At 32.2% G+C, this 72089-nt stretch overlaps 1 protein-coding gene and 1 long non-coding RNA gene across 2 annotated transcripts in view; both read left to right on the top strand.

Annotated features, from left to right (window-relative positions):
• Nucleotides 1–51686: 51686 nt before the first annotated feature.
• LOC120090024 (ethylene-responsive transcription factor 5-like) lies at nucleotides 51687–52863 on the top strand. Its single transcript, XM_039047508.1, has one exon. The coding sequence runs from the start codon at nucleotides 51773–51775 to the stop codon at nucleotides 52784–52786; it is 1014 nt and encodes a 337-aa protein (XP_038903436.1). The 5' UTR covers nucleotides 51687–51772; the 3' UTR covers nucleotides 52787–52863.
• An 18840-nt stretch (nucleotides 52864–71703) lies between these two features.
• The window catches only part of LOC120091498, an 832-nt gene continuing 446 nt past the window's right edge, over nucleotides 71704–72089 (top strand). Inside the window, exon 1 of the long non-coding RNA XR_005485721.1 lies at nucleotides 71704–72089. This exon is cut by the window's right edge and continues 132 nt beyond it. This is a non-coding gene — a long non-coding RNA (uncharacterized LOC120091498).

Genomic DNA, 72089 nt, shown 5'->3' with positions numbered 1-72089 from the left:
ATAATCAAAATACCTCTTGTTAATTTGAACATTTCAAATCAACACCAAGAACTGATCCTCAACTGAATCCATTGAGCTATCAAGGGGACCTCATGGACCTATAGCTCGAAGCTCCAACGGTACATAAATAACTTACTAAACTCTTTAGTCACGGGATCCACCATCCGTTAACTGCCTGACACTTCACTAAAGACTGACAGCTGAACTCTCCTTACCAAAGATATATTATGTGTCCATCTTAACCAATCAGCAGTGCAACAACCCTTCACAGATCGCTTGTAAGTACAGCTCGGCTAATAACCGTTATGCCTCTGTAGTTACATCTAACTCCTTAAGTAGCACTGATTCCTCTAATGAACATAAGTCATAGTCCTACTATGACTGAGTCCTCTCTTCCAAAGAGAAGTTGTGACCACTATGTTCAAGCGCCGGAATTAGCCCTTGAGGGAGCAATCTTTCGACTTATCCTTACTTCGGGAAATGAATGAATTCCATTTTGTGTAAGTAAGTTCCCAGCTCTCATATTAGACAAGTCCCCAAAAAGTTAGGCATATTGAGTTGGCAATCTGGCCACTCTCCTGATACTAATAAAAAAACCGCCCTCAAAGGCAGAAGTTCCCAAAACACTCAAGATTGAGGTCGTGCCACCTATGGTCATTTAGGTGAGATGTAAGTCTCTAGTATCAACGGCGTTATATACATAGTCCAGTCATCTCATGGTCCGGACTTATACAAACTATTCGTATAGGACACCTCTGCTCGCATGTCTCCACATGAATGGTCAGGATCTATCATCTGTAGTAGTTTACAACACTTGCAAACCTCTACAAAGAAGGTTGTATCCATAATGTCACTAGGATCAGGTATTCCACCTTAATTCTTATACTACAGACCTATTTTGGTTATCACTTAAGGCATGATCCACTTGTAGATCACATATACATGCTTAAGTTTACATAAGATAACCATAGAGCTTTGTTTATTGGATATGATTAAATGCCAAAATAAAATAACAGTTATTTTATTCATCAAACAATGTGTATCATTATAAACAACGAGACTCCAAGAGAATTAGGACACCAATCCCAACAGGAGGCACCTTTGAAATTATTAAGGATTCTAAAGTGGTTTTGGTGACAACCAAGGTAAATGGTTTATATGTCATCAAGGATGTGCAAATGGCACACTCGGCTTTGTTAGCAACTAATGAGGAACCTACTGAAGATGAGTTGTGGCACAAAAGTCTCTCTCATATCAGTGTGAGGGGGCTGAAAGTGCTATCTAAACAGGGAGTTCTACCAAGGGGTGTTGGAGATAGCCTTAAATTCTATGAACATTGTCTATTGGGCAAAGCTACAAGACAGCAATTCCCCAAAGGACAACACACTTCAAAGGAAATCCTTGAATATGTGCATTCAAATTTGTGGGGGCCAACTCACTCTCCATCTCTTATTAGAGCAAGGTACTTTCTTTCATTTGTAGATGACTACTCAAGGAAGAGTTGGATTTACTTTTTAAAATCCAAATATGAAGTATTTAGTAGATTTAAAGAATGGAAGACCTTGATTGAGAAGCATACCTCTAAACAAATTAAACATTTGAGAACTGATACGGCTTAAAGTTTTATGGAGAGGAGTTTAATTTTTTTTTGCAGGGACCAGGTATAGTAAGGCATAGAACTGTGAGGTACACACCTCAACAAAAAGGAGTAGTTAACAGATAAAATAGAATAGTGCTGGAAAAAGTAAGATATCAGCTGTCCAATGCCTTATCGCTTGAAAAATATTGGACTGAAGCTGTCTCCTACACCATATACACTCTTAATAGATGCCCTCATCAATCCATAGAACTAAAGACTCTTGAAGAGAGGTGGACAAGGCAGCCACTTAAGCTGGAAAACCTAAAAGTGTATGGTTGTGTAGGCTACGTGCACCAAAGCCAAGGGAAGTTGAAACCAAGGGTTGTAAAGTGCATGTTCTTAGGCTTTACACTTGAAGTAAAAGGCTTTAGGCTGTAGCATCCAGTTGAAAATAGGTGTGTGAACAGTAGGGATAGAAAATGAGATGTTTATGATGTCAGAACAACTATCTTTTACAGTAACAAAGACTAGTAGCACTAGATTTGAGGTGGAGCCTCAAAATGATCATGGATCTTTTACTTCCTCTCAAAATCAAGAGTTAGAAGGTGATGAGGCTACTGAAACCACTGAGCATGTGTCAAGTGATCAAGTTGAGACACATAGGGACTTTGCAGACCTAGAAGAACAATAGTACCACCAGCAAGGTACCAAGAGTCTGATTTTGCTAGTGTAGCATTGAGTGCTGCCATTTCTTTGTGTAATAATGAACCTTCCAACTTTGAAGAAGCAAAAAATAGCCCGGATGCTAGGCAATGGATTGAGCCTATGAATGATGAAATAAAGTCCCACAATCAAAATGAAACTTGGAGATTAGTACCTTTGCCTAAATGGTATGCAAATGGATTGACAAATTTAAAGAAGAGATTCCAGGTGTGCAAAAGTTTAGGTTCAAGGCTAGGCTTGTTGCTAAAGGGTTCACTCAAAAGGAAGGCATTGACTACAATGAGGTATTTTCTCCAATTGTGAAGAATACTTCAATCTGGTTGCTCCTTTCCCTAGTTGTGCAAAAAGATTTGGAGCTAGACCAGTTGGATGTAAAGGCAGCCTTTCTACATGGGCTATTGAATGAGACAATTTACATGAGACAACCTCAAGACTATGTTAAAAGTGGAGAAGAAGACCTAGTGTGTTTGTTGAACAAGTCTATATATGGCCTTAAACAGTCACCAAGATGTTGGTATGAGAGGTTTGATGAGGTGATCTCCAAGATGGGGTTCAAAAGGAGCTCATTTGATTGGTGTGTTTACACAAATTCTAGTAGCTTCAAGGAATCGGTTTATCTACTCCTCTATTTAGATGACATAATGCTGCAAGAAGATCCAAAAAAGAATTGAAGTAAGTGACAATACTTCTTAAGAGAGAATTTGATATGAAAGACCTAGGGGAATCAAGGAGGATCATAGGCATTAAGACAGAAAGAGATAGAAAACAAGGCAGATTGCTTGTTAACTAATCTGAATATTGTTCAAAGATATGACAGAGGTTCAAGATGGAGAATTCTAAGCCAGTAGGTACTCCTCTTACTCCTCACTTCAAGCTTTCAGCTGCCAATAGTCCAAAGAGCACAGATGAAGAGTTGAACCATATGAAGGTTGTCTCTTATTCCCAAGCAGTGGGATCTCTTATGTATCTTATGACTTTTACAAGACCAAACCTGTCTTATGCAACAAGTGTGGTCAGTAGGTACATGGAAAATTCTGGTAAAAGACATTGGGAGGCAGTCAAGTGGATACTAAGGTATCTATGTCCATTAAAGGAGGCAAAAATCTTATATAGACAGAATGAGCCATCCAATGATGAAGTTTATGGTTATGTAGATGCAAACTATGCAGGGGACTTAGATATAAGACGTTTTCTATCAGGTTATGTTTTCCTATGAGGGAACAATTTGATCAGTTGGAAAGCTATTTTGCAGCCTGTTGTGGCCCTTTCCACAACAGATCCTAAGTTCATCGCATTTTTTGAGGTTGTGAAGGAAGGTTTGTGGCTAAAAGGTTTATTAAACGATTTCAGCATAACACAAACAAAAGTCAGAATCTATTGTGATAACCAGAGCATAATATACCTATTTAAGAATCAGTAGTTTCACAACAGAAGAAAGCTTATTGATATCAAATATCATTTCATCAGACAAGAGATTCAGAAAGGGGAAGTCAAGGTAGTGAAGATTCATACCTCTAATAATGCAACTGATATGCTAACCAAAACTGTTCCATTAAACAAGCTTGGTACATGCTTAGAACGTCTCAAGTTCAAGTTACCTGAAAAAGGTTAGCTCAAGTCAGCTTAGTGAAGCAAAGAGGGAAGGAACTCTGGATACTTACAAAGGTGGAGATTGTTACAAAAAGACTCAAAATCAAGAAGTAGAACAGTGCAGCTGGCAGTTGAACCATTGTCGACCTCTTTTTATTAAGTATTGTAACCACTAGAGCTTCATCCTTGACCGAATCGCCTATACATATATAAACGAAATAAAATGTGATATTAATGTTTGAGAGAGCTTCATAGAAATTGAGAGAGTAAGACATTCGTTCTATAATACTTTGAAAAGATATAACAGAGAACCTCCCAATTTGCACAGTAGACATAGGCCTTTGGCCGAACCACTTAAACTCTTGTGTCTTTTCTTCTTACCTCTACGATCGTTTAGATTTTGCTAAGATATCGTTTACACGATCATGTATTTCCTATTGCATTGTGTACACGATCGTTTAGCTCTGCGCTCAATCATCTGTATGATCGTTTAGCTCCTCAGTTGTTGTCTATATGATCATTTAGCTTCAGTCAACTGTCGTCTACACGATCATCTAATGCTTCCGCCAATCGTTTACTTAATTGAACTATCATTTAGTTATTGGTGCATCATCTACATGATCGTGCAGCCTTTTGATAAACAACAGAAGGATTTCTAAGCTTCAACATTCTATCTCCTTTGACTCTTGAATTGTTATCAACTGTTATATCTGAGTGTATTGTGATTATTAATTAACGTGAAGATCTTGTCATTTGGAACAATAAATAGTTTGTTTTGGATATTGAGTTAATCGGTTTGTTTTGTACGTAGATTTTATTTAACTTGATTTGAATGTTGAGTTAAATGGTTTTTTTTTATGTAGAGTTAATTGGTTTGTTTTGGATGTTGATTGGTTTGTTTAGTATATTAAGTTAATTGGTTTGTTTTATAGAAAGGACCCGATGGTCAAGCAATCGACCAATAGACTTGTTTAAGCGTACACACTCTAAGAATGATGACTCGTTTGTTAAATCAAGCCATTAATGATACATATGTAAGGTTTTATTCCTTCAATATAAATTCATCTATATAAAGTTGTCATATAAATATTTGTTATATTATTGTTGTAGAACCGAATGGTAGAGTTGAGAGAGGCCTCCACCCAGGAAGGGTTTGAACCAATATAGGGAGAAGAGATATGCGAGCAGGTGTTTGGCACACAAGCAGTTTGAGAGCCAAAGCCTAAAAAAATCAAGAAAAGAGAACTCATTACCAATTGCATCCTTCTCACAAATTATAGAGGAGTAACAAATTAAAATACAGTCCTTGAAGGCCAAAGTGGATGAAATAGAAAAAGAAAGTCTTGAAGGCCCTGAGATGGATGACTTGAAAGTCATGGTCTTACAACTCATGAAGTCATAAGGAGATAAATCGAAATATTTATGAACCCTTCAATTCGGTTATACATAGTTAAGTTTGAGTTGAATTTTAATTTTTTTTATATGGGGGGGGGGGGGGGGAGTTGGAAATATTGAGCATTAAGTTCCATATTTAGTTTAACGTTGGTATAAGGGTAAATATGCAAAAATATGTTTAAATTTGATTATAATTTAAGTTTTATATTTAGTTTGAGATTGGTGTACATAATTAAATGCATAGTTTTATCTGAGTTAAAATTTATAGCATATTTTATATTTTATGTTTGGTGTACATAATTAAATACACCAAACATAAAATATAATTAAATACATAATTAAATGCATAGTTTTATCTGAGTTAAAGTAGTTAATTATTTAAATTCATATTTTATGTTTGGGGGGGGGGGGATTACACCTCAACTCAAAATCTTTGGAGACTCGAAACATAGTCGAGGCACACTTCTTATAAACGTTATCCTGAAGACAATTATTCGCTTTACAAATGATGCAAGCAGACTACAGCGATCATCTCAACAGGATACAATGACTAACTCCCGTAGAATTGCAACCTCGAACTACTCGGATCTAGCAAACCTCTTGGATGCTTACTCTCAATTCAACTCAAGAATAGAAGAAAGAAGAAAGAATGAAGAGAACTCTTCAATTTAGAACGGGATGCTACAAATGAAGAATCAAGTTGCTATTTATAGGCTAGCAACTTGGTAGCTCTCCAAATGACAAAATAAAATCAAATAAATACAAAAATTGAAACATATGTCAAATTTAATTCAAATTAGTTGTTATTTGACAAAAATCAAACATAACTCATTCAAATTGAAAAATCTACCAATTTAATTTTCACACATACTAAATTTGTAGATGAAACATCATTTTAATTTGAAGTTTCAATTCAATTTGAAAGTTTTTAAACAATAAATTTAATCCACACAATTAAATTCATTTTGTGTTTCAAATCTTCACCAAACTTTCATGTTCTTTCACTATATATATCCAACAATCCCATACATGAAAGAAAGTGAGAAAAATTAAAAAAAAAATAAAAAATTTGAGAGCAAACGGACATGTTATGTATCAGGAGAGGTGTCTTCTGGATTTGAACCTTCCTTAGTGAATATCCATTGATTTTACTGAAGAAATAGTGAGAGTAAGCTTTGGAACTATCCTTCTCATTGATGAATGGAGATAACAGATATAACACATAACTCGTCTTGTATCTTTGAGTTCTATAAGTTTGTATCCATTTTGGTCCTAGACAAAATCTTGAATTCATGAGAGCTTTAGAGAATATAAGCCATTTGAAAAGTTCTCATAGAAGCGACCCCACTTCTACTCTCATATAGGTAATATTGATTAAGAGTATCTTTACTCCTCTTGTAAAATAAGATATCAATATAACATTAACATCAATAGATCACACAATCTAGAACATCATTGAAATGGAAGAAACTATAAGTCTCTTATTGTGTCAACTATGAATTATCCAACTAGTTTCCCTATTAAACCTAGATCTTGTGATCTTTATTCAAATAGGTTAGGTTATCACCAGGTAACTCATTTCATAGGCTTTAGCTCCATTTCCTCCATTTATATGTGACTTGCTCTCTTAACAATGCTTTCGTCAAAGGATCTGCAATATTTTCTTTCTACTTTACATACTTAATGGAAATTATTCCATTAGAGAGCAACTGCCTTATTAAATTATGCGTGTGTCTAATATGTCATGACTTGCCATTATAGACATTATTCTTGGCTCTCATAGAAGCCGCTAAATTGTCACAATAAACACATCTTGCACTTACAGACTTTGGCCACAATGGAATATCTTCAAGAAAATTTCAAAGCCATTCAACTTCTTCTCCTGCTTTATCAAAAACTATAAACTCTGATTCCATAGTAGAAAATGCTATACACGTCTGTTCTTAAGATTTCTATGATACAGTTGCTTTACCTAAGGTAAAAATATACCCATTAGTTGATTTAGTCTCCATGTTATCAGAGATCCAATTAGCATCACTAAATCCTTCCAATACATATGGATACCTTGTATAATTTAATCCATAGTTTAGAATGTACTTCAGGTAACTTTGAACTCCGACTAACGTATTCCAATGATCATACCCAGTATTGCTGAAGTATCTTGCTTACATTCCTACTGAATAGGTAATATCAAGTCTTGTGCAATTCATTATGTACATTAAAATACCAATAACTCTAGAATATTCTAAAAAAAACATACCTTTATCATTATTTTTCTTCAAATTAAAATTTGGATCTAATGGAGTGACAGTCGGCTTACTCTCAAAATGATCAAATTTTTTCAACACTTTCTCTATATAATGAGATTGAAAAAGTATGTATCCACTTGGATTTTTTGTTATATGAATTTTAGGGATAACATCAGTAAGACCAAGGTCTTTCATATCAAAGTTTGATTTCAACATTCTTTTCGTTGAACAATAACATTTCTATTTGTGCTCATTATTAACATATCATCCACATAGTAAACAATGATAATGTTGGGGTTTGTGCCCTAAAGTCTCGTGTCCTGTAGTTTGTAAACACATTTTGTACGAACGCTTGTGATGTATAATATATGATATTTACTTCACTTCTTGACTTTGCACATTTAGATGTTTTATTTGCTTTACCACAAACCAATAAACTTAAAATCCCTGATTGTCTTTATGTAACTTAAGCATGTATGTAGTGACATACAAGTGGATCATGTCTTAAGTGACAACCAAAATGGTCTGTAGTATATGGATATAGGAGGGAAATCTTATCCTTGTAACACTACAGACACAACCTGCTTTGTGGAATAGTTACAAGTGTTGTGACTTGTCACAGATGGTTTGATTCTGATCATTCGTGTAGGGGACATGTGAGCAAGGGTGTCCTATACAAATAGTTTGTATAAGACCTGACCATAAAGTGTTAACGTCTCATCATATAACTCCGTTCATGACAGAGGCTTCACTTCACTAAGATGACCATAGGTAACTTGAGCTCAATCCTGAGTGAGTTGGGAACTCTTGCAATTAAGGGCGGTCCTTTGATTTGCATGGTTGCGAGTGGCCAGAGCACCTACTCAAACCTACCACTTTGGGAATTCGTCTGATTTAGGAGTTGGAAACTCAGCTTCACAAGATGGAGTTCACTCATTCCTCGAAATAGGGATAAGTAGATAGATTGCTCCCTTAAGGGTTGATCCCGGGGCTTAAACGATGTGGCACCACGCATTTTCTCATGGTCAAAAAGGGTTCACACATAGTAGGACTATGTTATATTGTTTATTAGAGAGATCAGTGGTACTTAAAAAGTAAGATGTAACTACAGGGGCAAAACGGTAAATTGGCCCATCTGTACTTACGAGCATTTGTAAAGGGTCATCGTACTGATAATTGGTTATATCCAATGCACATAGAAATATATCTATGGTAAGAAGAGTTCAGTTGTCGATCTTTAGTGGAATGCGTGACAACTAACGGATGGTGGATATCATGGCTAAAGAGTTTAGTCAATTATTCATGTACTGTTGGAGCTTCGAGCCATAAGTTCATAAGATCCCCTTGGTAACTTGAATAAAAGTTGAGAATCGATTTTTGGGTCAGTTTGAAATGTTCAAATTGACAAGAGGGAGTTCGATTATATGTGATATAATAGAACTAGTTAATTATATATGATATAATTAATTTTGTGTATGAGATATATTAATTTGGAGAAAATTGGATATAAATATGATTTATATCTAGTGGAGGAAAAATACTATAGTTAATATATGATATTAAGCCATAGGATATGAATATAATGAGATTATATTTACAATTTATTAATTGGACAGTTATGGGATAATTGACCTGCGTCTCTTCTATTTTCATAATGGATGAGTAAGATAAAGAATCGATTTGAGACGCTTAAATAGCTCACGACGCGTTAAGCATCGGATACGCGACATAGTGTTGAAGTGTGTCATCGCTTAGTAAAATCAGAGCCATACGATAGTGCTGAACGATCGCTTACTTATACGATAGTGCTGAACGATCGCTTAACGCTTACACCCGCACGCACTATTTTCTAAACGACTGGTTACCTTTTACTAAGCGATTGTTTAGCGCCCGAGCTTTATTAAACGATCGTATAGACGATCGCTTAGCTTTTCCTACACTCGCTTACCTTTTATTACATGATCGTATATTTCACCTAAACGATCAGGCATTTTGTCTATACGATAGACGAGTTTTTCTCCCATTTGCTTGATCGTTGTATATGATCTCCCTTCCTCCTCCCCTCTACCAAATTCGAACAAAGCCCACCCTTTAGATTCTCACTCTAAGAATACTGAGGGCTCTGAATGGTGGTGTCATCCCCGTTTCCTTCTATTCGTATGGAGACTGTTCAAGATAGATGATTGGGATTTGCTTAACGATAGCTTGTCGTTCCAGCGAAAGCGAGATTTGCTATGAAGATAAAGTCTTCAACTGGTATGATCTCACTGTCTCTTGTTTATTGTTCCTCTAAGCATTCCAAATTCTTGCGTTGTGAATGCATATCTGTATGTTTGAATATATATGTGGAAATTCGATCATAATGAATTGGAAATATCCACTTCTGCTCGTAGGTACTATTGAATAAGTGTTCCTTCAGATAACATAGTGTGATCAAACTTTTCATGCTATTGTTTGGGTGCTTGTTACAACCTATAAAGAGACCTAACAAGTTTACAAACTCTATCTTCAAGTCCTTTAACAAGAAACCCTTCAAGTTGTTCCATATAAATTTCTTCATCTAAATCTCCATTTTAAAATGTAGTTTTTACATCCATTGAGGTATTTATAAATGTTTTTAAAAAATTTCTATTGTAATTAACATCCTTATAGATGTAATCCTCGTCATTGGAGAATAGTTATCAAAGAAATCTAGAACTTCTTTTTGGCGAAAGCCTTTAGTTACTAACCGGGCTTTGTACTTATCAATATTTTGTCAACCTTTAGCTTTCTCTTAAAAATTCATTTACTCCCAATTGGTTTACTTCTATGAGGTAAATCAACCAATACTCGTGTATTGTTCTGTAAAATGGATTTAGCTCATTATTGATAGTTTCCTTCCAATAAGGTGCATCAAAAGATGATACAACTTCTTGAAAAGCTGAGGTTCACCTTCTATCATATAAATTATGAAATCAGGTCCAAGAGAAGTAGTTTTCTTAGCTCTTTTGCTTCTTCTAGGTTCAGACTCCGTATTCCGATTGTCTTTCGAAGTTCTAGCCTCATTAATTCTTGTGGTACCAATAATTTTATGTCCTTTCTTCTTTAAAGGAAAAATATCCTCAAAGAATTCAGCTTCAATAAATTTCATTATGGTATTATTATTGATATCAGATATTTTTGATTTAATCACCATGAATCTATAAGCAGCACTATGCATTGCATAGCCTATAAAGACACAATAAATTGTCTTAAGCTCAAATTTGGTCCTTTTTGGTAAAGGAACTTATACCTTTGCCAAGCACCCCCATACTTTTAGCATTTTATATGAAGGTAACTCTCCATTCCACACTTCATAAGGCGATTTACTATTCTTCTTATGTGGAATTCTATTTAGTATAAAATTTGCTATCAGCAAAGCTTCCCTCCACAAATTGTGAGGTAAATCTAAACTATTTAACATGCAATTAACCATGTCCTTTAAAGTTTGGTTCTTTCTTTCAGCTACACCATTTTGTTCTGGTGTACTAGATACTGTAATTTGATGGATTATACCATTAATTTCACAGAATTCATAAAGTGATAATGATTCATATTCACCACTTCTATCTAATCTAAGCACCTTTACTTTCTTCTCAAGTTGATTTTCAACATCTGCCTTATATGTTTTAAAAACATTAAAGATTTCATCTTTACTATGTAATAAATATACATAGCAATATTTACTACAATCATCAATGAATGTGAAAAGTATCTCATACCACCTCGTGTGGAATTATTTTTTGTTGAGATTGATGTCCAAAATCTCTATTGTATTCTCATAGTTTGTAAACTTTGTATAAACAAATTGTTATTAATAAAATAATTGTTATTTTATGAGCATACACTCAATCTAATAAACTAAGATCCTAAGTTATTTTATGTAATTTAAATATGTATGTAAAGACATATAGGTAAATCATATTTAAATGATAACCTAAACGGTCTGTAGTAGATGGATAAGGTCGGATACCTTATCCTCGTGATACTTTGGATACAGCCCGTTTTGTAGATGTTACAAGTGTTACAAAATACTACAAATGATCTGATCCTGATCATTCATGTGGAGTCATGTGAGTAAGGGTATCCTATACAAAGAGTTTGTATAAAACCAGACCATGAAATGATTAGTCTCATTATATAACACCGTTCATAATAGAGACTTACATTTCACCAGGATGACCATAGGTGACATGACCTGAATCCTGAGTAAATTGTGAATTCCTGCCTATGAAGGCGGTCCTTTGATTTTTATAGGTGAGAGTGTCCAGATTGCAACTCAATGTGCTTACCATTTTGACAACTCGAGGTCGGCATAAGTAGATAAATTTCTCTCTTAAGGACTGATTTCGAGCTTAAACAATGGCCACACCCTCTCTTGGCCTTAAAGGGACTTGATCGTAATTGGACTATGACTTATTATTCATTAAAGGGATCAACTGTACTAAAGGAGTTAGATGTAACTATAGGGGAAAAATGGTAATTTTAGCCCAGCTGTACTTAAGAGATTTTTTAAAGATCATCGCACTATTGACTGGTTATATCCAATGGACACAGAAATATATCTGTAGTACGAAGAGTGCAGTTGTCGGTCTTTAGTGGAGTGACCAACAGTTAATGGATGTTGGGTAATTTAATTAAAGAGTTAAATTAATTATCCAAGTACCATTGGAGCTTCAATCTATAGGTCCATAAAGTCCCCTCTGTAGGTCTACAGTGATTATTGAGAATTAATTTTGTATTAATTTGAACTGTTCAAATTAATTGAGAGAATTAATTATATATGATATAATTAATGAATTTAATTATATGTGATATAATTAATATAAATACATTATAATATAAAGTTTATTTAAGAGGAATTAAATATTTGAATATGATTCAAATACTAATTGTATGGATGAGACTCATATAATTGAATTTAGTATAAATGTGATTTATATTAAATGTCATGCATTGTTGAGAGAAATAAAAACTATAGATTATATGTTATATTCGATATAACATATAGTTTAATATATTTTGTATGATAAGTTGATTGTCATATTATATATATATGATTAAATTTTGAATTTGGAATTTAATAAAAGGAGGGAGTTAAAATGTGTAAAGGGTTTTACAGTTGGTTTTTTGGTTAAGTATTGATGGATGTTAAACTGTGTTCTACACACTGAAAAAACTCACTGAATTCCTCTCTTAAAATATTTCTTCCCTCTTCCAACATTCATAGTAGAACCCACATCTCCTGCTAATTTTTAATCCCCAAGGAAAATATAGGAGGTTCATTTGTGGTGGTGTTCCTTTGGGTTTTCGATTTTTGAAGATCAAGATTCAGATCGAAGAGTTCGTGATCCAGATCGAGGGAATTCGTGAAGAAGATTAGCTTCAAAGGTAAGCATTCTTTTAAACTGTGTTCTACACACTGAAAAAACTCACTGAATTCCTCTCTTAAAAACTTTCATCCTCTTCCAACATTCATAGTAGAGCTCACATCTCCTGCTAATTCTCAATCCCCAAGGAGAATATAGGACGTTCATTTGTAGTGGTGTTCCTTTTGGGTTTTCGGTTTTTGAAGATCAAGATTCAGATCAAAGAGTTCGTGATTTGGATCGAGGGAATTCGTGAAGAAGATTAGCTTCAAAGGTAAGCGTTCTTTTAAACTGTGTTCTACACACTGAAAAAACTCACTGAATTCCTCTCTTAAAAACTTTCTTCCTCTTCCAAAATTCATAGTAGAGCTCACATCTCCCGCTAATTCTCAATCCCCAAGGAGAATATAGAAGGTTCATTTGTAGTGGTGTTCCTTTTGGGTTTTCGGTTTTTGAAGATCAAGATTCAGATCGAAGAGTTCATGATCTGGATCGAGGAAATTCGTGAAGAAGATTAGCTTCAAAGGTAAGCGTTCTTTTCCCTAATTATTCTATTTTTAGTATGATGTAATTTAATTCTTATAATGCATAATTTTGTTTTTTTTTCTGTAAAAGTTTGTGATTTTGTGAAAAAGATCCCAACGTTTCTACACGATGACCTTCACCAGTCTTTCCTTCACTTTTCATGTAACATACATCATTGTGGACTAAATCAAGTAACTCATTACTTCTTCCACCAGATGAAAATGACTTTCTAGTAAACTTTGATTCAACACAAACTTCACATTTGTGTCTATTATCAATGTTAAAATTCGGCAATATTCCTAAGTTTACCATTCTATTTAAAGAACGATAATTGACATGTCCTACTCTAGAATGTCATACATCACAACCCAACAACATAAGCAAAAAGGTTTATATTATTATAATTTTTTGGCATTTGTACTAGTACATTCAACTTGAACATGTTATCACTCAAATAGCCTTTTCCCACATTCATACCCTCCTTGTCAAAATAAATTTATCTGACTCAAATATAAGCTTAAACACATTTTTGTTAAGTATAATTCCTGACACTAGATTCTTTCGAATCTCTGGCACATGTCATACTTCATTAAGGGTAGGTATCTTTCCAAAAATCCATTTCAGCTTGACCTTTCCCTTGCCTTCCATTGAGGCAGTTGGAGCATTTCCCATGTATAGCTTATCGCTGTCATCTAGCTCTCATATGTAATGAACAATGACTTGTCTTTACAAATATAGCCCATGGAATCCACCAACCTTTGGTGTCTGAAGCCATATTTACCTCTAAAATGATGACAACCAAGTCGTCATTTTCCACGACATTGACTTGATTGTTGGAACTTTGTCCCTTCTTGTGCTTGCACATTACAGCAGTATAGCCATTATTACCGCAAACCCAAAAATTTCCTTGAATGGACTTGCTAGCATCATTCCTTGACCTATGATTCACATTTTTCTTCTTGAAATTTACTTCTTGGGTTTATCTTTTGAAGCTTCAGCAATATGAGCCTTGGCTTCAACTTTCTAGCGGAGTTCTATCTCCTTTCCTGTTATCCTCTTCTATACAGAGTTTTACAAGATTCTCCATGGATAACTAATTTCGCTTGTGTATGAGATAACATTTGAAGTCCTTCCAGGAAGGAGGCAACTTCTCAATCATAACAGAAGCTTGAAATGGTTCACGATGTCCAATCCTTCACTTTGTAAATCACTTATGATAATTAGCAACTCTTTCATCTAATTGACTACCAACTTGGTCTCGATCATCTTATAGTCTAAGAATTTTTCAACAAAGAATTTCTTAGTACCAATATCTTCTAACTTTTACTTATAGTCTAATGCCTCCCACAATAGTTTTGATGTATTATAGGTATTGCAATAGACATTATATAAAGTTTCCTTAAGACCACGAAGTATATAATTACGATACAGGAAATCTGAATGCATCCATACTTGCTTTGCAGCTTCTGTTTCAGAATTTACAGCTTCTAGCTGGGTAATTGGGCAATCTCCCTTCAAAATATGAGCAACCAATGTGGTGAGATAGAAGATCATCTTCTATTGTCATCTCTTGAAATTCTCTGGTTTTTCAGCATTAGGTTTGACAATTAGCAATTCAATGATGGTAGAATTAACGATATATATATAGAACAAAATACACTAGAAAACTAATTACACCTTAACTTAAAACGTTTGGAGACTCAAGACATAGTCAAAACACGCTTCTGATAAGTTTTGTCCTGAAAAGAATTATTCGTTCTATACGGGATGCAAGTAAACTACAGTGATTTCCTCAGCAGGATACAACGACTAACTCCCGTAGAATTGCAACCTCAAACTACTCGGATCTGGCAGAATTCTTGGATACTTGCTGTCAACTTAACTCAAGAACAAAAGAAAGAAGAAAGAAATGAGAGAACTCTCCAATTTGGAATCAGATGTTACAAATGAAGAACCAAGTTGCTATTTATAAGCTAGCAACTTGGTAACTCTCCAAATTACAAAATAAAAATCAAATAAATAAAAAAATTGAAACACTTGTCAAATTTAACTCAATTGAGTTTTTACTTGACAAAAATAAAACATAACTCATTCAAATTGAAAAAGCTACAAATTCAATTTTCATTTTGGTGTTAATATTTTGATGATATTATATAATATGTAATATTAAAGATAATCAACTGTGTTATTTTGGTATTGATGTCTTAATTAATTATGTAATGTTGAATACATTATATAATGTTATTTCAGTATAAATGTTATAGAAGAAAATTAATTGAATATTGAAGATTGTAGTTTATTTGATTACATTCATAAAATTTAAACAGGTTTGATATTTATCAAATGATAAAAATTTAATTTGGAAAAGAAGATCGCTCCTAACGCTAAATGTAAATGGGGAAAAACAACATTATCATTGAATATTTTTAAGACATTTTCCGACGTCATGCCTATATATCGCGGGAAAAAAGTAACCTCTCCCGACGCCAATATATGTTGGCATCAGGTATGTAGTCTTTCCCGACGAAACCTAAGGATTTTAGCATCGGGATGAATATATCATCCACACAATTTTGATTTTTTGCAACGCTCATAATCTGGCATTGGGAAAAGTCACTTTTCATAATGTCGAAAACGCATTTTCTGGCATCAGGAGAAGGCATATCTCCCAACGCCCATCAAGTGGCATCGGGAGAAGGCACCTATCTTGACACCAAAAATTGGGTTTTTCACGTTGGGAGAAGTGACTTCTTCCGACATCCGACAATGAGCATCAAGAAAAATCCTCTCCACTTCTTCCGTCACGAAATCTTTTATTCCTGACGAAATAACTTTTTTGTGTCTGGATAAAGCTTTTCCGATGACCTTGTTGATGATAAAAAAAGGCATCGGGAAAGCCTTTTCGGACGCTTTTCTAACTATTTTCGATGGTTTTGACCATTGGAAAATGGCAATATTCTTGTAGTGATATGTATTTATTCGTATATATGTCATGAAATTCATTCTACGATAAGTATGGAGTCCTTATACACTTCTCTATGTTAAACTAGGTCTCTTATACTTGCTGTATATATTAAAAAACACCCAAATTTCTTGAATATTAATATACATGTGTCATGAAATTCATTCCTACGTCAAGCTTTGAGTCATTGAGTTTAGTCTCATAAGTAGATAAAATTTGTAATTGATTGTCTTTTTGTCTTACCCTTGGATTTATATTTTTTTAATCTCCTACACTTGCGTCCTGCATAGTTCTGGTATATACAAAAAACACCCAGATTTTTTACACCAGTATCATTCTACTGTGAGTTTGTTGATACATAAAAAAATTTAGATATTTTTTTAATTAATATTTTTTTATGTATGGTGGATAACATTATTTTATATTTGGTTAAGTTTTGTTTATTAGATGCCGTTAATTATAGGGATTGGGGTAGTTGAAGGAAACACCAAAACCTTAAAAGGGGATTGTTTTGTTAGATATCTAACAAATCCTCTCTAAATTAGATTTAGAAATTTTTGCAATGAAACTTTGTTTTAGGAATTTTTGAAATACAACTATTGAAATTAACTATTTTTGTGGTTCGCCCTTACAAAGACCACAAAACTTGGATTTCTCTCTTTCTACTTCTCTTTTACACTCTTACCATACCATTTTTCCTTTGGGAAGGTTTAGAATTTGGAAGTAATTTTGAAAGGATTAAAAACCACTCCTAATATTTATATAAGGTTAATTATAAATTTAATCCATAAACTTTTTTAGATTAATAACTATTTAACATTCAAAAGTGTGGAATAAGTCCAAAATAACTTTCATCATATCAATTATATTTAATAGATTTGTAAACTTTCAATTTTATGTCTAACAATTCCCTTAAAGATTTTCAATTATTTTAAAATTAATTTATCTATTGAACATAGTTTTGGATTTTAAGTTTAATAAAATCCTAAACTTTGAATTTTGTTTGAAAGCTTATAAATTAAATTTGTAATTTTGAAAGTTAAAGAACCAAATAGATTCAAATCTCAAAATTTAAGAACTAAATTTATAATTTAACTGATATTAAACCATTATTTAATAGTATTTATGTAACACTCAATCCTTCACAAGATTCCTTGGATGGAGAGAAGAGCTCAGAGTTCAAGCTTTGGAAGGGAATAATTAAATTAAGTATCTAGACAATGTCTTGGAGGAAGAAAAATTTCTAAGTGTTGGAGGCATAGTAGCTTGGAGTAGAAAATTTGGCTAAGTGTCCAAACTATGCTATAAGAATAAGAGTTGGATTCCTAGCATAGGAGAGGAAGTAGAATCTTGAATGAGTTCAATGCTTGGTGTAGTAGAGGAAGCATGTTGAACGCATAGCAAGTGTATCCCAAGGGGAGATTTTGGACACACTTTGGATCTATAGGGATGTGGGAAGCTATGCTATGAGATTAGGTTATGAGTCTAGGAAACCATGCATTGAACACCATGATGGGTGCATAGGAAGACATAATGGGTGCATAGGGTACTCTGGGAGAGAAATTGGCAAGTGTTGGAAAACATAAGATACCACAAGTGGAGGAAACCCTAAAGAGGGAAGGGTTGGACGCATAGATGAGGTGTTGGATGCATAGATGGCCATGTGGGTGCATAGATGAGCGCATGCTTAGAGGGAGAAGTGAGACAAAAGGGACACATGGTTATGCCTTGAGTCTAAAGGAGTATGCTATGCATTGAGAAGAGGATAGAAACCAAAGAAGAAGGAAGAGAAAAAATGATCGGTGCATGAGGTTGGAGTTGGGCGCATAGGACTAGGGTTTGGCGCATAGGAGATCTTATGGATTCCATTTTTTATCTATGAGAAGCAAAATGGAAGCATAAAATAAACCCTAAGGAGGAAGTTACATCAAGGAAGCCCAAGAACCCTAGTGGACACATGCTTAGAAGGGGGAATAGGTAAGGTGGGTGCATGCCCTTGCTATAAGCCAATAGGAAACTATGGGGTGAGTAGGAGTCAAGTTGATATAGTTAAGAAACCATACGCCCAAAACTAGAGGACCATGCGTTGGAAACACTATATAGGCATATAAGAGAAGCTTGTTTGACGCATGTAGGGTTGCTGGTGAAGCAACCATGTGCCCAACCTAGGTTAATATGCGTTAATTTAGAAACTTGGAGAGCAAGGACAGATTGACAGCGAAATGGGGTACGTGGCTCAACCAAATAAAGCCTTGGTCGAGCCTAGAGTGAGGTAAATGCATGATAGGACATGAAAAATGTCGGAATGACAGCTCAAAGAGGGCCTATGTGTTGTACTTTTCATGGTGGAGACACCTCAAGTTCGCATGCAAGTATGAGGTGTCAATGACCTTTGTGCTGGACCTTGCATGGTGCTCACACTTAATATTTTCATGCAAAATATGTGTGCAATAGTGGCCTAGGAAGGATGACAAGGACACCTTTGAAAGCCTATAAATACCCTAAGAGAACTTCATTTAAGCTTACAACTCAATTTCCCTTCACAGGAGACTCAAAAGAAGAGTTTTAGGGAAAATTTATGGTTTTGGGGTAGGGCTATGCGTTAATCAAGCGAAGGTTATGCGTTGATCAGTGTTGTCATGTGACCAGCTAAGTCCATGCGTTGATCAAAGGAATTCTAGGGTTCCAGAAGGTGCTGCGATGCGTCCAATGGCTCGGAAAGGCTTGCCTTGCATTCAATTGTTGTCTAAAAGTATCTAGAGGCCTAGTCTCATACCAGTTAGAGTTGGTAAGCTAAGTTTAGGCCCAATAAGGTATGCTAAGGTTACTCTAGCCCTAAATATGAGATTCTAAGTTAAAATTGGGCTAGTGTATGCTTGGGATTCCAAAAGGAGACAGAAAACAAGGAAGGTTTGAGAAAGAGAGGGAAACACTGTTGGCAAACTGTGAGTGACATGTTTTTCAAATGATTAATGATTTCACGATATAAGCTTATAGCATGCTTTATTTAATAGTTTTCCCAAGCATATTATTCTTAAAGTTTTAAAATGAGTTTTAAGTATGCTTTTCTTATAAAATTTCTCAAGCACACTCGAGTCTTAATGCTCTTAAGTATACTTTACAAAGCATTTTTTAGTTGAGTTATTCCGAATTAATTCTATATTTATGATGTTTATGCTACTGAAATGCTTGTTGTTTTAAGGCTGAGTACTTAAATGAATTAGAGGTCTTATGATGTTTTTGTATGGGTTGATGCCTTAAATCTCGTAGGGTCCTATGGTTTGTAAATGTTTTGTACAAACTCATTGTTTATTTAATAAAATATATGATATTTTATTACATTTTCAGTTGCATTAACCATAAACCAATAAACTAATATCCAAGGTTATCATGTAGTTTAAACATGTGTAGAGATATATGGGTGGATCATGTTTAACTGATAACCTAAATGGTCTGTAATAGATGGATAAGGTTGGGTGTCTTATCCTAGTGACACTACGAGTATGGCCTACTTTGTAGGTGTTACAATTGTTGTAAAGTGCTACAAATGATCTGATCATGATCATTCATGTATAGACACGTGAGCGGGGATATTCTATATAAAGGAGTTTGTATAAGACCGAACCACGAAATGTCTAGTGTAATTATATAACGTCGTTCATAATAGAGACTTACATTTCACCAGGATCATCATAGGTAACATGACCTGAATTCTGAGTGAGTCGTGAACTCCTGCCTATGAGGACAGTCCTTTGATTTGTATGGGTGAGAATCGCCAGACCATAAACTCAATAAGCCTACCATTTTTTAGATTCATCTGATTGGGGAGTTGGGAACGCAGCTACATAAGAAAGAATTCACTCATTCCTCGAGGGCGGGGTAAGTAGATAAATTACTCCCTTAAGGGTTGATTCTAGGGATTGAACAATGTGGTGCCACACCCTCTCCTGGCCCAAGAGAGGTTTAGTCATAATTAGACTATGATCTATTTTTCATTAGAGGAATTAGTGGTGCTTAAGAAGTTAGATGAAACTACGAGCAATTTGTGAAGGGTCATCTTACTATTGATTGGTTATATCCAATGGACACATAAATATATCTGTAGTGCGAAGAGTGCATCTGTTGGTCTTGAGTGGTGTGCCCGACAGTTAACGGATAATGAATAATTTAATTAAAGAGTTTGATTAATTATTCACGTACCATTGGAGCTTCAAGCTACAGGTCCATGAGGTCCCTTTGATAGCTCAATAGGACTAAATGAGAATCAGTTTTGGGATTAGTTTGAATTGTTTAAATTAATTGAGGAAATTAATTATATATAATATAATTGTTATAATGTATTTGATACATTGTATTATTTATGAGAGGAAATAAATATTTGAATATGATTCAAATATTAATTATGTGAATTGGATTCATATATTAATTATGTGAATTGGATTCATATACTTGAGTTTAATGTAAATGTGATTTATATTAAATATCATTTATAAGAGAAAATAAATATTTGAATATGATTCAAATATTAATTATGTGAATTGGATTCACATAATTGAATTAAATGTGATCTATACTAAATACCATATGTGAGAGAAAGAAACTATAGGTTATATTGTATATGATACAATAATAAAACTATACATTATATATGATATAACATATAATTATATATAATAAATTAATTATTATATATATAATTATATTATATTAATTTAAATTATTTTTTATTTATTAATTTGAATTAATGGAAGGGAATTAATTTCTCTCCCCACTTTTCTCTAACGTGGGTGGTTGGCAAATTTTGATTTTCTTCTTCTTTATCATCTTGATAGAGCACAAAACTATTCTATGACTTCTCAGAGAAAAAGAAAATTTTTAATTGCTCTCATTTCTTCCTTCCTCTCAATCACCTTCATTCCCTCACCAAAATCACCAGAGCTTACACCTCCTAGATTCTCAGCTTGAGAATACCAAGGACTCCTTCGTGGTAGTGCCCAATTCCAGTTCGAGGATTTTCAATCGAAGATCAATCTTCAAAGGTAAGGGTATTCTAAAACCCTAAGTTTATGTTAATGAGCATGCTGTAATTTTGTAAATGCATAAACTGTATTTCTTTTCTGCAAAATTTAGTTTTGTGTAAAAATGGGATTTGGGACGATCCCACTTCCGCTCAAAGTTTTCCTTCAATGGGATCCTTCAGTTTTAATGAGGAAACCTGATACTGAAGGACTGGGAGAAAGTATTTGGGTCTGCTAATACCTAAGGTATGATGGTATTTAGGCCTTAACCGTGTGCACGTAGGTATTATCGATGCTGATTGTATTAAGATTACTCTACATCAACTAAGGATTATTATGGACGTTGGTTATATTGAGATTACTCCACAACAACTAAGGATTTCGACATTTGAGCGATTTAGCAAAAGAGCTCTCCCTCAACTAAGGCAAAGGGATGATGTTTATCAAATGTTTCCAAGGTTCTATAACGCTTTCTAAAATGTTATACCTGATGTTCAAATTTGAAACCTTGAAGTCCATTAAAATGTCACTCACTGAGCTTCTTGAAGCTCATTCTTTCCTTTTATATTTTACCTCTCAGGTAGCGATTATTGAATAGTTCCAAAGTACTACTAAAGTCAAGGTCTGCCACACTACAACCACACTTCCAAACTTAAGTTTACTACAGTAAATTTCAGTAATTAAAAGTCTGGAGTTGTATAAACATTGCATTGATTTGTAATAAAATAAGTTTAGCCAAGAGTTGATGTTGTAGTATTTCCTTGGTTGTGAGATTAGTGAGCAAAGCAAGTAAGAGTGGGTCGTAGATATCACAAAAGAGTGGTACCTCCTGTCCTCACACCTCCTTACGGGTTCGAGAGGTGAGCTTGAGAGGGGGTGTGACAAGTTGGTATCAGAACATGGTTGTGGAAAACCTAAATATAGAGTTAATATAGGTTTAAGGACAAACCTAGGAGTTAGTCAAAGTTAGACCAGAGGAACAACATAAATGGCAGACCTAGCAAGCAACCCGAGTTGGAACTCACAATGCTACCAGAAGATCTGCCGAGGAAGGTAAGAACGAGTTAAGTTATTCTTAATTAGAGGTTGAGATAGGGATCTTGGATAGTTTGGTTCAAGGACTAGCCAATAGGCTAGGAGAAGCACCGTTCGACTCAAAGGAAGGTAAAAGTAGAGTAGTTAAAAGCTCTAGGTGCTACTACCTCCAAAGGAACTGCAGATCCAATTTTCGTTGAAGCTTGGATTGACTAGAGGGAAAGAGGAATTAAAGGAACTTAGAGTCTGGTTATGAAAAAGCTTGGGAAGTTAATATTAGAGTGACGCAATAGAAGCATAGTGGTAGTGGAGGTTATAAACTATTATAGAAAAGGGTTGCGAACCATGCAATAATGTTAAAATTCTGAAAGCTATTCAAAGCGGCCATGCGAGTAGAGGCAATATTGGTTGAGGAAATAGTTACGGAACCCAAAACTTCCGAAGATCGGAAGAGGGAAGAGTTTGGACTAAGTACCAAGTATGTTAGAAGTAAGGGTTTAAACTTGGAATGAATTACACTAGAGTTGGAAACATAAGTGGTGTTAAGTAGAAAGGGGTAGCTGGTAGACTTTGATAGCGAGGTAGGGTGTGTGCAGTGACACACAAGAAGGTTGAAGAGGCACCTAATATTGTAGTTGGTATGATAACTCTTTGTAACCACCCTGCATATATACAATTAGATCCCAACGATAATCATTCATTTGTTTTTAGCATGTTTACATTGCATTTGGATAAGATGTTAGAGAACATGCCCGATCAGTTATTGATTTCCCCCTGTTGGCGAGATAATAGTGGCAAAGGAATTGTATTGAGGTCAATGCTATATTGGGCATGGACTTCCTAAGTAAATATCATGCCACAGTAGATTGTTATAGGAAAGAGGTGGTGTTTAGGAAACTGGGAGAATTTGAAATAGTATTTACATGGAATAAAAGAATACTCCCTAGTAATCTAATTTCAGCAATCAAGGCCAGAAAGTTGATGAGGAAGGGATGTATAGCCTACTTGGCCCATGTAAAAGTTTCACAAAACAAGAAATTTGGGGTCAGAAGATATACTAGTGAAGCAGAAATTTATGGATGTATTCCCTGGAGAATTGTTAGGCCTACCATCTAATAGAGAAGTAGAATTTATGATTGACCTAATTCCTAATATAGCCCCTATTTCACAAGCTCTATACAGAATGGCACTAACCGAAGAAGCTGAAGGTTCAGCCACAAGAACTAGTGGACAAAAGCTATACTAAGCCCATGTGTCACCATAGGGAGCATCAGTGTGTTTATAAAAAGAAAGATGGCACCTTTAGGTTATGCATTGACAATAAACAGTTGAATAATGTGACAATCCAGAATAAGTATCCAATACCTCGTATAGATACCTATTCGATTAGCTAAGAGGAGCCACAGTGTTTTCCAAGATAGACCTAAGATCAGGATATCACCAGTTGACAGCTAAAGAAGGTAATATTCCTAAGACTGCTTATAGAACGAAATATGAGCATTATAAGTTTTTAATAATGCCATTTGATTTAATAAATGCCCCAACAGTGTTTATGGATTTAATAAAGAGGATATTTCATCCTTACTTAGATCAGTTCATAATTGTCTTTATTGACAATATCCAAGTTTACTCGGTAGATAAAGAGAAACATGTCGAGCATCTGAGGGTAATATTACAGACACTACGAGAAAAACAGCTACATGCTAAGTTTAATAAATGTGAGTTTTGGTTAGACCAGGTTAGGTTCTTAGGGCATGTAATGTCGGCCACAAAAGTGAATATAGATCCTCAAAAAACAAAAGCGAAAGTAAAATGGGAGCAACCTACCTTAGTGACTGGGGTGCGTAGTTTACTTAGCCTGGCAGGTTATTATCGGAGGTTTGGGGAATATTTTTCGAAGATAGCCCTTCTGTTAACCAGCTTGACCAGAAGGGATGCGAAATTCGTATAGACTGAGAAGTATGAGGAAAGTTTTTGGAACTTGAAGCGAATATTGGTGTTCGCAACAATCCTAATTCTTCCAATCCCAAGAAAGGATTTTGAGATTACTATGATGCTTCTAGATAAGGATTTAAAAGTGTATTAATGCGAAAAAGAAATATAGTTACCTATATTTCTAGACAATTGAAGAAGCATGAGCATAATTTTTTTACCCATGATTTGGAATTGGTGTTCGTAGTATTAGCTTTGAAAATATAGAGGCATTACCTATTCGATGAACGATGCCATATCTTTGAAGGAACTCTTATTCAAGAGCACCATTAAGCGGAAGCAAGATCTTTCCATGTCCATTGTGAAAGAATAAAGCATTTACAAAATTCAACCAAAGTTATGCATTATAGAGAAAATTACAGCATGCTTTCTTAACTTCAAAACAACTAGGATCGAGTGACATACCTTTGAAGAACTCTTCTTCACGTATTCCCTCGATCTACACTGGTCAGGCATCCCAGCAAAGTCTAAATGAACACGAATGCAACGAACAACCAATGTAATCACGAACTGTTAGATCCTCGAACCCAATCGAGTAAGACTCAATCCTCAACCCTCGAACAACAACACTCGACACTACCACTCGGTGACCTTGGTATTCTCAGAGTGAAAATCCAGGAGGTGTTGGCTTTGTGTGAATTTGGTAGATGGAACGAGGCGTATACGATCGAGTTAAGCGATCAAGTAAGTGGGAGAAAGGTTTAGTCTATCGTATAGATAGTAGGTACTCGATCATCTAGTAACAAGGAGCAATCGTCTAGCAAACTCGCTTGGTCGTTTACTCTCTCGAAAAGGCTATCTTATGGCTTTCTTTCACTCGATCAATTGTATGTGATAATAAGGCGATCATTCAGAAAATGAAAACTCTTTTCATTTTATTCTTCAGTTATTAAAACTGAAATTAACCTCCCACTTGCATGGTTAATGGAGAAAAGAAAATAACCAAATAAAACAATTATCTCATGATTGTTTTTATTTTAAATAAATATAATAACTAATTTATCATATTATATTTATAACCTATAGTTTTAATATCATATCATATGTAATATATAAACCATAGTTTTTTTCTCCTTTATTTAATATAAATCATATTTATATTAATTCCTCCAAATAATGTATCTAATACATCAAATCAATTATATCACATATAATTGAAATAATTTAATTATATCATATATAATCAAATTCCCTCTTGTTAATTTGAACATTTCAAACTAACCCAAAAACTAATTCTCAACTTGAATCCATTGAGTTACCAAAGGGACCTTATGGACCTGTAGTCTGAAGCTCCAACGTACGTGAATAACTAACTGAACTCTTTAATCACGATATCCACCATCCACTAACTGTCGAGCACTCCACTTAAGACCGACAACTGCACTCTTCGCACTATAGATATATTTTTGTATCCATTGGATATAACCAAATAACAGTACGATAACCCTTCACAGATCACTCGTAAGTACAGCTTGGCCAATTTACCATTTTGCCCCTGTAGTTATATATAACTCCTTAAGTACCACTAAATCCTCTAATGAACAATAATACATCATAGTCCTACTATGAGTGAACACTTCTCAGGCCATGAGAAAATGTGTGGCGCCTTGTTCAAGCTCCGGAATCAACCCTTAAGGGAGTAATCTATCTACTTACCTCTGCTTTGGGGAAGGAGTGAATTCCGTCTTATATAGCTGAGTTCCCAGCTCCCTAAATAGACGAATCCCTAAAGTGGTAGGTTTGAGTCGACAATCTGGCCACTCGTACCCATGAAAATCAAAGGGTCGCCCTCTAGGAAAGAGTTCCCAACTTATTCAAGATTAAGGTCATGTGAAATGAAAGTCTCTGTCATGAACGACATTATATAATGAGACTAAACATTTTTTAGTGTAGTCTTATACAAACTGCTTTGGATAGGATAGCTCACACGTCTCCACATGAATGATCAGGATCAGACCATCTGTAGTACTTTACAACACTTGTAACATCTACAAAGCTGGTCGTATCCATAGCGTCACCAAGATAAGGTTTCCCTCCTTTATCCATATACTACGGACCATTTAGGTTATCACTTAAGGCATGTACCACTTGTATGTCTCCACATACATGCTTAAGTTACAATGATAACTAGAGATCTTAGTTTATAGGTTTGTTGTTAATGCAACTAAAATATCTCATATTTCATAGACAATAGTGAAGAAAATATCTCATATTATTACATCACAAATGTTTATTCATACACGTGTTTAAAACTACAAGACCCTACGAGATTTAGGACATCAACCCCAACAATCTTTACTGATCACAAAAGTTTGAGGTATATCTTTGATTAAAAGGAGTTAAACTTGAAACAGAGGAGGTGGAACTAATTAAAGACTATGATTGTATCATTGAGTACCACCCCGGGAAGGTGAATATAGTCTCGTTATATAACACCATTCATGGTATAGACTTACATTTCACCAGGATGACCATAGGTGACATGACCTTAATCCTGAGTGAGTTGTAAAATCCTACTTATGAAGGTGGTAATTTGATTTGTATGGGTGAGAGTGGCTATATCGTCGACTTAACAAGCCTACAATTTTGGAGATTCGTCGAATCGGGGAGCTGGGAACACAGTTATACAAGACGGAATTCACTCATTCTCCAACGTCAAAGAAAGTAAATAAATTGTTCCCTTAATGATTCATTTCGAGGCTTGAACAACGTGGCGCCACACCACCTCCTAGCGCAAGAGGCGTTTGGTCATAGTTGGACTATAACTTATTGTTCATTAGAAGGATCAGTGGTACTTAAGAAGTTAGATGTAACTATAGGGGCAAAACGGTAATTTCGGCCCATCTGTACTTACGAGCAATTTGTGAAGGGTCATTGCACTATCGACTGGTTATATCTAATGGACACAGAAATATATCTGTAGTGCGAAGAGTGAAACTATTGATATTTAGTGGAGTGCATGGCAGTTAATGGATGTCGAATAATTTAATTAAAGGGGTTTAATTAATTATTTAAGTATCATTGGAGCTTCAAGCTACAGATTCATGAGGCCCCTCTGTAGCTCAACAGGGACTAAATGAGAATAAATTTTGGATTTATTTGAATTGTTCAAATTAATTGAGGGAATTTATTATATGTAATATAATTAATTTAATTTAATTATATATGATATAGTTACTATAATGTATTTGATACATTATAATATAAAGTTTATTTAAGAGGAAATAAATATTTAAATATGATTCAAATATTAATTATGTGAATTAGATTCATATAATTAAATTTAGTGTAAATGGGATTTATATTAAATACCATACATTAGTGAGAGAATGAATACTATGGGTTATATTGTATTTGATACAATATTAAACTATAGGTTGTATGTTATATTTGATATAAAATATATTTTAATATATATTATATGATAAAGTGGTTATCATATAAATATATATTAATGTTTTATTAAATCATTTTTCTTTTAATTTATTAATTTATTTTTTGAAAATTGATTTTTGGAGGGATTTGTAACTCCCTCCCCTTTTTCTCTCTACTACGTGCATTTGTGGGAGTAGGGAAGAGAGGTGGTTACTATCATCTTCTACCTCTTAAGTTTGATAGAGAGTTCTCAGTGTTAAAAATGACAGAAAAACTTTGAGAAAAATTCCCATATCTCACCTTCTCCTTCCTGTCAAAATTAAAATTTCTCTCTCTTCCAAAATACCAAGAGCCCACTACTCCTTGAGTTCTCATCCTAGAGAATATAAGGGAAGCCTTTGTCATGGTGGCCAGTTAAGGTTTTGAGTTTGTTGCAATTTTCGAGGAGGAATTATACGAGAAGATTGGATCTTCAAAAGTTAGTAATTCTTCTGTCATTTCTTTTCTCTTTTTTATAAATAGCATGTTGTAAAATTTTAATTTAAATGCATAATGTTTTCGTATGATTCTGAAAAATTGTATGATTCTGTAAAAATTGGGATTTGGGATCGATTCCCGCTTTCGCTTCGAGCCTTCACCAATTCCTTCAATTAGTATTAAAACAGGATTTTTAGTCCAAGTTTTTCCAATTTTTCAGAGATTTTCACAGTTTCATGGTTGAATTTCTTGCATGCTGTTTTGAATTCATAATTGATAAATGAATGGAATATATTATTTACAATTATGGATGTTTTCGGGATTGGATCTCTTGTCTTTACAACCTCCATATTTTACAAATTTGATTTGTAAGGGCCCGTGTGTTGGGCACAATTCATGTTATAAAGTTTGTGTTTAAATTTTATTAAGTCGTTCGTGAACATTCCGATCGAATTCTAGAGAAGACGGGGACCAAATTGGAGGAGTTTCGAAGAAGATCACAGCTGTACAGTGCATTATGTTTAGTAGCATTGTAACGTTGTGTCCTAGCGTTGCAACTCTGCGATTAGGCAAACAGAACGCTATATCACAACATTGCAATGCTGTGAAATGGAAAGAAAAATATGGTTCGTGCCCGATTCAGTTTGTAGCTCGATTGGTTTGTGTTCGATTTGGTTGGTTCGGGCGATTTGTGCCAGTTCGAGCGTTGGGTGGTCCAGTTCGTGCAATTCAAGGCCCAATTCGCTTGTTTTGAACCGGTTGACCAATTTTTTTTTGTAATAGATAGTTTCTTTGATTAATTAAATTAATATAATATTATATTGATTTAATTAATTGTTTAGGAGTCCAATCACGGTACAATAATTGTTTTATATTATGCATTTGATGTATGATTTATTTTTAAAATTATATATGTCATAATGTATGTCATATAGTGAAAAAATAGGTCATGCATTATTTATGCATCATTTATATTATAAAATGTTATATATAAAGTTGCATGTATTAATTTTTATAGCATACTCATGCATCATATAATATAAGCGTTATAGTATATGTTTGCATGCATTAATAACATAGTCATGCATCATTTATATTATAAGTGTTATAATATATAGTTGAATGTATGTATGGACTGATGTTATTAATTATTTCATTACCTTATTATATAAGTGTTATATATGGTTAGTAATAAAATGGAATTGCATGAAGCATGACACTACTGTCGGTAGTTTATAATTGTTATAATTTAATAAGTATGTCAATAAATGCAATTATATGATTTTAATTTATTTCATTTACTTTATAAAAGTTATAATTGAATGAAATTAGAAATTAAATTCAATAATTCAGAATTGCTTGCAGACCTTAGGTTTTCTTTAAAATAGTTTTAAAATATGATTCACATAGACCTAAGATCACTTTTCTAATAAGATTATAAATTAAGTTTAATCTTTTAATCAGTTTAATATGATTAAATTTGTAACAAATGTATCTATAAGAGATCTTTTGTCTAAGGTTAGTTTTGTCTAGGCAGAGGTATTTAAGTTGACAGAAACATAATACCCCTATTTGGGAACTTACTTGGAAATGTGAATTAGATAGATTTGTTACAAGCATGCAATGGTTGATTGAAGTTTATTAAAGTGTTTAATAAACATTAATAAAAATTGTTTAATCATCCAAAGTAAGTATTACTTTGGGGCAAATTAAACAAACATTTAGTTAAAGATCAATAGCCGGATTTTTCTAAGTTAAATAACCCTAAGTATAACAATCAGTGGGAGGAAAATTGGGTATATGATACTTCATTTTACCTTTTTCATGTTTCTCCTAAAAAGTTCACACCATGAGATTTATACTCGCCTTTGAGACACCTTTGCTTGTGTCCCCCTATGGATGGTGTTTGTATAAGTCAATAAAAAGGTGAATGGAGGGAGTGTTTATAGTAAGTGGGAGCAAGACGTATGTCAACACATCACATGGTCTCTCTCATTAGTTTGTAGTAAAGTTTCATACTCGGCCTCGAGGCACCTTTGCTTGTGTACCTCTATAGATGGCATTTAGCATAGGTCAATAAAAAGGTGAATGGAGGGAGTGTTTATAGTAAGTGGGAGCAAGACGTATGTCAACACATCACATGGTCTCTCTCATTAGTTTGTAGTAAAGTTTCATACTCGGCCTCGAGGCACCTTTACTTATGTCCCCCTACGAATGACATTTGCATGATTCTTTACCTCAAACTCCAGAAATGGATAGGATTACTTTAGTTTTGCCCCAATCGATTTCTCCCTACGGTTGACTCATTGGGGTGGAATTCTAGAATCTAAAATGAGGGTTACAGTTACAAGAAATGTTAAGCAAGTTTAACAATTTCTTGACCGAACAATGGTGACTGATAGTTACAATAACAAGGAATTGTTCTGTCTATTGGTTGAGATAGTCTTATTTCAATGAAGGGGCACCTGATCACCCTACGGTGGCTTCTGTCCTATCTTACTGAAACATCATTGCAAAATAGATGTAGGGTGCACTAGATTATTTTGCTAAATTTGATTGGTTACTAATATAAATAAATGGGTTAATGCATAGATTACTAATATAAATAAATTGTATGGTTTTAGCAAATTAAAATCATGACTTCCGCAACACTTAACTTACTCGTTGTCGACAAACTTATTGGCAAAAATTATACAACGTGGAAAAATACAATCAACACAATACTGATTATCGATTACCTGTGTTTTGTCCTTATGGAGGATTGTCATCCTATTCCTGCTCAAAATGTCCCTTGGAATGTTCGAGAGGCATACGAGCGCTAGATAAGGGCAAATGAAAAGACCTGAGCGTATATCTTGGCTAGCCTTTCTGAAGTCCTGGCCAAGAAGCATGAGCCCATCATTGCCCATGAGATCATGGAGTCCCTACGTGGGATATTCAGACAACCGTCAGCACAACTCAGGCACAACACTCTAAAATACATCTTTAATGTCTGTATGCAAGAAGGGGCATCTATTCGATAACACGTTCTCAACATGATAATCCACTTCAAGGTGGTGGAGATAAATGGGTCTGCCATTGATGAAGTCAGTCAAGTTAGCTTCATTTTGGAATCTTTACCTGAAAGTTTTCTACAATTCCATAGTAATGCTGTTATGAACAAGATTGACTACAACATGACCACTTTGCTTAATGAGCTTCAGACTTTTCAGTCCTTAATGAAAAACAAGGAACAAAAGGGAGAGGCAAATGTTGCCTCGTCCTCTAAGAAGTTCTACAGAGGTATGACCTCTGGAACTAAGTTTGTGCCTTCTTCTTTCGACACCAAAAAGTGAGAAAAAGAAAGATAGAAAGGGGAACGCTGACTCATTAGCTTCTGCCCAGAAGCGCAAGAAGGCCAATGCTGCAAAGGGAATCTGTTTCCATTGCAACCACGAGGGACACTAAAAAAGGAATTGTCCCAAATACTTAGCAAAAAAGAAGAAGGTCAAGCAAAGTAAATCTTATTTACTTGTATTGGAGACTTGTTTAGTTGGGAATGATGATTTAGCCTAGATAATTGATTCAGACGCCACTAACCATGTTTGTTCTTTATTTCAGGGAATTAGTTCCTTGCGACAACTGGAAGCTGGGGAGATGAAGATGCGTGTTGGAATTAGGCATGTCGTCTCAGCAATAGCAGTAGGAGGGTTTAGACTCTGCTTACAGAAATCTTTTATTTTATTAGATAATGTATATGTGGTTCCAAGCTTGAAAAAGAACCTGATTTCTGTAAAATGTCTTATTGAACAACATTACTCACTTAACTTTCAAGTAAATAAAGTGTTTGTTTACAAGAATAGAGTATTAATTTTTTGTGTTAATCTTAAAGATAATTTGTAAATGCTAAGACTGTTGAAAACTAAAGCCCTCCTTAACACTGAAAGGTTTAAAACTACGGTAACTCAAAATAAAAGACTTAATTTCTCCTAAAGTAAATGCCCGTCTTTGGCATCTAAGGTTAGGACAAATCAATCTCAATAGGATTGAGAGATTTGTTAAGATGGACTTCTAAATGAGTTAGAAGAAAATTCTTTACCTGTGTGTGAGTCATGCCTTGAAGGCAAAATGACTAAAAGATTTTTTACTGGAAAAGGTCGTAGGGCCAAAGAACCCTTAGAACATGTACATTCAGACCTTTGTGGTCCGATGAATGTTAAGGCAAAAGAAGGGTTTAAATATTTCATCACTTTTACTGATGATTATTCAAGATATAGGTATGTTTATTTAATGCAACAGAAGTCTAAAGATTTTGAAAAGCTTAAAGAATTTAGGGCTGAAGTTGAAAATGCATTAAATAAAACAATTAAAACATTTCGATCTGATCGAGGTGGAGAGTTTTTGGATCTCACACTCCAGAACTATTTGATAGAATATAGAATTGTATCCCAACTCTTAGATCCTGGTATACCTCAATAGAATGGTGTATCAGAAAGGAGAAATTGATCAACAGAATGTACTTCAATTCTGTTTGGGATCCTGTATATTAACCTGATGGGGTAAAACCTATAGGTTGCAAATGGAATTACAAGAGAAAACGGGGTGCTGATGGGAAGGTGCAAACCTTCAAAGCTAGACTTATGGTTGAGGGTTATACCTAAGTTGAGAGATTCAACTATGACGAGACTTTCTCACCTATTGCCATGTTGAAGTCTATCCGGATCCTTCTGTCCATTGCCTCATATTATGACAATGAGATCTGGAAAATGGACGTCAAGACTGCCTTTCTAAATAGCAATCTTGATGACAACATTTATATAAAGTAGCCTGAGCGATTCAAAACCTAAGGTCAAGAGCAAAAAATTTGCAAGCTTAATCGGTCCATCTATGGATTGAAGCAAGCTTCTCGATCTTGGAATATAAGATTTGATATCGCAATCAAATATTATGGGTTTGATCAAAATGTTGATGAGCCTTGTGTTTACAAGAGAATCATCAACAGTTCAGTAGCTATTCTAATGCTCTATGTAGACAATATTCTACTCATTGGGAATGATGTAGGTCTAGTGACTAAAAATAAGAATTGGTTAGCTACCCAATTCCAAATGAAAAATTTGGGAGAGGCACAGTTTGTTCTGGGCACCCAGATCTTAGAAATCGAAAGAACAAAACGCAAACCCTATCTCAGATATCGTATATTGACAAGATGCTTGTCAAATTTTTTATACATAACTCCAAGAGATGTTTACTCCCTTTTAGGCATAGAGTTATATTGTCTAAGGAACAATGTTCTAAGATACCTCAAGAGGTTGAGGAAATGAGACGAAGCCCCTATGCATCGGTTATTGGCAACTTGATATTTGCGATGTTGTGTACTAAACCTTACATATGCTATACGATAGGGATAGTCAGTAGATATCAGTCTAATCTAGGATATGATCATTGGCCCGCCATTAAGAACATCCTCAAGTATCTATGGAGAACAAGGGACTATATGCTCGTGTATGATTCTAAGAATTTAATCCTTATAGGATACACAGAATCTGATTTTCAGACTGATAAGGATTCTAGGAAATCCACATCAGGAACATGTTTACTCTTAACGGAAGAGCAGTAGTCTAGAAAAGCACCAAATAGGTGTTCATTGCTAACTCCACCATAAAGGCTGAGTACGTAGTCGCTTGTGAAGCTGCTAAGGAAGTTGTGTGGCTTAGAAAATTTCTGACTGATCTGGAAGTGATTCTAGACATGTCAAAACCCATCACCTTTTATTGTGATAATAGTGGTGTTGTGGCTAATTCCCGAGAGCCTCGGAATCACAAACGCAGGGAAGCATATAAAGTGGAAGTATTATCTCATCCAAGAGATTGTGTATCGAATGGACGTGATCGTCACGAAGATAGCTTTGGAGCACAACGTTGCTGATTCATTTACAAAGGCCTTCATGACTAAGATGTTTGAGGGTTACCTGCAGAATATGGGTCTATGGGACAGGCCACATTTATTCTAGGGCAAGTGGCAGATTTTTTATTGGGCACGTATTATGCCTTAGTTTATTGATTTGTGTACTTGTATATTAGTATGACTCATATATTGTACAACCCCACTAGCTTTAGGACAAGTGGGAGATTTTTAAGGTTGGTGTCCTAAATCTCGTTAGGTCCTATAGTTTGTAATTGTGTTGTATAAACTTTTAATTTATTTAATAAGATATGAGATGTTTTATATGACATTTAATAGCATTAAACTCACAAACCAATAAACTAACATCCAAGGTTATAATCTGTAGCTTAAACATGTATATAGAGACATACAGGTGGATCATGTTTAAGTGAACCTAAATGGTCTATAATAGATGGATAAGGCTGGATACCTTATCCTGGTGACACTACGAGTACGACCCGTTTTGTAGATGTTACAAATGTTGTAAAGGCTACAAATGATATGATCCAGATCATTCATGTAGAGACATGTGAACAGGGTATTCTATACAAAGAAGTTTGTATAAGACCAGACCACGAAATGACTAGTCTCATTATATAACACTGTTCATAACAGAGACTTACATTTCACCAAGATGGCCATAGGTGACATGACCTGAATCCTGAGTGAGTTGTAAACTTCTTCCTATGAAAGCAATCCTTTGATTTGTATGGGTGAGAGAGTCAGATTATCGGCTCAACAAGCCTACCATTTTGTGGATTCGTCTGATTGGGGAGCTGAGAACACAGCTATACAAGACGAAATTCACTCTTTCACCAACGTCTGGGAAAGTAGATAAATTGCTCTCTTAAGGGTTGATTCTAAGGCTTGAACAATGTAGCGTCACACCCTCTCCTAGCTCGAGAGGGGTTTGGTCATAGTTGAACCATGACTTATTGTTTATTAGAGGGATCAATGGTACTTAAAGAGTTAGATGTAACTATAAGGGCTAAACGATAATTTCGGCTCAACTGTACTTATGAGCAATTTGTGAAGGGTCATTGCACTATTCACTGGTTATATCCAATGGACATAGAAATATATTTGTAGTACGAACGTGTTGTTGTCGATCTTTAATGGAGTGTCTGACAGTTAATTGATGTTGAATAATTAATTAGATTAATCTAACTAAAAGAGTTTAATTAATTATTCAAGTACCACTGTAGTTTTAAGCTACAGGTCCATGAGGTCCCTTTTGTAGCTCAACAGGGTAGCTCAATAGAGATTAAATGAGAATCAATTTTAAATTGATTTGAATTTTTCAAATTAATTTAGGGAATTAATTATATAATTTAATTTAATTATGTATGATATAATTACTATAATATATTTAATACATTATAATATAAAGTTTATTTTGAGAGAAATAAATATTTAAATATGATTCAAATATTAATTATAATGAATTATTTAAATTTCGTATAAATGAGATTTATATTAAATACTGTGAATTAATGAGAGAATGAGTTCTGCAGGTTATATGTTATTTGATACAATATTAAACTATAGTTTTTGAGTGTATAGGTTAATATAACATATAGTTTAATATATATTATATGATAAAGTGGTTATCATATGAATATATATTAATATTTTATTAAATCATTTTTCTTTTAAGTTATTGATTTATTTTTTGAAAAATGATTTTCGAAGGGAGTTGTAACTCACTCCCTCTTTCTGTCTCTACTACGTGCATTTGTGGGAATGGGGCAGAGGGGTGGTTACTATCATCTTCTTCCTCTTGAGTTTGATAGAGAGTTCTCTGTGTGAAAACTGATAGAAAAACTCCGAGAATACAAGGGAAGCCTTCATGCGGGTGGCCAATAGGGTTTTGAGTTCGTTGCAATTTTGGAGGAGGAATTATACGAGAAGATTAGATCTTCAAGGGTTAGTAATTCTTCTCCCATCTCTTTTGTCTTTTTCATAAATAGCATACTGTAAAATTTTAATTTAAATGCATAATGTTTTTATATGATTCTGTAAAATTGTTTGATTCTGTAAAAATTGGGATTTGGGACCGACCCCAGTTTTGCTCTAAATCTTCACCAGTTCCTTCACGAACGTGTTGGGCCAGTAGCCTATAGTATAGCTTCACCTACAGAGCTATCGAGGATACATGATGTTTTTCATATATCATTATTAAGGAAATATGTGTTGGACCCTAGGCATGTTTTGCAAAAACAACCAGTACAATTGGAAGGAGATCTTACTTATGAAGAAAAGCCTATGTAGATTCTCGATAGGAAAGAACAGGTATTAAGGAGTAAATCGAAACCATCAATAAAGGTATTATGGAGAAACCATGAAGTGGAGGAAGTTACATTGGAACTTGAGGAGCAAATGAAGAATAAATATCCATATTGGTTCTAGTAATGGAGCTTGAGGCAAATTTCAAGTACAAAATTTTCTTAAAGGGAATGGATTTGTAACACCCAATCCTTCACAGGATTCCTTGGGTGGAGAGAAAAGCTCAGAATTCAAGCTTTGGAAGGGAATAATTAAATTAAGTATCTAGACTATGCCTTGGAGGAAGAAAAATTTCTAAGTGTTGGAGGCATAGTAGCTTGATGTAGAAAATTGGCTAAGTGTCTAAACTATACTATGAGAATAAGAGTTGGATTCATAGCATAGGAAAGGATGGAGAATCTTGGATGAGTTCAACGCATGGTGTAGTAGAGAAAGCATATTCATCACATAACAACTGCATCCCAAAGGGAGATTTTGGACAAACTTTGGATGCATAGAGATGTGTGAAATGATGGAACACGAGATATACACAGCAGAATAAGGATCTAATTACACTCTAATTTCTTTTAATTTAAAGGGAAAAAAGCATGTAAAATGTAGGAAAAAACAGTAAGTTAAAAGGGATGTAATACAACCTTTATAGCTCCCTAAACGCTTATCCTCGCTGAATCTCGACCCGAACTCTTTCGAACCACCACTAGAGCTGACCTACTATCCTCTGGACTTAGAACCAGGTCCTGAAGAACCCGAGAGAGAGAAAGAGATGGAAAAGAAGAAGGAATTTTGGGTTGGGTTTGGATTTTGAACTTCACTCAAAGAAAAGAGTTTTTTCAGGCCCAAATTTTTAAAACTATTTTGGCAAAAATGGAAAAAATTTTTAATCCAAATTCAAAGCCCATATTTATAGAAAAGAGCCATGTAAAAATTGCAAGAAATCAATTCATAAAAACCCAACACCTAAAATCCACTATCTAAGTGGGCTTAATGTCTCCACTATAAGCCAACACCTAGCCCACTATTTTGTTAGTGGAATTATCCAACAAAATTTTGGATTTTCCCACTAACTTTAGTCAAAGGGTAAAATAGTCATTTTGTCAAAGTCAAACTTTGACCGAAAAGTCAACATTTTGACTTTTTATGATTTTTCCCGTGTTGACTAATTTTGACCTCCCGAGCATGAATCCGCATTTATTTTCTCAAAATTCACATCACATTTGAATATAAGGTCGGTCAAAGTTTGACTTTTCAAAGTCAAAAGTCAACTCTTTGACTTTTTACATCTTTGACCATTTCCATTATTTTCGAGCTTCCGAATATGAACGTATTCATATTCTTGATATTTAAATCACATTTAAATATTAAAGTTGTATCTCTAAGACCACTATATCATATATACTTGTTAGTTTCTCTCTCTTCACCTAATTCAAACAATTCGAATTATTTTATCATACTGTTCTAAATTTATTCCATATGAGCTAGTAGAGGAACCTAATAGACCTATAGATCATGGGCTCCAACAATCCGAGATTAGCTAGCTAAACTCTTTAGACAGAGCTAATCAACATTCGTTAACTAACGAGTCATTCCATTATAGTTCCGTAGTTGCACTCCCCTCACTATAGATATATTTGTGTCAATTTGATATAACCATGATTAGTAAACTAATCCTTCACAGGTTGTTCATAATCTCGGCTGGATCATAAAAACTGTTTTACCCCCAATACTATATCTTATTCTTTAAGTTCCACTGATCCTCTAATGAACAATTGATTTAAGGTCCAACCTATAAACCGAACCCCTCTCGGGTCAAGGAGAGAGTGCGACCCCTTGTTCAAGACCTAGATTCAATACTAAAGGGAACAACCCATCTACTATCCCTATAACAGGTAGGAGTGAATTCCGTCTTACACCCTATGTTCCCAGCTATCCACCTGATCTTATCCCTGAAATGGGAGGCTTATTGGGCCAGCGATAATGAGCTGCCCTCACCTATGCTAATCTAAGGATAATTCCAAGTGAACAGGAGTTCATAGTTAGCTTAGGATTAAGATTAAGTTACCTAGGTCATCAATTAATGAAATAGTCAGTTTTATACATAAAACGACATTTAGAACGTAAAAAGTGACTATTTCATGGTTCAGCTTTGTGTAAACTCTTTAAATAGGATGCCCCTACTTTCATGTCTCCATATGAACGTTTTAGGATCACATCATTTGTACTAACTACAAAATGGGCCGCATCCATAGTGTCCCCAGAATAAGGTGCCTAACCTTATTCATATACTATACACCATTTTGGCAATATATTTGAACTTGATCCACATTTATGTCACTACATAAAATTCAAACTACATTAAATAGCCCCAGGACCTTAGTTTATTAGATTCAAGATTACAAAACAGAATATGTTTATTAATTTACAAACTACGATTTTTAGGACATAAAATCCAACATGAAACTATGCTATTAGATTAGGTTCTGAGTTTAGGAAACCATGCATTGAACACCATGATGGGCGTATAGGGAAGACATGATAGGCACATAGGGTACTCTAGGAGAGAAATTGGCAAGTGTTGGAAAACATAAGATACCACAAGTGGAGGAAACCCTAAAGAGGGAAGGGTTGGACGCATAGATGAGGTGTTGGACGCATAAATGGCCATGTAGGTGTATAAATGGGTGCATGATTGGAGGGAGAAGTGAGACAAAGGGAACACATGGCTATGCCTTAAGTCTGAAAAAGTAAGATATGCATTGAGAAGAAGATAGAAACCAAGGGAGAAGGAAGAAGAAGAATGACTGGCGCATGAGGCTGGAGTTGGGCATATAGGACTAGAGTTTGGCGCATAGAAGATCTTGTGGATTTAATTTTTTTATCTATGAGGAGCAAAATGGAAGCATAAGAAAAACCTTGGGAGGAAGTTACACCAGGGAAGCCCAAGAACCCTAGTGGACGCATGCCTAGAAGAGGGAACAGGTAAGGTGGGTGTATGCCCTTGCTATAAGCTAATGGGGAGCTATGGGTGAGTAGGAGTCAAATTGATATATTTAAGAAACCATATGCCCAAAACTAGTGGACCATGCGTCGGAAACACTATATGGGCACATAAGAGAAGCTAGTTGGACGCATGTAGGGTTACTGGTGAAACAACTATGCACCTAACCTAGGTTAATATGCGTTGATTTGGAAACTTGGAGAGCAAGGTCAGATTGAAAACAAAATGGGGTACGTGGCTCGACCAAATGAAGCCTCGATTGAGCCTAGGGTAAAGTGGATGCATAATAGAACATGCAAAATATCAGAATGACAGCTCAAAGAGGACCTATGCATTGGACTTTGTATGGTGGAACACCCCAAGCTCGCATGCAAGTAAGAGGTGTCAATGACCCTTATGTTGGACCTTATATGGTGCTGACACTTAATATTTTCATGCAAAACATGTGTCATGCGTTGGTGGCCTAAGATAGGTGACAAAGACACCTTTGAGAGCCCATAAATACCCCAAGAGAACTTCATTTCAGCTTACAACTCAATTTCCCTTCAAAGGAGACTCAGAAGGAGAGTTTTAGGGCAAAATTAGAGTTTCGGGGTAGGGCTATGCATTAATCAAGGGGAGGCTATATGTTGATCAGTGCTGCCATGCATCCAACTGAGTCCATGTGTTGATCAAAGGAACTCCGGAGTTTCAGAAGGTGTTGTCATGCGTCCAATTACTTAGGGAAGGTATGCCTTGTGTCTAACTACTGTCCAAAAGTGTCCAGAGGCCTAGCTTTATACCAGTTAGAGTTGGTAAGCTAAGTTTAGGGCCAATAAGGTATGTTAAGGTTACTCTAACCCTAAATATGAAGTTCTAAGTTAATATTGGGATAGTGCAGGCTCGAGATTCCAGAAGGAGACAAAAATTGAGGATGGCTTGAGAAAGAGAGGGAAACACTGCTAGCAAACTGTGAGTGACATGTTTTCAAATGACTAATGATTTCATGATATTATAACATATTTTATTTAAGGTGTTTCCCAATTATGTTATTCTTAAAATTTTAAAATGAGTTTTAAGTATGTTTTTCTTATAAAATTTCTGAAGCATACTCGAGTTTTAATGCTCTGAAGTATATTTTATAAGAAGTTCGAATTTGTTTCATTCGAATATTGATCGGTCTTGGTTTGACATGGTTTACGCATTACTGGTTCCCGGAAGAGTTAATATCTAAGAAGGGAGCATAAAATTCATTCCTTGAGTTGAGTTATTCCTTATTAATTCTATATTTATAATGTTTATGCTACTGGAATACTTGATGTTTTAAGGCTGAGTACTTAAATGAATTTGAGTTTTTATGATGTTTTAATGAGAAAACCCGATGCTGAAGGACTGGGAGAAGGTATCTGAGTCCCCTAATACCTAAGGTATGATGGTATCTAGGGCTTAACTACGTGCACGTAGGTATTATTGATGCTAATTGTATTGAGATTACTCCACATCAGCTAAAGATTATTATAGATGTTGGTTGTATTGAGATTACTCCACACCAACTAAGGATTTTGACATTGAGCGATTGAGCAAAAGGACTCTCCCTCAACTAAGATCAGAGGATAATGTTTATCAAATATTTCCAAGGTTCTATAACGTTTTCTAAAATGTTATACCTTGTGTTTAAATTTGAAACCTGGAAGTTCATTAAATTGATAGTTGAATAAGATGATTTTTTAGAAACATGTTTTAAAATGTCGCCCACTAAGTTTTTTGAAGCTCATTCTTTCTTTTTATATTTTCCCTCTCAAGTAGCGGTTGTTGAGGAGTTCTAGAGTGTTGGTAAGGTTAAGGTCTGACACACTACAGTCACACTTCCGGACTTAAGTTAGCTACTATAAATTTTAGTAATTAAGAGTTTAGAGTTGTATAAACATTACATTGATTTGTAATAAAATAGTTTAGCCAATAGTTGATGTTGTAGTATTTCCTTGGTTGTGAGTTTAATGAGCAAAGCAGGTAAGAATGGGCTGGAGGGTAGTAGATATCACAAAGGAGTGGTATCTGCTATCTCTACACCTCCTTCTTGGTTCGAGAGGTGAGCTCAAGAAGGGGTGTGACAATTTATATATTTATATTTATAGTTTATATCATTGTTATTGATAGTTTATGTATTATATCTGCACAGCACATTTCTCATCTAGTTTTTCCCATTTTGTTTAGTTCAACCATTACATGAGTTAGACGTCGAACCATTGACTTTTTTAGATGGTACTAGTGACTTTATCTACTAAAATATGTTCAGATTGGGTATGTCGGATTTGCATTTACTAATTTTCCAACGGTAAGAAAAAAAGGAAAATTAAATGGATTTGATATTTTTTTATGGGAAGTATTTTTTGAAAGGTAAAAAAGTGGCTTAGATAGCCCACAAAAATGTCATCAAAATCACACTACATTTCCCAATATCTTAAAATGGATTTCAAAATAATGAAGGCCCAAATTTCCCTCTTTCCTCTTAGCTTCCTCTCTCTATTTAATTAGATTAAATTGACTATTAGTGTCAGCAAATTAGACCATGATTACAATAATTATTAAATCAACCTTAAAAAATTGATAGTGACATGTTTGGTTATGGCTAGTTCCCAAATAATAATTAAAAAATAAATTAATTATTTGGTGAATTAGATAATTCCTAAAAAGTAGTAACAAACAAATCACTAACTTAAACCAAACCCTAATTCCATATTTGTTTAAAACTAAACAAATCTAAGTTTAATCAAAATTTAAAGATCTAATTTAATATAGTATTAATAATAGTAATTAAAAAAAAGACTAAAGTTTTCCAAATATTAATGAATATTAGATTCTTATCCAAGCCGCCCTTTTCTTGTTTTTTTCTCTGTGTTGAAACTCACCTGGGGAGATGCATCTCTCTCTCTAATTTTTTTTTTTAAATGTTCTCTCTCTAAAAATATTTTTTTCTCTCTCTAAGGCGGCTTCGTTTCAATGTTGGTGTCTCTCTCTCTAAAAGGCAAAGAGGAATTGGCTCCTCTCTGGATCTTGAAATTAATCATTTCAATTAAAGGACTTTGATAAGGAAAAAAATAATAATAATACGTATATCGATGCATCTTCGACTAACTCCATTTTTTATAGTCTACCTGATCTTATAATAAAAAAAAAACGATATTGTAAATGTAGAAAGAAGAATTTGTCACGTGATAAATTGTGATTAAACAACTAGTTGGTCTAAAAAAATAGATGGATCGAATATATTCGCATATTTTTCATTAAAAAAAAATTACATGCACAAGAATCATAGATGCTTGTAAAGAAAGATTTTCATATATAATTCTATGAAGGAATATGATTCAAATGGCATATATATATATATATATATATATATATATGAATATCTACTTAGATATACATCAAAAAATCTCAAAAAAAAAAAAAGTATACATAAAAAGAGATTGGTTTTAAGCAAACACCTTTTTTTTTTTTTTTTTTTTTGGAAATTGTTAGCTTTCCATTGTAATAGTAAACTTATATTTTGATGTCCATAAAATGTCTTAGGGTGACATCTCAAGATTTGTGTTTTATTTTATTGCATAAAACTATTCAAATAGGAATTTTAAACCTACTTTTAAAAAAATATATTGTCATGTATTTTGGTCAAAATAATTCTACTTGATAGTTTAACGTCTCTAAAATAGTTATATACATTTTTTTGAAATTTTTCTTTTTGTAGTGCAGAGTGTATCAAATTTGTATCATTATACCTTATTGAAGAAAACTATTCAAATAAAAATTTTAAATTTATATATTTATTAAAAAATACATATATTAAAATTTTCATATGACTAGTTGAGTTAAAATAGTTCTACTTTTTAAATCCATCTTCTAAACATAAATCATATTAAAAAGGTTAAGATTCTAACTTCCTTATGGGTTAAAATATGCTCACTTTTAGTAATTATATAATTCTCAATATAAAAACCTTTATTCATGAACTCAAAAATATTAAATAAATAAGAAAGGAATCTAAACGCCCTAGCATTAATTAAAGTGAAAATAAGACAACTTTCAAGTTAAGTGAACCTAAAACATTCTAGAAGCTATATCCAAATACATTTCTCTCTCTCTCTAAAGTTCTAGAAGCCATATCCATACTTCTCTCTCTAAAGTTCTAGAAGCCACAAATAAATGTGCATGTAAAAATATTTTTTATTTTCTTTTTTGTTATGACAAAGTCGTATGATATATGTATGTATGTTTATTATTTATGTTTTTTTTTCCTTAGGGAATTTGTATTTTTGTCTTCTATTTATGGTTTCTTGAAATGGTTGGCAAATCATTCTAACTATTGAATGAATCAATGACATAAACTTTTCAAAATGTGTACATATGAGTGAATAAAAAAAAATTAAATGTTCTATAAAAGATTATCCAATAAAAATTAAATTCTATTTAAAACAAAACAGTTGAAAATATTTTCAAATATAGTAAAATATCACTATTGATAGACAATGATAGATATTGATAGACATCTATTAGTGTTTATCAGTATTTGTCAACAGTAACATTTTGCTACATTTGTAAATAAATTGATTCATTTTTCTATATTTAAAAATAAATTTTTTTGTTTTTTTTTGTTTTTTTTCTTAATGGAGAGGTCTTTAAGATAAATTTAACTATATATTATTCCCTATATTTAAACTTTAGAAATGTGATGTTTGAATATATTGGTTTTTCTTTTCCTAAAAAATTATTATCTTTAATTTTTATTATGTACTTTATATTTGAAGAAAAAAACGTGACAGTGATAAATAAAATAAATAAGGCGTCTAAAAGAAATAATGAATAATAAAGAAGAATAATTGTTTTTCCTTAAATCATTTCTATTGTTTTTTAAATTAACAAAATAAAATTAAAAGAAATCTAATTATTTAATTAAAAATTTGTGAATAGAAATAAAACATAGAGCTATATATGCTATTTATTGTTTGGGAGAAAAAAAGAAAGAAAGAAAGAAATCAAACTTCTAGCTACAATTGATCATACCATAATAAGATTGATGGATTTTAGATGATTAAATAACAAATCTAGTCATGAAATTTCATGTTTGTATATATCTAATTCCTGAAATTTAAGAAGTGTCTAATATATCTTTGAATTTTTAATAGTTTTATAAGCTTTAAAAATATTTAATAAGTCTCTAAACTTTCAATTTTTTAACCCAATATATCCTTTATGTTAAAAAAATTATAAATTAACTTTTTTAATTAGATATAAAACTAAGTCTTTTGTCTAATAAAATCATAAACTTTCAATTTTATATGTGTCATATGTTCATGAATTTTTTAAAATATCAAATAGATCAATAACTTATATAGCACAAAACTAAAATTTTAGTGAGTTGTAGAAGAAAAATCGAAACTTTCATATTAGACAATTTTTAAAGTTTTAGAATCTATTAGATACAAAGTCAAAAGTTAAAAAACATATTAGATATTTTCATCAAATAAAACGCAAACTAAAAAGATTAGGGACTAAAATTGTAATTTGACTATTTTAAAATATAATTCAACCTTTATATATATATATATATATATAGGTTAACTCAAAGCAACATATTAATATTTTATACAAATCATGTGAGATAACATGACTTGTTCTTTCTATATTAGTTGTCATAAATGTATAATAATGATATATTATTATTTAGCTAATTTTGTAGAATTCAAAGTTAATATGAACAAAAAAGAGAAGGAAAAACAAATTAAAGATTCCACCCAATCTTCAAAAAGTGCAAGTTGGTTGAAAATTGAAAGAGCCATAAAATTGATGACTTGTTCTTGAGATTGCATTAAATTTCACCTCATCCAAAAGCTATCAATTTTGTATAAGAAAAGCAACTTGGGGGGCCAACACAATTTGGTGTAACACTTTTCAAAAGGATTCAATAACACTATTTCATTTTGGTCAAACCCTAGAAAGGAATGAAGAAAATTCATACTACCCTTTTGGTTTTCTTTTTCAAAATTGCTAATTTTGTCGGGTTTTTGTCGTTTTTTTTTTTTTTTAATTATGAATTGAAATAGGAGAAAGTTTGAAATCAAGACAAAAACTTTGCACCAATTAGCATTTTAACATTGAGTTATTACCAACTTAACGATAAAAATGCACGTGTGAAGCACATATTTAAATTTATTGTAACTTATATACATGTGCGCCTTTAAAACGTTTTTTTTTTTTAAATATAAGTGGAAACGGGAGATTTAAACTATTTTTTTTTAGAAAGAAATTTTAGACTAGTTAAGTCTTAAAAGGTTAAAAGTAAACTATATAAAAAGAGTAATTTACAATCTTAAGATCAAGATACAAATAATACTAGAAAATAAAATTGCAAGAACATTAAACCTAATTAATAGTTGAATCATTCACAATGAACATCATAAAGTCACTACTACAGAAATTGGATTACTTGACGTTTTTCCAATGTCAAGTAAAGGGTATACTTGACACTTATAAAAGTGTCAACTATTCGAGTGTCAAGTAAAGTGTGATAACTTGACTCCGAAAAAACGTCAAGACAAATGTTTCTTGATATAATTTTCGTGTTAAGAAAGATAATACACTTGACATTGGTGGTATGTCAAGTTTATTCGAGTGTCAAGTATAGTGTAATACTCTTTGACGTTTTTTATGTGTCAAGTATATGTCTTTTTGTTTTCAAATTAAATGCCTCAATCAATATTCTCATTTTCTGCCTTGTATTCCAACAATACAATTACATCAAATAAATAAACATTATACATTTAAGATCTATCAACTCAATATATTAACTAAAAATCTATATGTTCAACTATGAACATTTCTCACAAATTACAACAATATTTCTCTTTCATATGTACATGCACAAAATAAAATCTCAACTATTGCTTTTTATACAAAACTCAACTTTCAACAAACACAAAAGTGAAAAATTGTTTAATAAATAACCTCTCAACAAAGTACATTATTTAATCTATACATTGAGTTTTGAAGTCTAAAGATCGAAAACTAAGGGTCAGGCAAGTCATGTTTAAGCAAGTCAACCTGCAAAATAGAATAAAGAGCGATAACATCAAATTTCAAAGTATATAAATAAGTGTATACAACAACGTAATCCAACCTACGAAAAGTTAAATAATAATGGTTACAAAACGCAAATTCCAACAACTATGTAACAATTCCAAAAGAGTTTCAAAGCCTTAATACCTATCAAAACGTCCAAATATCGTTAATTTTGTTGGACAGTGGCTCCAATCCCTTGAAATCTTCTAATTGAACATCAAAAATTGAAAATAACTCAATTATTAGACCAATACTTCAATGTGTAACAAAGAACTACTAATATTAACCTCCAAACTTACCAAAACCTTGCCAAGATCGGTCTCAAACCTATTGAACAGCAACTCTACTCCTTCCAACACTTCAAAATCAATCTCATCATCAAACATTCGAACAAGTAAATCATTACAGAAGATGCTACATTAAAACCCAAATCACAAATTCATTCAAACACATCCAAAACACTTGCCCGAAGTGTTTGCTCAAATCGATGCTTCATTCGAGCCTCGACCAACTTTCTTGAAAAGAAAACAAAAGAAGAACAAGAACACTCATACACTGATTTATTTGTCTAGTGTGAATATACATCAAGCAAAGTTTAATAACAAGTTACTAAAAGTTACCAAAATTTGCCAAAGTCAAAACCTTACAACCCCGCATAACACGCTTCCAATCTTCAAACTCCGCTACAACCTGAATCTATGACCCAAACATAATGGGTTTTTATCAGAACTAACCCAAAATCAAACAATAATCAAGATTATGCATATAAACCCACAAAATTACCAAACCTTACCCAAAACAAGGATTAGGGGCGTTCGGCTACAGATATGGGCGGGGCTGAAGCGACGGAAGCGGTTGGGGGCATTCGGCTACAGATTTGGGCGAGGTTGAAGCGACGGAAGCGTTCGGCTATAAATCTGGGCGCGGCTGAAGCGATGGAAGCGATTGGGGGCGTTTGGCTACAAATCTGGGCGGGGCTAAAGACTAGCGAACGACGTGCACAGCTGGCCGGCTGGCACGACTGAGCAGACGACGAGGGAGTTGAGCAGACAATGAGGGAGAGGGCTGGCGCGGCTGAGCAAACGATGGAATGAAAAACTCAATAACAGTGGCATGAACGGAGGCGAGGGGAGAATGAAGGCTGATGACGGCTAACGCTCTTGGGCGCACAAAAGAATAAAAAAAAATTGGGGGGAAGGGGAAGGTCGTGAGTGAGATGATGAAGGAAGAGATAAAGAGTTTTTAATTTGAGAGGAAAATGAAAATAGGAGAGGAAAATATTATTTTATTTGATAATTTTGGTAGGAGGGAAATCAGATTTGAGAGGGAAATGAAAATGGGAGAGGGAGGGAACAAAAAATAAAGTATCTACACAATCGCTCAGTAAAGTAAAGGAGGAGAGAAAGAGTTTTTAATTTGAGAGGGAAATGAAAAATAAATTCTCTACACGATCGTTGAGTAAAAAATAAAATCTCTACACGATCGCTGAGTAACACTAGACGATCGCCCACAAATAACCTGCGATCGCTTACCCGAAACTACACGATCGCTTAAAAAATATTACACCATCGCTTACCAGTTTCTATACGATCGCCTACCAAATGTTATACGATCGCCTATCAAATGCTACACGATCGCTTAGCTCAGCTACACGATCGCTGAGTAACACTAGACGATCGCCCACAAATACCCCGCGATTGCTTATCCGGAACTACACGATCGCTTACAAAACATTACACGATCGCTTACCAGTTTCTATACGATCGCCTACCAAGTGTTATACGATCACCTACTAAAAGCTACACGATGGCTGAGTAATACTAGACAATCGCCCACAAACACCCTGTGATCACTTACAAAACATTACACATGATCGCTTAGTAGAAGTAGACGATGAGTGGCACATAATTGGAGGCCTATCAAATATCTAAAATATTTCGTCAATCTCTGCTTTTTTAACCCTTTTACTTGACACGAAAAAAATGTCAAGTAAGAGTTTCTTATACTTGACATGTGACACGTGTCATGTAAGACCTTATATTACTTGACACGAAAATCGTGTCAAGTAAAAGTTCGCGTGCAAATACTTCTATTTACTAACATCTTCAGTTGGATAAAATTGCATGAGTAAATTTAAACTATCTAAAATTTTCGTTACTACATCGATAATAAAACAAATGTAAAATTATCAAATTAGGTCATTTGGTCGGCTGGCTTATTAGTCATTCCATTGTGGCCCCGGTCGAATCTCGTAATCGATATGGATTTCGTTTGGTTTAAAAAAAAAAATAGATTTAAAATTATTTCCTATCATATATACATATATCTATTTGCTTTCTCTAAATTACGGTTTTTTTAGGGGAAAAAACATCAAGATCTAGTGAGAACCCAAATGCTTAGCTTTTACCCCTTTGAAAATTTTATAATATAACAAACAAAATCACATTGAGCATGATATTTGCTTAATCTAATTATTTGATTCTTTTGACTTTAATAGGTCAATCAAAATCATTTGAAGTAGTTGAAAACTTGTAAAAGGAAATCTCTCCAAATTGATTTTACATATATATATATAATTACCCTATGGGAAAACAATCCAAATGAAACAAATAAAGGAAACCTTTCTGACCAACCTTTCTAATGTTTTAATTGGATGTCTCAAGTGCAATGTATTGGAGAAGAAAAATTCTCTTAAAATTTTACAAAATCAAAAGATGTGAATTAAATAATAATTAATACCCATGATAATAATAATAATTTTTTTTTAAAATATTAAAATTTGCTGTTAAAGTCAAAACTACTTTACTGAAATAACATACCAATTCAAGTGATGCACTGTCTTCTTTCAATTAAATAATAAATAATTTCCCCTTTTGACCTCAAATCTCACCTTATTAAATTTGCATTCATATTATTCTTTGAAAATGCAATATGGTTTCTTTAGACTTTTTCTCAATTTTTATATTTGAATATTTCAATTTAGCATATAGATAGGTATTAAGAAAAAATCTATATCGTAATTCTTATTTCATCCCATGTCACATTTGACAAAAGTTTAATAATGTTATGATATTGACATAGGTGTGTAGTGTTAAAATTATAATAATGTCTTTATATAGTTCTATTATAATTTATACTTCTTGATATTTAAATATAATAATGGTGACATATTACCCTTGTCAGCTTGGATGTAATATTTAGTAAAAACTAAAACTTCTTTTTCTATTTTTAATTTGTTTTAAAAATCAAAATCTCAATTTTTTTTTAAAACTAATAATAATGAGAAGATGAAAGCTTAACACACATCCAAAATGGATATAGTTCAACTGGCATAATGCTTATATTATCAACCTTATAGTTAAAGGTTCGATTCTCCCACCTCACAAATTGTTCAAAAAAAATCATCAGATATTTAATATCTTTATTTGTATAACAAGATTTTATTTTTTCGAGTTGTCATTAATCAATATAGTATTTCAGTACGTAATACGTTTATCTTTCATCTTTTCTGGAGAAAATCTATGATATATTATTATCTAACTTAGAAACTTGTCTAATATCCATTTTTTAATACCTTTTATATGGGTGATGTTTTTATAATATCCAGAAGATTAATAGTGAAAATATAATTTAAAATATTCTTAACTAATGAATGTGTTAACATTAGCTAATAATTACTAATTTTAAATTAAATATTAATATATTGTTTAGATTAAACAAATTTTAACTAAATCAATATTTTATATAACTTTATTATTGATTTTATTATTTATCTAAATTTATTTTCTTGAAAAAAGTTAACTTTTACTCCTTCAATTATTTTTAATTTATATTAAATTAGATAATTAATATTTTTTTATTTTCAATATTCATATAAATTATTAAAATAAACACTAATCTTTAACTTCAAACAATAATGATTATTATGTATGTCTAACTACAAACTGTAATTATACTAAAGCCCATATCTAGATATCTACGAGCTTAACCCGGGTGCACGTTTCTTGGAGTATTTCTCTCAACTCTAGAGGTATTGGGTTGGTGGTTTGTGACTCCCTCGGATCTCCCCTTCATAGTGACTTTTTAAGAATCTCATCATTTAAAAGTATAAAGGTTCTTGAAGTTCGAACAATTTATAAGGGTCTTAAGCATCGTTATGCCCTTTTTACAGAGAGGAGCAAATGTGATTATGGTGGATTCAAATTTTTTTGAGGTGATAAAGTTGTTGGGAAATTAGTGACTTTACTAAAATTTGTAATATTTTAGACGATATTTTTATATTAGCCAAAAGTTTGGGACAAGTTTATTTTTCTTTTCATTATCATTCCAACAATTTTATTGTGCATCGTCTTGGTTGGTATTAGGCTGGAGGGGGATATTTGTTTTGAGTGGGTCTTCTTCTGTGGATCGAAGACTTTGGGACTTTCATGAGTTGATGAGTTTCCTTATTGGTTTTCATCTACATTCAAGGAGGATTAGAATTGTTTGGTTGTTGATGTTGGTTAATTTTTATGAAGTAACTCTTTTTTTTTAAAAAAAAAAAAAAAAGATATTTATGATCAAAAGAAGTAGATATGTTTTATATAAGGAATTGGAGGCAACTTCACTCTTTGGTTGGCCCAAAAAAATTGAAAAATCTACCAAAAAAAAATCTAAGAACTTTTTAGATTATGAGTCTCAAACTTTCAAGAATAAACAATTTTTCAAACTAAACCATTGTATTTTCTCTTCAAATTACCTTAAAGGGGGAGAAAAATAAAACAAAACAAAAACTTCAATCATTACCTTATCCACATAACACAATTTTACATAATCATTAACATTCATTAAAGAAAAGATTTATTTTTCCCATAAATAGAAACAAAGAGATGGAAGGAGGAAGGAAACAGACATACACAGCAAGCAAAAAGACCATTTTACCCTTTTGGAATTAAGCAAAGTGACAACAATGGCCGTCAGATCACTTGTTTGACTCGATCCAACGGAACAGATTAATCCCATCAAAGAAGAAGGAAGCTTCCACTATGTATCACAGAAGGCGAGGGTATGAACAAGAAGAACCTCCGAAACCATATAAATACCTTTCCACTCTCTTCTTCCACTCTCAACCAAAATAAAACCCTAATTTCTTCTCCATTTTTCAAATCTCTCTTTTCTTCTCTGTAATCTCATGGAATTTGTGAATCTGGAAGAAGCTGCTGCGTTGGAGAATATCAAGCTTCATCTTCTCGGTGAACTCTCTCCGTTGCCGAGGATTTTGAATTATGATAATAACCTTTGCGTTTCATCATCGGATCGTTCGGTGAGTTCTGATTCTTCATCGACCTCGAATTGTCTTCTTAACATCTCTGATTACTTCAATTCCGATGAAATCTTCGAATTCTCATCTGATTTGATGCGAACCGAGTCGTCTATGTCCTCAAACGAGGATTTCTTCGGATTTGAGATGAAACCTAACGTTATTGACCTAACGACGCCGAAATCGACGGAATTACTCGAATTCGAGACGAAACCTAGAATTTTTGAGGATTTCAGTTCGAGGACTAGTTCATTTGAAGTTGAATCGAAGATTAGTCAGGTAGGGAATTCCAATCGGAAACGAGCGAATTTGAAAATCTCGCTTCCGAACAAGACTACGCAGTGGATTAATTTTGATACGGCGGAGAAGAAGAATCCGGTTGTGGTACAGAAGAGTAGAGATGTTGAAGCGGAGAAGAAAGTTCATTACAGAGGCGTTCGACAAAGACCTTGGGGAAAATTCGCCGCCGAGATTAGGGATCCGAATCGTCGTGGATCTAGAGTTTGGCTTGGAACTTTTGAGACGGCAATCGAAGCGGCGAGAGCGTACGATCGCGCTGCTTTTAAGCTTCGAGGATCAAAAGCGATTCTTAACTTTCCGTTGGAAGCTGCGAGCTCTTACTTGGAACCGGTCGCCGTTGGGAAGCGGCGGCGGGAGGAGGAGGTGGTTGAGGCGGTGGTGGCTAAGAAAGAGAAGACGGCAGAGGAGGTGAATGTGAATCCACCCGCTTCTGCGGATGTTGGTTACCTGAAAGATATGCCGTTAACGCCGTCGTCTTGGTCGATGGTTTGGGACGGTGAAACGAAAGGAGTTTTCAATATTCCGCCGTTATCGCCGTTATCTCCTCATCCAGCATTTGGTTTTCCACAGCTTATGGTTGTATGACATTTGGGGGGAAAATTCCCCTTTTTTTTTTTCTTTTCATCTAAATAAATAAGAAATTGTGTTTGTTTGTTTGTTTATTTGTTAATGGTCTTTTCCCCAAGGAAATTCAAATTCAAATTCCTCAAAAATTGTACAATTCCTTAGATTTTTTTTTTTTTTTTTTTGGGTGAAATTTGTTTGTAACGAACAAAAGGTTAATGATCTTGATTCACTCGTACTTTTGGGTTTTTTAGAAGTTTGAGGTATCAAAATCTTACCCATTTAAAAGTATTTTTTTAAATAAAATACTTTCTATTTTTTTCTCATTCTAACCAAAAAAAAAATATGTAGAGTCGAAGATTTGAACTCTTAAACTTAGATTTAATTGTTTATGGTTTCATCATAATATTAAATTTTTTAAACATGTTCACATTTTTTGACATTTTCATGAGTACGACATTAATATGAGGAGCGGATTAATATTTTCATTATATTATAAAAAATAAGCAACAAGATAAGTATTTGGTTTATGATAAAATATTTATTTACTAATTTACATGATTTCTTCGACTTTTTTTTGTTTTTATTATTTTTTGAAATATCCATCGATGTCAACATTTGATCAATAATTCTAATAAATTTATGTAAAATTGAGATATTGACATTTTTCTCAACATCGTCATTTTAAACTCAAGTGAGATAAATTTTAGTTATCACTCCATTTAAATATAAAAGGATCACGTTACATATTTTAAATTGGTTTTGATATCAATGACGCAAAAAAGTAGTGGCATCATAAAGCATTTTTAGTTCAACTATTTCATATGAAGTAGGAGATTTAAACATCTCTCGTAGTTGAGTATGCATGTCTTAATCAATTGAACTAGACAATTTGTGACAAAACTTGATAGTTACTATTTATTACTTTAATTTTACAAAAACAAATATAACTCAATTGACATGAGTGTATTAGTAATCACAAAATTTGTGGTTCAAATCCTCTACCCTGATGGTATTCAAAAAGAAAATGTTACTCTAATTGCGATTTATATTATAACCATAGGTACCATTATACTAAATGTGATGCCTAACCATATGAGCCTAAGGATGAAAGTGAGATCTTTATGACCATGCAAATATAGTTAAAAAAAATTAAAAGAATTGATAGTTTAAACCACATTTAATTTACATTAACATTAAAAGAAATTGAATAAAATGAAAATTTAACCATTTAAAATAATATATATCAAACTCATCACAATTTATTTTCAGCTTAATAAAAATATAAAATTACGACAATATATAACACAAAACAAGTAGGGACATGACATCTTATATGTCATGGAGACACATAAGAAAATATACTATTTTTATATATATATAAAGGGGGTAAGAATGTGAAAAAAATAAAATATTAGATAGTGGATAAGGGGCAAAAATGTAATTTGGAGAAAATTTGAAAGGTTGAATTGAGGCACAAGCGAAACACAAGCCTTGCGGTGGGGTGACGTTATCAAATTTGAAACTTGTTAATAAAAATTGTGGGCAAAGGGAAAGGTCAAACACATTTGACCAAGCACACAAATTAAGATAAATATGATGAATTTTTCAATTGACTCACGTGCCCATTTGTACCCATCTGAATTCTTCTTACTATTACTTTTAGCTACTTTGACTCGCTTATCTATACATGTGTGTGTATATATATATTAAAAGAAATTATAAGGTTATAAGATGAATTTAAGGTAAAACAGATGGGAAAAAACACAATTATAATCTAACCTTCTCATCACGAATGATGGAAAGAATGCTATTTAGAAAAACATCTTTCCAGATGAAAGAATAACTCTAAGAGGATGCTAAAATTATCAAGGCATGAGTCACTTTGTTCACCTCATGAGGATATAACAAAAACAAGAGGCGTTAATAGAATTGTGTCATGCAAAAGAATTGTCCTCAATAAAGTTCCAAATATTATAAATAGAAAAATCCACCACATTTATGGGATTAATGACCTTTAGTGTGTCACATTCGACAACTAAGGCTAGATTTGACTTGTTCCATTCCTGATCAATAACAATCAGACCCTCCACTATGATCTTCACTTCCAAGATATTGATACCCCGCTTCTTTTGAGTGAATTTACATTCGCACAGAAGTACAAGACCATCATGATGATGAACAATCTAACCAATCCCCCTATGCCCTTATTATTAAACCATTTCGTGTCAACATTGGATTTTCAAAAGCCAACATTCAAGAGGATCCAACAATGATGGGCATGGTTGAGAGGAAGGAAGAGACAAAATGGGCTAGATAGGGTGCCACCTAAGCACACCGTTAGACCCAACCGACTCAATCAAGTACTTCTCAATTAATTGAGATTATGAGAATTTCGACCTCAAGAGCTCATTTTTTGAAGAAAATCGTTCTTCCATAGTTCCACAATCACTATAGGATAATCAACACGCAATCTAGTTCCTCCTTAGAACACGAAGATCTCCACAAATCCTAATAGTCAAGTTTGGAGTCATTCAACGGTTCAATCCTTACTAATACCAAGTAAGCCAATATAAGATGGTATGAAAATGTCTCAAATCTTTCGAGAAAACTTACACTCCCCTATTATATGATGAGTATACTCCTCATAGCACTCGGAAAACTTCTTTCTATCTTTAGTACTTAAAAAGAACAAAGGGAGTTACTTTTTCTTTTCAAAATGGCTAGAATTTAAATTAGTTACTTTTTTTGTTCTTAAATTTGTCTATTTTAACTATTTGTTATTGTTATTTTGATATAGTTAGATTAAAAAACATATGTCCATGTGTATAATAGATTATTAAAAATAAGGTGTATGGAAATAATAGATATATATGTTTAGTTTTACATAGAAATGTTATCTAACAAATTTTTGAACATTTAATTTTACCTCTATTACATTTTTGGCCTATACAACATTAAAAATAAAAAAAAAAAAAAAATCTTTAAACACTTAAAATTATATTCTAAACATACCCAAAATCACACATCTAATAATACCCTAATTTTTCAACTATGTATCTAATAAATTCATGAGTTAAATAATTGTTGAATAGATCATTGAACATAAAATTATTAGATGTTTATGAATTTAGGGTTCAAATTAGAGAATTAAAAGTTTAGAGTGAAAATTGAGACAACTTATCAAGTTTATGTTTATGCAAAACGATTTTTCCAAAACTAAAAGTATATAGTTGTCCTAGTATGAAATATTTATATAATTATAATGATATAAAAATATAAATCTCTAACCTTTTATTATTTTTATTATATTTTATTGGGTCAATCTCTTACCTTCATGCCTAAGTTGTCTTGTATGACTATGTAATTTAGATGGATTGTTTGATTTGACATGTATTTAAAAAAAAATAAATTGTAATGGATAGTAAATTTAGGATTAATAATTAACAAAATCTATTGGTGATAGAGTTTGATCGTTGGACCTAAATCTTTTTCATATCTGCAAATTCTTTTGCATTATATTGTATCTGCTAATATTTTAAACCTAATTACTACATTTGCAAATGATCTTTTTTTAATTTGACATGTGAGGATGAGAGTTTAAATCTCTGACATTTTGATTAAAAATATAATATCTAAACCAGTTGATCAATGTTCATTTTAGGCTGATGGATTTGATTAGTATTTTCATGATAATGATACTATTTTATGATATGATGCAAACTATAACTTGATTTATATTTTTATTCTTTATAATTATATAAATATATTTCATACTAGGACAACTATATATTTTTAATTTTGGGAAAAATCATTTTGCATCAAGTTATTCTCAATTTTCACTCTTAACTTTTAATTTGTCAATTTTAACCCTAAATTCATAAACATTCAAAAATTTTATGTTTAATGACCTATTCAATAATTATTTAACTCATTAACTTATTAGATACATAGTTGAAAGATTATAGTATTATTAGACATGTGATTTTGTATCTAATCAACATGTTAAGGTTTTTTTTTTTTTTTTTTTTTAATGTTGTATAGGTCAAAGATTTATTAGAGGTAAAATTCATTGTTGATAAACTTGTTAGATATATGTAAAATCAAACACAAATATCTATTATTCCCATACATCTTATTTTTAATAATCCATTATACACATGGACATATGTTTTTAATCTAACTATATCGAAACAACAATAATAAGCAGTTAAAATGACAAATTTAATAACAAAAAGTTAACCATTCTAGCTAAAATCTAACCATTTAAAAAAAAAAATTAACTCCTTTGTTCTATTTGCTGGTGCCATAAGGAGTCTACATTCAATGTGGGAGTGTAAGTTTTCCCGAAAGATTTGAGATCTTTTCATGCCACCTTATGTTGGCTTACTTGGTGTTGGTAAGGGTTGAATGACTTCAAACTCGACTACTAGGATTTGTAGAGATCTTCGTGTTCTAGGGAGGAGCTAGATTGCGTGTTGATTATCCTATGGTGCTTGTAGATCTATTGAAACACAATTTTCTTGAGGTTGAAATTTTCATAATCTCAATTGAAAGAAGTAGTTGACTGAATCGAATGGGTCCAATGACATGCTTAGGTGGCTCCCTATCTAACCTATTTTGTCTCTTCCTTCCCCCCTCAAATCGTGCCCATCTTTGTTGGGTCCCCTTGAATGTTGGCTTTGGAAGCTCAATGTTGACACAAAATGGTAAAGAATGGTTACTACTACAAAACTGGGCTTTAATGTCGGTTTAAAACTGACATTATAGAGGTACTACAATCGACATTGAAGATCGTGTTATAAAAAGTCTTCAATGTTGGTTGACTTTAATGTTGGTTTTAAACTGACATTATAGATGACCAAGATTTCAATGTCAATTATCTTCAATGTCAATTTTCAACCAACATTGAATACTATCTTCACGATTTTCAACTGACATTGAACATTATCTTCAATGTCAGCTTTCCTACTTTTATTGTCCAATATTAAATGCTTGTCATCGTTTTGTTATTCAAATAATATATTTTTTTGCTTACACATGCAAATCAATTTTTTTTTTTACCTATACATATACAAAATGAAATCTTACTTATTTTTATATATTAAGATCTCAACAAACACAAAAAATATATTGCTCACAAGGTACTAATAATAGTCAACGCTCAAAGAGAATAACAAAATTCATGCTTACAAAATAATAGTTCTAACAAACTTGAATTTATAATATTCTCATCAGCTGAGAGAAAGAAAAAAAGGCTAATAATCTCTTTAATCAAGCTGCTGACTCATTCCACTAAAAATTAATTGAATTGCTTGTAATCAAGTAAGGTTTGAGCTGTTGCTCCTCCACTATAGCTACTAGCTTCATTGTCAAAACTCAACCTTCCGCCAGAACCTTGAGAAATTAGAACCTTGAGAAATTTTTAAGTATGACACAACAATCGACAACACAGTTGAGAAAAATATGATAAATATCAAGATTTACAAGAGTCGAAAAAGAATAACTTCAAAATATAAATCCATACTTCAAAATTTGTAAACAAAATTGCAACTTCATTTAAATCTAATAAAGAGTTCAAACAATAACTTCAGTGGAGGAGTTATTTTTCCATTTTAGATTTCATAGGCAACCAGACCAAGCATACTAATTAAACAGGTTTATAATGAAAATAGATCATGCACAAGTGTAAATGCCATGAAGGAAATCACTCTTCCACTAGCTTTTACAGAAAATGGAACTTAATCATTTTTCAACAATTTCTTGTTTCCAGAAAATTACACCAACTAAGCAAGAGTGCCTACCAGAAATGCAGAGATTTATCCCTAAATTAAATTCCAAGTATGAGATCAAAGAAAATTCAAGTAAGAAAAAAAAAATGGAGAATGCAATAGGATGATCCAAGAGAAAATGCATATTTCCCAGTTTTTTTACCACTCATGTACTATACCTCCCATCCAAAAGCCTAGATAAACACTTGAGTAGAGGGGGATCAGATGGATGGTTCGTCTTCATAATGGTCTTGTCCTTCTATACGAATGTAAATTCACTCAAAGGAAGTAAGGTATCGATATTTTGGAAGTGGAGACCATAATGGAGGGTCTAATTGCTATTAATCAGGAATGGAACAGGTCCAATTTGCCCCTTAGTTATCGAATCTGACACATTGAAGGTCATTAATCTCATAAATGTGGTGGATTCTTATATTTCTAATATTCAAAACTTTATTAAGGACCTTTCTTTTGTGGGCACAATTCTATTAATGCCTCCTGTTTTTGTTATGTCCCTCGTGAGGTGAACAAAATGACTCATGCCTTCATGACTTTAGCATCCTTTTAGAGCTGCTCTTTGATTTGAAAAGATGTTTTTCTAAATAGCATTCTCTCCATCATCGTGATGAAGAGGTTAGATTATAGTTGTGTTTTTTTTCCAACCTATTTTGCCTACAAAAACTATTTATCCAATAAAATTAAATATTTGACAAATAGAAAATTTTCAAATCTACACTTTTAAATTAGGCTCCAAATAAAAGACTTTTTATACCCATATTTCTATACACATGCACTTGAAACACGATTTTTTAAAAACTTGTTAAGTTATTATTCTAAACTTTCATGCTAAATATTATTAAGTTTTACGATGTCAAACTTGGACGTCAAACATCTCCAAAAGTTTATCGAATAATCTTGTAATTTATATATAAACACGTTATGTATATAAAAATGAGTCAAAGTAGCTAAAAGTAATAATATTAAGATTTCAAATGGGTCCAAATGGGCACGTGTGTCGATTGAAAAATTTCATCATATTTATCTTAATTTGTGTGCTTGGTCAAATGCGTTTGACCATCTTAAATAATATATTAGATTTCTATAATTTAGAGAAGGTTAGAATTTAATCTCTATAATTTTAAAAATTGAAATTTAATCTTTATAATTTGATAAAATTTCATAAATAGTCTCTATAATTTGATAAAATTCCTCATAAATAATCCCTATATTGTAGGGACTACTTATGAAATTCTTATCTTATAAAAATTAAATTCTAACTTTCTTTAAATGATAGAGATCAAACTTGTAATTTAACTAGTTTCAATAATATATAAGTTTCAATAACATTCACATTTGAACTAAAATATAATTTTAAAAGTTGAAAGGTAATCCTTATGATTTGATAAAAATTCATAAATAGATCCTATAGTTTGATAAAATTCTTCATGAATAGTTTATATTACAAGGACTATTTATGAAACTTTTATCAAACTATAAATACCAAATTCTAACTTTCTTCAAATCATAGAGATCGACCAAATTTGTAATTTAACTAATTTCAATAATATATAGTTTTCGATCACATTCACAATTGAACTAAGGTATAATTATCCCATTTTATAGTCAAAACGAACATAACTCAATTGACATATAGATATATTAGAGTCCAAAAGAATTGTAGTTTGAATCCTTCTCTATTGTACTAAAAAAAATTATCTTATTTTCTCACTAGACAGAGTGTTTTCTATTTTATCTGAAAACCTCATTTCCTTCATTCTACAAAATAAATTCAAATAAAAATTTCAAATACAATTCCACTTTATTGTTCCACCAATAATGCAATAATTATTGTGAATTTGGAGAGCACAATGGAAACACGGATTTCAATAAAATATAATATTAAAATAAATAAATATAATATAAATATATGGAATAAATCAAAATTAAAAATAAATTAAACATTGTATAAATATATATATATATATATATAATATATATTATATATATAAAATAAATAACAAAAGTAAATACAATAACAAATTATGGATATATCCACTTTCTCTAAACTTTTTAGAATTTGCCTAATGAGTGTGTTTTTCAAAACTCACCAAATGTCACAATATGACAAGTAATAGGTGGATTACATGAACACTAAGAATGAGTATTTATAAGACACATGGACAACACTTTGGAAAATTGGGGCATGACACATGATCAATGGACATTAACATGAGCATCTAATGGGCATCTATTTTCTATAATATTTATAATACTCCCCCTTAGATGCCCATATATATATATATATATATATATATATACACGAAATATGCCTCGTTAAAATCTTACTAGGAAAAAACTCTTTGAGAAAAAAATCCTAGTGAAGGAAAAATAGTATATATATAATGGTAGTTACTTTTAAATATATCGTATTCTTTTTAATCTAATACTCTTAAAAAGAATACGATATATTTACTCCTCCTCATGGAAACATCATTTGAGATCTCCGAGTCGTCACATTCCAATATTGTGCACCAATTTTTCAAATGTTGTTGTAGGTAATGACTTTGTAAATAAGTCTATCAGGTTATCCTTTGAACAAATTTGTTATATAATGATGTCACAATTTTCTTCAAGATTATGAGTATAGAAAAGTTTTGGTGAAATATGTTTTGTTCTATATCCTTTAATATATCCTCCTTTGATTTGAGATATTCATGTTGTGTTATCTTCATATAATATTGTTGGAAGATTTTTCTTAGAAGACAAACTATATGTTCCACATATGTGCTGAATCATTGATCTTAGTCATACACATTCTCAACTAGCCTTATGAATTGAAAGAATTTCAGCATGATTTGAGGAAGTGATTGTTATGGCCTGTTTCATCAATCACCATGGATATAGCAGTTCCTCCATATGTGAATAGATAACCGTTTGAGATCTAGATTTGTGTGGATCAGATAAATATTCAGAATCTGCATAACCAACCAGATCAAAATTCGATTTATTTGAATAAAACAAACTCATATCAATCGTTCATCGGAGATAAAGAAGTATATGCTTAATTCTGTTCCAATGTCTTTAATTAGTTGGAGAATAACTGTATCTTGCTAATAAATTTACTGAAAATACAATATCTAGTATTGTATTATTAGCAAGATACATGAGTGCACCAATCGTACTGAGCCATGATACTTCAGGACCAAGAAGTTCTTCATTATCATCTCGAAGTTGAAATATATATTTCCTCACATCTAATGAACAAACTTATATTAGAATGTTCAATGGATGTGCTTTGTCCATATATAACATTTTCAAAACTTTTTTTTTGTATAAGTTGACCGATGAACAAATATCTCATTTGCTAAATGTTCAATTTGCAAGCCAAGGCAAAATTTTATTTTTTCCAAGATATTTCATCTCAAATTATTTATTAAGATATTCTATTGCATCTGAGAGCTCTTCAGAAGTTCCAATAATATTTAAGTCGTCAATATATATAATTATAATAGCAAATCTTGACTTTGATTTCTTTATAAAAACACATAGACATATTGGATTTTTTGATATCCTTCTTTCAATAAATATCCACTTAGGTGATTGTACCACATTCGTCCAGATTGTTCAATCCATATAATGATCTCTGTAACTTTATTAAATACAATTCCCGGGAATTTGATTTATATGTTTCAGGTACCTTAAATCCTTATGGAATTCTCATATAAATATTATTATCAAGAGATCCATATAAATATGTTGTTACTACATCCATAAGATGCATGTCCAAATTTTCATACACAATCAGACCGATTAAATATCTTAATATAATTGCATCCACTACCAAAGAATACGTCTCCTTGTAATTAATACCAGGTCCTTGTAAAAAACCTTGTGCAAATAGTCTTATTTTATTTCTTTTGACCACATTATTTTTATTTTTTTTCTCATAAATACCAATTTCTATCTCACAGATTTGACACCTTCTGGTGTTCGGACTACTAGTACAAAAACTTGACATTTTGAAAGTGAGTTTAATTCTGCCTCGATTGCTTCTTTCTACCGAAGCCAATATTTTCTATGTCAATATTCTTCCACAGTTTTAGTTCAGAATCCTCATTTTCAGATATAATATCAAGAGTAACATTATACGTAAAAATGTTATCAATAACTACATGAGTTTGGTTTCATCTTTTTCATGTCATGACATAGTTTATTGAAATCTCATTATTATCTTTAGGTATTTCACCTTCTTCACTAGTCATGTCAAGGATTTTTTTTATGGGTATTTACATCCTCAACTAAGTCTTCTTGACTATTAATTATTTTTCTTTTTCGAGATTTTTATCTTTGGAACCCACTGGTCTACCATGCTTCTAGCATGTTCCAAACTCATTAGTTACAACTTGTTGTGTTGGGATATCAATTTTTTATGGAACATTTGCAGTTGGTATATATGATTTAGTTACTTTCTTTGCGTCTATAAGTGCATCTGATAAATGATTTGCTATATTTTGCAAATAAATTATCTTCTGAACTTCAAGTTCACATTGATCTGTATGGGGATCTAAATGAAACAATAACGAATTCCATGTAATTTCTTTTTCTAACTTCTTAATTTCTCCCCCTAATATTAGAAAATTTGTCTCATTAAAATGATAATAAGCAAATTGTGTACATCACTTGTCAAGGGTTCATGTTATTTGATCATTGATGAGGAATTATAACATATATTCCTAACCTCCTTTGAGGACCCATCTTAGTACTTTGTGGTGGAGCAATTGGAACATATACTGCACATCCAAAAATTCTCAGATGGAAAATATTTGGCTCATGGTCATAAGCTAATTGTAATGGCGAGTACTTATGATAAGCTACTGGACTAATACGTACAAGTGACGCATTATGCAAAATAGCATGCCCTCACACATGTAGGAAGCGTACCTCTCATAAGCAATGGTCTAGCAATTAACTGCAAATATTTTTTGAATGATTCTGCTCAACCATTTTGTGTATGAACATGAGCTACAGGATGTTCAACACTTATCCCAATTGACATACAATAATTATAAAAAACTTGGGATGTAAATTCACCAGCATTATCAAGATGAATGGTCTTAATTGTATAATCAGAAAATTGTGCTCTTAACATAATTATTTGAGGAAGTAATCTTGCAAATGCAAGATTTCGACTTGGTAATAAGCACACATGTGACCATCTGTTAGATGCGTCTATTAATACCATAAAATATCTAAATGATCCACTAGGTGGGTTAATAGGTCCACATATATCATCATGAATTCGTTTTAAAAATGTAAGTGATTCAATCCCCACTTTAGCTGGTGATGGTTTAGTTATCAATTTTCCTTGAGAGTAAGCATCACATAATAATTCATTAGATTGAAGTATCTTCTGGCTCTTCAATGGATGTCCATTTGAATTCTTAATAATTCTCCTAATTATTATAGATCTTGGATGGCCCAATCAGTCATGCCAAATTGTAAATATGTTTGGATTCATGAACTTCAGGTTCATTATTGCATATATTTCAATTACTCATATATGAGTATAATATAATCCAGAAGATAAAGCAGGCAACTCTTCCAGTATACGTTTTTCATTGAGACAATAGATATGATATAAATATTCCACATTATTCTTACTATCAGTCTCAATATAATAACCATTGTAACGTATATCTTTAAAACTAAGTAGATTTCTCTTTGATTGACTAGAGAACAATGCATTGTCAATTGTAAATTTTGTTCTTCTAGGCAAAATAATATTTACTTTTCTAAAGCCTTCAATCAAGTTTGCAAAACTTGATATTGTATTGACTTTTGCTTCCAGCATTGTCAGTTTGGAAAAATATTTTCTACTTGTAAGTATTGTATGTATAGTTGCTGTCTACCAGACATAGATCTTCTTTACTCATTTTTTAGTCATTAACATATGAAAATGATCCAGATTTCTTCATTAAAATAAAATAATTATAATAAGAAAAACAACCATTGGAATATACAAAGGTTAACATCTACTAAGAGAAGAAAAAAAACATTAAATCTAGATATTTTCAAAGTCAAATGAAACACCTGATGTTCCATCAATTCTGCCGATTTTCTCTTCAAGAGATTAAAAAAGTCCACCACATCTAAATTTGTTATGGGATGGGCCAAATATGTCATTATCCTAGTATGCAAAATTTGCTTCAACATTTTTCTCTTTTTCCTTGCTGGAGACTTGATAAAGATCAACTAAGTATTTTGAGTACGACAGGTACGTGACCAATGCCCAATTATTCCGCATCAGAAGCATTTATTTTCAACACTTTTCGAACTCTTATTTTGTGGAGTTTTTTCTTTGTGATAATCATTTTGTGTGATTTTTTTGAAATTTGGATGATTAGAACGACTACCCAAAAATAAATTTATTTCTTCCTCTATCACGGTCACAACCTCGACCTCAACCTCAATCACGACTATTATTAAAAATCATATTATTCACTTCAGTAAATGGTGTCGTCCGGTTAGTTGAGATTCATGATTTTTCATCAATAACTTGTTATTTTGTTCGGCTATGAGAAGACATGAAATTAATTCAGAATATTGTTTAAAATCCTTCTCTCAATATTGCTGTTGCAGGAGCATATTTGAGACATAAAATGTAGAAAATGTTTTCTCTAATATATAAGCATCAATATTTTTCTCTCCTCATAACAACAATTTCGAACTGATTTTAAATAATTTGGAATTGTAATTACATACTTATTTGAAACCTTGTAGTCTCAAGTGCATCCACTCATAATAAGCTTTAGGAAGAATAACTACTTTTTGATAATCATACCTCTCTTTCAAATTTTTTTCTACAAGATACAGAGATCTTTTATTGTAAGATACTCAATTTTCAATCCCTTGTGGAAATGACGACAAAGAAAAATCATAACTTTTGCTTTGACTTGACTGGATATTGTATTTCCTTCTTTAATAGTCTCTCCAAGATTCATAGCATCCAGGTGGATTTCGGCATCAAGCATCCATGACAAATAATTATCATCGTTAATATCAAGGGCGAAAAATTCTAGTTTTATGAAAATTTTCATGGCAACACTATCATAAAATATTGTATTTATGTTAGAAGTTTAATAGATATTAAATATGCAAAATAACATTAAATTGATAATTATAACGTAGAGGAAAAACCAACATACCTTTAAGACCTACCTTTAGCGAGGAAAACGATGAGGACTCGTGCTGATAACATGTTGTGAATTTGAGGAGCACAACGAGAACACGAATGCAATAAAATATAATATTAAAATAAATAAATAAATATATAAAATAAAATAAATAACAAAAGTAAATAAAATACAAATTATGGATTTCTCCACTTTCTCAAATTTTTTTAGAATTTGCTCAATGTGTATGTTTCAAAACCCACTATACGCCACTATAGGCAATTTGGCAAATATGAGGTAGATTACATGGACACTAATAACGAGTATTTATAAGACACGTGCTTTGAAAAATGGAGACATGATACGTGGTCAATACACATTAAACATGAGCATCCAATGGACATTTATTTTCTATAATATTTATAATAATAATCACAACTTTTCCTTTTTCATGATAATAAATGTCATTGATTTGTTGGAATAACTTATTAGTCAATTCATTATTTAGACCCTTTTTTCTTTAATAATTTTTAAATGCAATTTTGGTAATTTTATTTGTTCAATTGATATGTCAAAATAATAAATCCAAGATGAAAAAAAAATTGACTTTTATCCCTTTAAATAATCAATTTGTAAGTTTGACAATTCTTTTACGTCAATTTGAAATTAATGTAAATCCATTTGTTTATGTTCATACGAAAAGTCCATTTCAAAGATGTGTGGAACCTTTCAATTCTAAGTTAATCACAACCTAACTAATTAATCATTTAATTATGATTATTATAGTTTAAATATTAATATGACAGGCAATTCAAGTACTTTTAAAATTGGATAGTTCTATAGTTGGTAGAAAAGAAGAACATTTTTACAAGAAATTGTTACCAAAACAATGTTTTTAAAATTTTAATGCTACCTAATGATTATTTGGCAATATCTTTTCCTAATATATGAAAATATTTTCTCTTATTTTTAGAATGCAATTTTTCTAATGATTATAGCAAGTAATAGTTCTTTTATTAAGTCCAATTTAGAAAGAAAAAAAAATAGGTATGTTTATTTATTTATTTTTAGAACAATACAAACAAAACAGAATAGATAAACTAAAGGATTACCTCACGAGAAACAAACATAGAAAACTATTCAGAGTAAGAAATAGCAAGAAAGAAAGACTCACGCTCCTCTAAAACTTTAGACGCAAGGCAGTGTGCTAAAAAAATTTACCATCGATGAATATGAGAGAAAGAGATAACACCTAATACACATCCAAGGTACATTACTTTTATTAATGTAATAAATAATTATTAGTTGATTTTTTTTTTTTTTTTGCTAAATTACAAAATGTACATAACCATAAACTTTACTATTTGTTTAAGTTACAATATTACAATTTATTTTTTATAAACATTTTAAAACTACAACTAGAGTAGAAATTTATGTTAGACTGTCAAATGAAAATAAGAATCTAGAACGATGTGATAGTCACCTAAAATAAAAATTAAAACTTAAACTATGTCACATTATTTCAGATCACAATTTTCATCCAAAATTCTAACAGATTTCTACTAAAAGTTTATAATCATTAATATAAAGGGTCAAGAATAATATTGTAATTTAAAAAACTAGAGATTCTGAAATAAATAACAAAAATAAGGAATACTTTTTGTAATTTAGTCTTCGTTCTGTTTTTTGTTTTAATTTTTTTTTTCAAATATTAATCCAAATACACTATTATAATCTTAAAAATATAGAATTAATAAGGGGTAGAATTCTCAAAAATCAAAATTATAGTTGTATTAGTGAGTATATATTATTTTACAATATATGGAAGTGAGAAAAGAAAATTTCAAAGCTTGTACAAGTTATTTATTTGCATTATATGCTTGACAAATTCAAGAGGAAAGAAATGACTTTTTTTTTTTCCTTTTAGGAAAGAATTGACTTTGATGCATTACTCAGAGTAAAGTTAATTTATGAATTGAGAATTTGACAATTTTCATACATTATTCAGAATTTTACTTTCATACATTTTTTTTATATAAATTTAGTCATAAACAGAAAGTTCATGTCTATTTGCTCAACTTTCAAAATGTATAATAAACACGTAAATTTTTAATTTTGTGTCTATTAGAAATTTTACAGTAGATTCTTTTTAAAGTTTTAATTTTGTTTCCATTATTTTCTTAAATTTTCCATTTCAATCTACTTAGCTTTTCATTATTATTTTATTTTTTTTAATTTTCTTAGACATAAAATTTAATTTTATATGATTACTTGAATCAATTAATTTTTTTAAACCATTTTGCATATATCTATGATCTATTGACATAAAATTAATTTTTTTTTATTTTGTATATTCTTGGTTTCACTTAAGAAACTTTTTTATTTTCTAAAGTTTGGTGATACTTTGGTTAATTTTGTATCATACATATATTTATTAAAAATATAATATTTATAGTTTATGGAACTTGGATTTGATTTCATTTAAATCCTTGAGTTTTCAAACTTAATATTTTAATCTATGAATTTTAGACATGTAGTTTTCTTGTCCATGCAGTTAGTTTTCTATTAGGTAGCCAATAGAAAGCTTTATGTGATATTTTTTTATAAAAAAAAAATATTTTTAATACCAATTTTTTTTTTTAAAAATAAACCTTTATTCCTTTCTACACCTCTCTTCTTCTCCATCCTTCTTTATCTTCCCATTGTCATCGTGGTCGCATATTGCATACATACAAGAAAAATTGAGATAAATTAAAAAACAAAAAAAAAAAAAAAAAAAAAAAAAAAAGACAAAAAATACATAAAATAACGAAATGCAAAAATATTACTAAAAGATGCCCGACATGAGAATCTTAAAAATTCATGATTTAGAAAAGCATCGAAAAATTGATTAAATACCCTCCTGTATACTTCTTCTAGGATGATTAGACATTTCGTAATACATGTTGGATCGATATTGCAACCTAGAGGGGTGAATAGGATTTAATTAAACTTTTTTTTCTAAATCAACCCAATTAAACTAATTAATAGACTTTTTATAGTAAGAAAAATTCAATTTATGTAACAAATAAGATGACAAAAATGTGATAATTTAATTCTATCAAATTTTAGTAAATAAAAAAGAACAAACTAAAACATACAATAAATTGCTTAAATTAATTGCAAAAATAAAATGGAAAGAGTTAGAGAAGAAGACACCATAATTTTTTTAGTGTTTCGGTCAAACTCGACCTACTCCACTTCCCAAGTGGGAATTTGAATAAAATCTTTCTGACTCTTTCCACGGATTAGAGTCCAACCGTTACACTACCGCTCCTTTTATGGGTTCAAGAGCAAACCTGATCCTTTCCACGGTTTAGGATCAAACCGTTACAAATGTTGGAATTTTTGAAGAATACAATACAACTCTCACTAGAGTAGATTTATAAGTTTAAGCACTCAACAAGTTTATCCTACACTCTCTCAAGAATAAGGTGAAAAGAAAAATTGGGAACTTAGAGAGAGCAACAATGGAACTTTTAAGTTTTGGAGGATTATGAAATGTAAAATTTGTTGGTTTAAAAATTGGTGAGGAAGATGGTTTATATAGAGATGGAAAAATTTTTAGAAACCACAATTAATTTGGACTATTGGATATTAGAAAAGAAAGATCAATGGTGGAGAGTTTAAACTAAACTAGTCGTTAGATACAAACAAAATATAATATTAAATTTCTTTTCTTTTGAAATTCATTTTATTTTTAAAATTAATTCAAAAAATAAAAAAACATACTATGTGTAAAAAAACAAGTCGTTAGACACAAACATAAAATAATATTAAATTTATTTTTTCTTTTAAATTTCAATTTTTTTTTATTTTAAATCAATCCAAAAATCAAAAGTCCATCATATGTTAATATCTTAATGATCCACCATTCAACCAATATGCTGCCACATGTCTACATACAAATGGTCTGGTTATGCCACGTCATCCACCACGGTATTTTCTCTATAGACTTGTTTCGGTCATATCGTCTTCGTTTTAGCTCCGATTTAAGTGATTCAAGAGGTGTTGGAATCGTTGTTTCGAGCTCTACGATATGGACATATCAAAACACTAAGATTTTTAGTAATTAAAAATTAAGTTTGTTATTATCAAAACATTGATTGATTAATTAATTAATTAAAATTAATTAATTTGAGATTAAGGGCCAAAAACCAACAATACAAATATCCTACGTTCCCACAAAACCAATAAGATAATCTAGATGACTATTGGAAAATTGTCAGAAATAACATGTTTAGGTTTTCACCTTACAAAACTAGCATATTTTTTTTTTATTTCTCGGTCAATCTCAGGCGAGATCTACCACGAGATTTTAGTTAAAAAATCAACTTTTTCTAACTTATCGATTGTTTTGGGCTTCTCGGTACATCTAGCCAGATTATATACCAAGATTATGTGCATCTCAGTATTAATCCCGACCAAAATAACACCGAGATTCTATATATTTGAGCTTTCTCGGTGAAGTCCCGGACATAATTAACACCGAAATTCATATATTTTATCTTTCTTGGTGGAATCTCAATAGGATTAACGCTAAGATTCTATATATATCTCAAATCTTATCTAATTTTTCGAAAATTTTGATCTTTCCCAAAATTTAGGAATGTTGAACCAATTTGGAAAAATCTATTTTAATAATTGAAAAATCTATTTGGAATTTGGGAAATTCATATAATTGTGAAAACATAAATTATACTAAAGATTTAAAAATTTATGTAATAATTTGATATAAGATTTGAGAATATTACATAAAAAATTAGCAAATTTCTGTTTGGCGAGGTGTATCAAGAAGACCCAAAACAATCTATACATTAGAAAAAATTAATTTTTAACTAATTCTCGGTAGTTGATCTCGTCCAATCGAGAAAAACTATTTTTACTTGTTTTTAAAAAACATTCTAATTTTGTAAGGTAAAAATCTAAACGTGATAATTTTTCATGACTATTCCATAAAAATTTGAATTTTCAAAAAAAAAAAAAAAACCTCTTTAAAAGAAAAAAAGTAACTATCATAAATTTTATAGACCAAAAAAAAAATTATAGACCAAAAGTTTAATTCTCTAATTTCTATTAATAAAAAGCTCCCAACAAATTTGTCATACATTTTCTTTATTAGTCTATCAATAATAGCCAAAAAAGAAATAATGCCATTTGGAATATGAAGTAGCCATTTTACAATTAATTAATGAAAATATAATTTCATATTTTGCCTCAATAATCTAGCAATTTGAATATTTCTCCCCTCAAAAAAAGGCCTTCAATGCAATTTGGCCCATAATAAAAATACAGAAGCATGGTTTATATGATGGGCTTAACACTGTTAACTGGACTTCAGATTTATGAGTCACCAATTTTACCCACCGAGATTTATTTATTTATTTAATTTTAATATTTTTAGTTTTTTGTTTATTTAATCGATGAAGTTTCACAATTACAAATTTTATTTTTAAGGTTTTGAATTTTTAAATAAAGAACTGACATTAAATTCAAGTTTTATATGTGATACATCAATTAATTTATTAAATATTCACATTGGTCATACCATCTCAAATAGGAAATTGAAAGTTCAAAATTTTATTTGATATAAAATTAAAAATTTGGAGACCTATTAACCATTTTATGATGGACATAAATTTCAAAATTTGAAGACTAAACTTATAATTTAATATTTTTTTTTATACATAATATAATGTCTCGAATTTTTAGATAATTTTAGTTTAATTATTTCGAGATGTTTGGATCATATTTTGAGTGTTGAAGTTAAAATTGAATGTTTGGATTAAAATAAATCAATTTATATTATTAATAATTTGAAAAGTGGATTTTTTTTAATGGAAAGACTTGGAAGTTTGAATTTAATATAAAGGGTGGATAAAGGAAAAAGAAAAGGAAATGAATATTTAATTAAATTAAGATTTGATTTGGGAGTTATATATATAATGAAATAAGAAAATAAAAAGAGTTAAGGATATTTCTATTCTTCTCCCAGCCGCAGACCCCGCCACCGTCTGACTCTCTCTCTTTCACGCTAAACCCAGTCGTCGGCCGTTGCTCCAACCGCCTCGCCTTTGACCGTGCCGCCGTCCACCTTCGTAGCGTCGCCGGTCAGCCCTCTATTCTTCACCGTCAGTTTCTCTCTCTCCATCTTTCTCTCTAGGTCTCTCACAGTTTTCTCTCTCTAAGAGTTTCGTCCGGCCGCCGCCCCACCATCAGTCCCCCGGATTGCCAGAGCCGCCGTCGTCTCCGCCGCTTGGAACCCAACGCCATCGCTCTTGTGGGTTTTCGTCGGAGCTTTGTTTGGGTAAGTTTTTGGTGATTTTAAAAGGAGGTTTAAGG

Source organism: Benincasa hispida, chromosome 11, assembly GCF_009727055.1.
Source record: "Benincasa hispida cultivar B227 chromosome 11, ASM972705v1, whole genome shotgun sequence".
NCBI lineage: Eukaryota > Viridiplantae > Streptophyta > Magnoliopsida > Cucurbitales > Cucurbitaceae > Benincasa > Benincasa hispida.
This window is presented reverse-complemented; position numbering and strand designations above follow the sequence as displayed.

Bases quoted from the DNA above. Each gene is read 5' to 3' on its own strand.
- LOC120090024 (XM_039047508.1), top strand. From the start codon at position 51,773: ATGGAATTTGTGAATCTGGAAGAAGCTGCTGCGTTGGAGAATATCAAG.